This window comes from Athene noctua, chromosome 16, assembly GCF_965140245.1.
Source record: "Athene noctua chromosome 16, bAthNoc1.hap1.1, whole genome shotgun sequence".
Lineage (NCBI taxonomy): Eukaryota > Metazoa > Chordata > Aves > Strigiformes > Strigidae > Athene > Athene noctua.
Genome location: NC_134052.1, coordinates 3108342 through 3170379, shown reverse-complemented (window position 1 = coordinate 3170379; position 62038 = coordinate 3108342). Strand labels below are relative to the sequence as shown.

The 62038-nt window shown below is 51.9% G+C and overlaps 2 protein-coding genes across 4 annotated transcripts; one reads left to right on the top strand and one right to left on the bottom strand.

Annotated features, from left to right (window-relative positions):
- The first annotated feature begins 6248 nt into the window (after positions 1-6248).
- ACSS2 (acyl-CoA synthetase short chain family member 2) lies at positions 6249-41119 on the top strand. 2 transcript variants are annotated; one of them, XM_074920082.1, is made up of 19 exons: positions 6249-6403; positions 6685-6880; positions 25526-25617; positions 26163-26266; positions 26545-26617; positions 27403-27478; positions 29512-29626; positions 31194-31232; positions 33064-33201; positions 33444-33614; positions 34467-34600; positions 35161-35293; positions 35730-35786; positions 36071-36151; positions 36579-36687; positions 36822-36890; positions 38119-38295; positions 39099-39173; positions 39385-41119. In XM_074920082.1, the coding sequence occupies exons 1-19, from the start codon at positions 6280-6282 to the stop codon at positions 39510-39512; spliced, it is 2091 nt and encodes a 696-aa protein (XP_074776183.1). In that variant the 5' UTR covers positions 6249-6279; the 3' UTR covers positions 39513-41119. The 2 variants fall into 2 exon arrangements, with proteins under 2 accessions (XP_074776183.1, XP_074776184.1); XM_074920083.1 differs by lacking the exon at positions 31194-31232.
- A 539-nt stretch (positions 41120-41658) lies between these two features.
- Positions 41659-53562, bottom strand: GSS (glutathione synthetase). 2 transcript variants are annotated; one of them, XM_074920313.1, is made up of 13 exons: positions 53478-53562; positions 52462-52598; positions 51017-51162; positions 49520-49595; positions 48841-48980; positions 48569-48685; positions 48034-48114; positions 46756-46833; positions 45381-45447; positions 44561-44755; positions 44284-44365; positions 43792-43981; positions 41659-43072 (listed from the first exon to the last, which is right to left on the bottom strand). In XM_074920313.1, the coding sequence occupies exons 2-13, from the start codon at positions 52588-52590 to the stop codon at positions 42949-42951; spliced, it is 1425 nt and encodes a 474-aa protein (XP_074776414.1). In that variant the 5' UTR covers positions 52591-52598; positions 53478-53562; the 3' UTR covers positions 41659-42948. The 2 variants fall into 2 exon arrangements, with proteins under 2 accessions (XP_074776414.1, XP_074776415.1); XM_074920314.1 differs by lacking the exon at positions 53478-53562 and adding an exon at positions 52921-52944.
- Positions 53563-62038: the final 8476 nt, after the last annotated feature.

Genomic DNA, 62038 nt, shown 5'->3' with positions numbered 1-62038 from the left:
CCCAGGCTGTGTGGGCCTGTGCTGCTCAAGGTGCAGGCAGAAGCCTGCAGATTGTGGCTCCTCCATGGGCCACAGTCACTGAGCACCCCAGAGCTCCATCTATCTCTTACTGCTCCATAAAACAGGGACAAAAGAAGGCAGCTACTTTTATGGGTGTGCAAGGACACTCTCCAAAGCCTGGGGCCAGCTGTGAAGCCACATGGGGAAGCCAGTTATTAAACCCTAACATCCTCTAATGTGCTGCTACTGAAGGCACCATCTCTCTGAGCCCATTTTCCCTTCCTCCGCAGCCCAGGCCTGTGCTGAATCTCTTACCGATCTGACCCCCTCTTCCAGAATGAAAATAGCAGCAGCCAGCAGAACCCAAGTAAACAAATGAGGCACTGTGAAAGGAGAGTGCATCTTTATAAGGTTAATTGGCCCCATCTAGGAGACAGACAGACATTTTCTTGTGGCTAGATTGCTCAAAAAGCTCAGACAAACAGCACTAGCATGTCTCCTGGGTTTGATTTATAACCCCGATTGTGTTACTAGCTCATCTACATGTAAAATGATTATGAATATATTGTCTGTACTCTGTGGAGGGCTGAATTACCAGGCTCTGATATTCATCAGCTACTCTTTGAAGCTTAAAACAGCCTGAAATTCAGAGGTATCTCTCCCAGTGACAGCAGAGGCAGGAAGGAAACAGCTCGGGCTTGATCCTTGTGTTCAGCACAACACGGTCTGTTTTAACACCCCGATACCCTGATAGCTGGGAGCAGGCGGCTGGAGGGGAGGAAGGCTGCTTGAGGCAAAAGGCTGTGGAGCTGGCATGTGCCAAACCCAGAGCTGTATTGCTATTGAGCAGTTACATTTGCAAACAAAGGAGCTGATAACTCCCTGCAGGACTGAAAAGCTGTTATCATGGCGCTGATTAAAATTTCCTCTGCAGCCAATGCAGAGGAGGAGTGTCATCAGTGGGGAGATGTGCAATCCGATGTTTAACCCCATTGCCTCTATGTGCTGATTCGTTCAGCACAAGTGAAGGGCTGCCCAGCCCGGCCATGTGCTGAAAATTAGCATAGAAAACCCCAGCGAGAAGATCCACGGCCGGGTCACATCCTCCCACCCCATTTTCTCTGGCTCACTGTGGCCTCACTGTTCCCAGGACGCTGCTCTGGGGTTCTGAACTGCTTGAGTCCACACGGTACCATCACATGTGGGAGAAGGGGGATGCCAGCAGCATAGCCCACGAGTGGTCATGGTGCTGCATGGTGCCTTCCTTCCTGTCCCTGCAAGGCATGTTTGAGCCTGCCAGCACGAGCCATGCCAGCCTTGAGCTCTTTGCTAGCAGTCTCGCTGCTGGCTTGTGGGGTCATCTCCCACGCAAGGAGCAGCCTGGGTACCTACTGGGGGCAGGAGCACCACAGGCCCATTTTAATGTAGCTAACCTGGAGCACACCCCTTTGCTCTTTTATTCTGCCCCTTGATTTCCTGCCCTTGCAGTCATCTATAGTTCAAGAAAACTTTCCCCCTTCCTGCTGCAGGGTATTCTGATAAAGCCTCCCACTGCCTCTGGCATGTCCGTGCAAGGCATAAGCTTGTTTGTGGTGTGACATGTTCACCAGGGGTTGGGTCCATGCTAAAAAGATGTCTTCTCTGATTACCATCACTGACAGCTGTATCACCAAGCTGCTGAACCTCCCCAGCCAGACCTGCTATGGCCTCGCCAGGCCCTGGTCCAGGCTACCCAGGAGACACTCTGGGATGAGTGGACAGGCAGTAGGAGAGGAGGTGGCTTGCTGACCTCCTCCTCCATGCAAGCACAGGGACCTCAGCCATCACGCTGACCTCGGTGTTGCTCAGACACCTCTGTGCCTTCCTGGGTCGCTTCCTCCACTGCTGTGGGTTGTATCCTTCCTGCTGTGCTGCATGCTGTACACCCAGATTTTCCCAAAGAAGAAAAGACACTCAGCTGCAGAAGAGCTCCTTCCACAGGTTTCACTCAGAGCTGGTCCCAAAATCAGCTGACATTGACAGCACCCCAGAGCTGACCCAAATCATCCTCTCCACAGAGCCCACGCTCAGCAGAGCCTCATCCCAGGCAAACTGGATACCCTCACCCAGTGCACAGCCCAGTGACCCAGACATGTTCTCCCATGGCAGGGCTGTGCCACAGCACGCCTGGGACGTGTCTCAGTAGGCTCCCTGTGGTGGCAGAGATGGTGAGAAGCGTGGAGACCCTTTGAGGTGCACTGGCAGCATGCACCTAGTGGGGCATGGAGGTTTTCACCACTCTTAACCCATGTGGCTTTTAGAGTGGAAGGGAGTTTGGATCAATTGAGCAGGGTGAGGTGGGGCAAGTGGAGAGAGGAGACATCTGCTTGTTTCAAGCTACCACATATCTGATATGCTCAGTTATTTGCATGAAGAGGCATGTGATTCACGCACATATTTTGGCAATAAGGCCATTCAGAAGGGAATGCCCTGTGGCCTCAGCTGGAGTCCCCAGGGTAAGTCAGGGGCTCTACTGGAGCAGTGCTTGGCCCAAATTAACACAAGTTTCCCATGCAAGCCTGCCTCCTGTTCACCCTGCTGTACAGAAGGCCTGAGATGCACGGACTGTTTCTGATTTTCCATCTTCTTTTCCCCACTCCCAGCATCTCTAGGACAGAAGTCCCGCATGTCAAGGATGGTGCAGTGAAGCGTCCCACCACAGCCACTGAGCTGCTGTTGGTGCTGCACTAGAAAAGCTGTTTCCAGAGTACGCCAAGCAGACAGTGTGAGCAAGGCACCACATATCCTGGCCAGTATCTTTTCTTTGATCCTCTGAGTTTCTGCAAGAGACCTTAATATGCATTAACGCGTACCCTTTACATACTTTTATTCCTCTACAGGAAGAGAAAATGAAGGTCCCAAAATGCAGCTGATTTTCCAGGGCTGCCTGGTGAGAAAGCAGAGCTGGGAGCACCACACACCAGCTCCCAGGGCAGGAGCCCAGCTGGATGCAATCTGCCCTGGAGTAGAGGGAGCTGGAGTAGTAAAGCATAGTCACGCAGCAGAAGCCCTTTCCCTAGAGCCTATAAAATCACTGAAGGGAGGCCTGGACACGTCTATATTTCAGCTATGGACTGCTGATAGGGCTGTGTTTGTGCCATGGGGGTCTGACTGGTGGTACCAACTATGCAGTTCACAGCCCTGTACACAGGTTCTTGGAGGGTTATCAGACTCCTGCAAGAGGAGAGAGCATGGGAAAAAGCATCCAGACGGCTATTCTGAGTTTTCCTCTTTGCAGGTGTGTTGTGAGAGATGATGCAGCTGCTCCCCATCAGGCAGCTTCCCGGGACACAGCTGTGGACAGCTGGAGCACAACAGAATTCCCTGCCTGTGGCAGCCCACACTGGGCAATGTTGGATGGAAGACAGCTGACAGGCTGGTAGGACATGGTGCTGCTCTGTCCCCATGGCTCAGTACATCCTGCCTACAGCAGGCAACAGTTGCTGGAGAGAAATCATGTTGTCACTGAGCCTGGTGGAGAATTTCAGCTGGACAAATCACTGAAAGCAAAAGGCCAATAAGAAGGAAACCAGAGGGTGCCTCCTAGACCTGCAAACCCCCCCTTTGTTGGCTCTGGGGCACCTGTCCTGTGACAGGGAGAGTGATGAAGCTTTTACCCAACACTGGGGTGAACTACAGGCCCCTGTCTGGCATGAAGTGGGACAGGTTTGTTAGCAGGCTGCTAAGTGCCACTGGTAAATGCAAAATCCTCAAGATAAAGGAGACTAAAACTAAGGGTTGGTAACTTGTAATAGAAAAATTTCAGTGTGAGGTGGATTCTGAAGGACTTTTTAGAAGTGCTGGGTTTCTCCTGCTTCTCAAGAGATGCTCAGTGTGACTTCCAGTTAGGGTTGTTAAATGATGAGCCACATGTACCCCAGAACTCATGGGGCTGTGCCTAGACCATGACTCCAGGGAGAGTGCTCGAGGAATGCAACTCCCATAGCTCCTGGGGAGCTTCAAAATTATCCATGCCAGAGAGCCTAGGCTGCATGGCCAAACTGACTTTTTCTTCAATAACCTCTTTATGTAATAGGGAACCTGAAGGTAATGATAGTGCTGGCTGGTGGATGGAAATACCTTGCAGGGTTTGGCTGTATCTGTACTACGTCTGTCCATGGAGCAAGCCTGGGCTTGGAGACTGGCGGTCCCAGGCTAAAGCTCAACAGGGAATGTGCTAAAATTTGGCTTCTGGATGGATATCAACTTCTGCTGGAGACTTCGCCTTCATCCATGTGGTTTGCTAGTAGATACTGACTCCCTATACCCTAAGATCTAACTATTCCTTCTTGTGACTTTTTTTGTTAATAACAAAAAAATGAATAATATGAGGCCATGCTGCAGCTTTCCAGGACGGGGATTTTATACCATATGGCTAAGGAAGCTTTGTTATATGTGCTACAGTGTGGTATGAGGGTGGCTGACCGATTTGGGGTGTAAAGCCTGCTGAAGTCATGTTGGAGAGGTGTAGAGAGCATCTCTGGAGTGATGCTGCCTGCAGGATACGGTCCATGGAGGAAGGTTTCATGTGAACTACTCCTGGGTTTCATCTTGGAGGAAACGAGCTATGTCCTCCCAAATGGATTCACAGAAGAAACTTTGCCCTCAAGCAGCGTGGGCAGTGAGCAGACTAACACCAGAGCAGGGAGCTGCGGCATGGATGTGCCCTTCAAAACTGGGGAGCATCCTTAACAGAAAATACACACCAGCACCAGCTACTTTTGTCAGCAGAAGAACTATTTCTGGACTCTTTGGTGATGAGAACATTGCATGGAGTGGCAGATGATGCTCACCAGTCCACGGGTTTGCACCTCCTGCAGCATCCAGTAAGGCAATACTCCCAGAGAGTGCATTAAACCCTGGAAAACACCAGGATCCTGGAGTAGGCTGTACCTGCTCACTGACAGCAGACCACTGGTCTCCAGCCTGAGAAATGCTACGCCAAGTTCAAGGTTATGGACTTTTATCTTTTGAGTGCTCCTTGGCCCCAGCCCAAATGCCACAAAAATTGCCTGTGGCTCCAGAGCAAGTGGCTCCCTGGGCACAGCAGCGCTTTGCTCAAAGGGCTGCGATTCCCCAATGCAGAAGGGACGTTCAAGGTTTCAGCAGCCTACCTAGGCAGTGCCATCGGGGCAGCCTGGCTCACCGCAGGAAATGTTAAGGATTGAGCTGACCCTGGGTCTGCTGCGGGAGGTGCCACCATAGGCAGCTCCTGCCTCTAAGGCCAGAGACTCACAGAATCACGTTGGTTGCTTGGGAGACCCCAGGTCCAGCCTCCTGCTCCAACAGGGCTGGTTGCTCGGGGGCTTGTCTGGTTGAGGTTTGACTGTCTTCAAGGGTCCCCGTTCCAGCAGTTGACTGGCTTCTTGGTGAAAAAATTGTTTAATTTCTCACTAACTACACAAGATCTGTAGATTTTTTGCAGGGGAAAGGCGGTCAGTGAACTGGCGTGGCTCAGTGCTCACCCAGCAGTCAGTGGTGGGAAGCGGAGTGTTGTGAGTCAAAAGGAAGGTTGTTTTCTGCAGGGGGGCGAGCGCCTCTGGGCCTGTTTTGGGGGTGCCGAAGGAGGATCTCATGGGCGGTGCCCTCAGCTGTCCCCCGGCGCCTGGCGAAGGGGCAGGGACGGGCCCCGAGGGGCCGTGGCTCATGGGGGACACCGCGGTTGATGGGGCGGCGCTGCTAACGGGGGGCGCTGCTGGCGTGAGGGAACGTGGCTGCTGACGGGGGACACGGGCTGTCAGGGGGACGCTGCTGACGGGACGGCCACGGCTGCTAAGGGGAGACACTACTAATGGCGGGGCCGCGGCTGAGCGGGAACACCGCTGACGGGGGGAGACACCGCGAACGAGGGCAGCACGGCTGGCAGCATGAGACGCGGGTGACAGAGGGACTGGGCTGGCGGCGGAGACTCCACTCACGGGGGTGACGGGTGTGACACGGCTGAAAGGGGGACATGGCGGCTGGGGGGAAACATGGCTGCCGGGGGCTCATGGCTGACAGGGCGACATGGCTGACAGACAGGAGGCGCCGCCGGCAGCGCGCCCCGGCTGCCGGCGAGCCCCGGGCCCGGGCCGGGCCGGGCTCCGCGGGCCCCGCCGCGGCGGGCGGGCCGGCTGCGGGGCGCTGCCCGCCCCTCCGCCGCCGTGAGGGCGGGCCGCCGCCGTCCCCGCCCCCGGTTCCGCGCCGCTTTGAAGCGGGCTCGGCGGCCGCCCGCCCGCCCAGAGGCGCCGGCGCCCCGCCATGGTGTTGCCCGGGGAGCAGGCCCGGCTGTACCGGCCGCGGCCCGAGCTGCTGCCGGCGGCGCACGTCCCCTCGCTGCCGCACTACGAGCGCCTCTACCAGCGCTCCGTGGAGGAGCCGCACGGTGAGCGCCGGCGGCGGGAGCCCCCTCCGGTGCCCGCTCGCCCCGGGCGAGGGCCGCGGCGGGGCGGGGGAGGCCGGCGGGCGGCGGGGGAGCGGTTCCCGCACGGCGCCGCCGGTTCCTCCGGGGGCTGCTGGCGGGGCGGGAGGGGGTGGCCGGGCCGCGGCGAGTCCCCCACGCGTGGGGTGCGGGAGCGCGGGGGCTGCCTCGCTCGTTCCTTAACGCGTTGCCTTCCTTAGCCGTGCCGCTTTCTGGGCTGTGAGCTCTGGCCGTTGCCTTTGCAGAATTTTGGGGTGACATTGCTAAAGAGTTTTACTGGAAGAGGCAGCCCACGGGGCCCTTTCTGAAGTATAACTTCGATGTGACGAAGGGGAAGATCTTCATTGAGTGGATGAAAGGGGCGACCACCAACATCTGCTACAACCTTCTGGACAGAAATATCAGTGAGAAGAAACTCGGGGACAAAATTGCTTTTTACTGGTAAATTTCTGGTTTTATTATGGTGTAGAAAGTGTGTAAATACCATGATAAAGTCTACAAGCACCGTTTATTTCTATTGAGCTGAATGAAAACATGGTAAAAGCTGAGAGGCTTTAATCTTTGGTACAGCAGGCGTTTGCTTTATGTGTGTTTGAGAAGAGTTGGGCAGTGGCGCTCCTCTGCCCATCCCGGGATGCACAGAGGTGGCCCAGTGTAGCAGCGGGGAGCTCCTGACTTGCAGCTGCACCTGCTAGAAGCTAAGAGCAGTCAGACGGTATGAGGCAGGTGCCACAATTCCCTAATGAAGCTGGTAGATGTGGGTCAAGACATGGGATGAAGAACAGCTAACATCCAAGAGCAAAAAGCTAATAAACCCCAGATCTCCTGTCTCATGTTTTGTGGGTCTGGCAAGTTTCCACACCTGTGGCAGAAAGGCTCTCCAAACACCTAAGCTTTTATATCTATATATTCCTTGCACTAGAGCGTGTATACGTGTATAACGCTGTGCTGCTTTCAGAAAGGCTCTGTGTTGTCTTTCAGAAGAAAAGTTAACTTCTAGCCCCATGTTTTGGTTTTATTTTTTTTTTATCAGAGTAGTTACTAGCATTAAAAGCCATGTGGAACCTGAAATTTTCATAGTGAGGCAAAACAGATTTCACTGGTGATGTCCAAGATCCAGAATTAATGGTCTCCTGCAGAACTAGCTCAGCTGGCACCACAGCTGTGTCCCCAAACTGAGAACGGTGCCTTGCCCACCCACACATTTTGCTGTTGCCCTTGAACTAGCATGCTTTTATGTTGCATCAGTATGACTGTATGTGGCAGTACAGAAACACAATTAAATGTACGACTTGTTAGGGATGCAGTAACCTGTTGGGTTATGGGGAATCCCTTCAGCAGAGCAGCTGGAGCCTTACTGTCATTGCAGTAAAAATACCAGATGCTGTAATGATGAACAGCTGTGCTGCTCTGAGTGATTTTGTGCAGCTGAAGGGTCCCTCCCCAATCACCTGGTGTAAAGGTGACTAGGGGCTACCCTGCTACAGAAAAGAACATGTTTATATACCAGTGTAGTCTGGCTGCAAGTGTAAAATTGGGTTTATACTAGAGTTTGGATCCATAGGGCTTCAGTAAAAGAATTACACTGCCTGGCATATAATCATATTCATAAAACACAGGTGAAATGGTGGAAAGTACTTCCCTGCTAGTTAAATACCTTCTCTAACTCAATCGAATGTAAAATAACTGCAGCTTCTGAATGAAAACTCTTTTGTAAACTCATTCAGGTAAAGGCGTGTCGGCAAACAAAGCCATTTGGCAGGCCAGCGCTGGCGGCTGTGCTGGGGTTTATGGAGGGAGTGGGCACATCATTCTTCTTGCACATAAACCTTTGGGTGACAGCTAGGCAACAGCCTACAGCTTTGATTTGGTCTTGGTGAAGACTGTTCTTGTTAGTTATTATTCTGGCAGCCTTTGTGGGGGTATTTGTGATGCTGAGCAAAACTTGGAGTGGATATTAAAATGGTGGGTGTCTGTCAGTTGTGTTCACAGTGCTGAAAAACAAGGTCTCTCTTCCTCCTTAGCAGACAGTTTTCCCTGACTATTTTGGGATAAACTCTCCTAGCGTTGTTCTGTCAAAAGTGACCTGGCACTGGGGTGTGTGGAACTGCCAGCTGGGAATGTTGGTGGGAGGGATGGAAGAGACATGCCAAATGTGACATGTGCGGTACTGACCTGCAGACTTGTGGCACTGAGGTCTTGAAGAAGCAGGGCTGAGGGTTGCCACTTGTAAAATTACTTTTCTAGAAGTGTGCACGTGCCTCTCTGGACACACGCGATTCTTCAGTAACAAAATGTAATTGCTGTTGTCTTGTCCTTTCACATACTGTGTTTAACACTATTGAATGAGCCTGTTTTCCTAAAACACTTGAGACTTGTCACACTGTATGAAAGGTCAAAAAAGAAATGAGAGCCTCTGAAAGCCAGAGGATTCCTGAGAAAATTTTGATTTATTTTTTTTTAAATACCTTGGCCACTTGCTTCTAAGAAAGTCTGTAGCCTGCTAGATGGGAAAAGGTGCTGAGCTTATACCAAGGTATCAGTGACTGCTCAGCTCTGATTGCTTTGAAAAGATACAAGACAATGGTATTTGCTTTCAGAGGAGAGAAATCATGGAAAAAGTGAATAATATTTTGAGGCATTGCTGAGTGGCTCTGAGAACAGATGTGTCCTGACAAAACTCAGAGCTGCTGTGCCCTGCTGATCGTGGCTGCCTCAGGTTTTGCATGGGCTGGAAGAAGCGAGCAGTTCATCTGGATCTGTTGTGGCCAGGCTGCTCTGAAGGCTCCTGCACCACCAGCAGGCTAGGGCTGCCCACGCTGGCTCCACTCTGAGGGTCTAATCCCAAACCACATGGAATTGCTCTTTCAGCACAAAGGGCAGTTCGCCGGATTGCTTCACACTGCAGAACTTGTACATAGGTGACATTTACTATTGTGGTACCATCCTCTTGCTGCTGTTAGGGCTATGCGGTTCAAAATGACCATCCGGAGTCAGTAGCAAACAGTTGCATTTTCCCTGTTGCCTGTTTCAGTATGGTAGCTCTTGCTGCTTGTGAACGTTACAAGTATTTCTGTTTTCTGCTGCTTTTGATTCCTCTTTCTCTGTTTGGTATTGCTGATGTGGCCTAAAAAGGAACAGAAGCTCCAGGAAATGTTTCTGATAAAGTGCTGCTCTTAAACGTGAAACCTCTTTCATAATTGCATGGAAAGGTTCAAGCCAGCAACACTGGTTACTGTGCAGGTAAGATACCTGCGGTGGTTTTCGTGGGCCTTGTGGTTGAAATGCACTGGACACGCTGGCTGGGACACTGAGGACACTTGCAGGGGACTCAAAGCAGTGCTGAGGACTTTGTCAGTGGTGGGTAGTGTTAATTAGAGCAGGAGCACGGTATGCCTTCACCATGCTGTAGGCATACCTGCGTTGCATGGACAAACCCTTAGTTCTGTGCTGAAGTGCCTGTTAATAATTTCATATAAACATCAGCCTGGGCAGCTTGTTGGGTGAAAATATAACCAGGTGGGAATTTGAGGACACCACCTATGACAAAACTGTCTCTAATTAGACCCTGGGGGGTGAAGGTGCCTGGCTGGAGCCTGTTCTCTGTGTAACCTGTGCGTAGTTGAAGTGCTAAATTCTTGCCATTGTTTCTCAAACCAGTCACCCCAGCTGCAGTACTGGTGGGTCCTGGTGGGACCAGGGGGCAGGGGCAGGAGGTAGAGCTTTGCACACTATTTTTAGCCTCCCTGCAGCCTAGGTGCCTGGGCTTAGCAGGGTGCTGCTGGCATCTGCTGTCTTTGGGAGACTATCAATTTTCTGCTTTCTTGTGCATACATATAAAATAACACATCTAGGAAGGACAAATAAAGATAGCAGAGGCTGCCAGATCTTACTGGAGCTTTGCTTAAACAAAAGAATAACTGCCTATGGTTCCCATTCTGGGCCTAGAACAAATGTGACATGCAAAGATAAAATGGAGGTGGTGGGATTTGGGGTTTTTTTAAATGTAATAAAGGATTTAGGGACTTTTAGCTGTGAGATTTCTTCAAGTAAATGTTTCTGTAAGGAAAAAAAAACCAACAACTATAGAGCATGTTTAAAAACCAAACCAAAACTAAAAAGGTCCAGAGCGCTTCTGGAGGCTTTTATTAGGAAACTGGAAGTAGTTTTTGGACAGCAGCCTTGCAGAGAGGATACAGATTGTCAAACACTGGTTCAGTCTAAATGTGCTGCTGGGACCAAATGGGACAAGACCACACCTGCTGGTTCCTGGGGCCCCTGCGTGCTGCCAGTGACTGTTCCTTGTCATGGACTTCTTCATTCTGGGAAGTGCCATCCCACAATCAAAATGAAGTCAGATGAAACTGTGTTTCAGTTGCATTTCTGTGAAGTTCTGGGCCTCTTCTGTTTGCAGAAATAATCTTGCTGTAAACTGCTGAGAACAAAGTGCTTGGTCTCCATAATCTAGTTCAGCATTGTGTTTTGTTCTTCTCTTTAGATAATTTTGCAGATATCAGTCTTCCATTACTGTCGTATGCCCAGATTCTGTGACTGAGGATGCTGGCTATTAACATCCAGACTTTCAGAAGTGCTTAATTGTGGCCAGCTTCTACAAGATGCACTCAGCTCTGCTACTCCCACCAGCTTCAGGACTTTTAAGTGTCCCTTGCCAAACTGACTCTTCATTACTTTGGTAACTTCCTGGATGACTTGTCAAGCTGCCAGTGATGCAGCCTCTTTCAACATTGTTCTGGTAGTGAAAGCCCATCCCTAAATCACACTGTTTAAAGAAAAAAATTCACCACTGGGAAGGTTGCTTTTACTGATGCACATTTGCAGACGGGTGCCTGCAGGCTGCTGAGAGCAGTCAAAGCTGTGTTGCAGATGCTACCAAACGTCCATACTCAATCCTGCTGTGTCCCTGTTACTACTGTGGAGGGATTGCTTCCACAGAGGATTTAAGTAAGCTCTACAGCAGCAAAAAATGTTACAGAAAAGTAACCATGTGTTTGGTTTATGCTCATGCACCACCCAGGCTCAGCACAGCTCCTTCACCTGGTGGGGTTTCTCCATGGGAAAAGGGGTGGCCCCACTCAACCCTGAAAATCAGAGAAGCTCTTTGGGGTGCGTCCTCAGTAATCCATGTCATCTCCCCATTGTGTGTACTGAGACTGGAGTGATAGATGGGTTGTCTTGGCAGATAGTAATTATGTTAGAAGCATTGCTGGACAGTACAATGCTTCTGGAAATCAGGCAGGTGAACCTAAAGTAGGTAATTAAATACATTGAATGTACTTGGATGCAATTAACCTCTTTCAAGGGCAATTATAGTTCTAGCTTTCCACCACAGAAAGTGTAGCTGTCTTCTGGGGGGTTTTGTGAAATCTTCCAGTCTGGGAGGGAGTTTACAAAACTGGCTGTCTCTGCCTGAATGCTTTAGAGCGGTGTTTCTCATACCTCCAAACAAGAACATCTCTGCTTTGTGGGGCCCTCTGTGACTCGGAGCTGCATGGGTTGTGCAAGAGTGGGAATGGTGGGAGCATCAATAGAAACCTGGTATTAAAATAAGGAGTAAAGGGAGTAGCTGTTGCAGCTCAAATGCATCCAGATCATGTGCTTTTCTGATTTCTTTAGTGGAATTCTTCCTCTCCCAGTTCTGGGACAGTCACCAACCAGTATGGTTAGTGCTGTGGCAGTACTGCAAACAGCTGCTGTTTGGATGCTTGTATATGAGTGCTAAGTGGGACAGGAGGGACTCATAGCTTGTCCTCAGGTGTAGCTCCCTGACTTTTCTCCACTGGTGGGTGGAGTCTCCATCTGCAGCTGTGGGCTGTTCAGAGCAAGAGCTTGCTGGACTCAAAAAGAATCTATTCCATGTAATCACTCTGATTGTCCTACTGTGGATCTGGTTGTAGATGAGATACAAAGATGGGGCTGCCCCAGGGAAGCATGGTGATACCTGCTTAAGGGTTTGGAGATTCTTGGTTTGGCCTGAGGGGCTGGAAAATCGTGGTCTGAAGCTTGTTTCCAAAGGCCAGTTTTCTCCTGTTGTATCTTGAGGTTCTTCTGTCCCAGGTGTTTCTGTTAATGGCTTGCTCTTTGTGCTGCATCCTACATCCTCTCTATTACTAGTGAAACCTCTGAGATAGTTACAAGGTGAGTGGTTGTGCCAAAGGGATGACCTACCTATGTGAGAGTAGCAAGATCCCTTCTCCAGGCAGCTGCTGTCCTGTGGGGTTCCAGTGTGTGGGGTGTGCTTTCCTGGATGCTGTGAGTCAGGGTTTGAGTGTCATGTTACTCAGCCGTCAGGCACAGAGTCACTTGAAATTGTTTTTCCCATCTGAGGGCTGAATCGGAAGCAGAACTTGACTCACCCTTTTCTCAAGGGGTTGACTCCCTGGGAAGGATGGTTGGTTTGATGTTTTGGAGATCTCAAGCCCCGTTCCTGCTCTGAAGAGCCTTTTCTGTCATAGGGTGCAGGGCAGGAGTGGAGAGCTGTATAGTGCTCTCAGCCTCGAGCTGCTCTGCCCTGCAGTGCAACAAAGGAAGGGGACAGCTATAAGGTTGGTGACCCCTTGATTACACAGTGCCTGTGGTCTCCTGTGGTCTTGCCCATTCAGAAGCACCCTGAGACTCGTGCCTCTTTGGGCAGGTGTTCAGCATTGTTGAAGATTTGCACTGGAAGTAGCTGTTACTGAGCTGGAATAACCTGTAATCCTGCTCCTGTAGGCAGAATGGGACACTTCTCCTCTGTTAAATTAAGTCAGTAAGGAAAGAAGGCACTTGTGTGGTTGCTCCATGACTGAGCAGTAAGGAGAGGGGTCGCTGTAAGGCCTTCTGCTTGGGAATGCACATCGACAGCAGCCTTGAATCAGGGGAGCAGCTTTCATTTGGGTTGTCTGAGCTGTTTGCTCGCATCCTTTTTCTCTGAAACCCTTGGTAGCTGCTACTGGCAGGGATACAGCATCCGCATATATAAATACAAGGGAATATCCAGGAAGTATTTGACCAGATAAACAAGTTGGATGTCAATAAATGCCTAGGATTAGATGGCATGCACCCCAGAGTACTGCAGGAACTTGAATGTGAAATTGCAGAGCTGCTGGCCAGGGTATGCTGTGTGTTATTGCAAAGGGCTGCTGTGCCAAGGGCTGGGAGGTTGCCAGCCCCACTCTGTCTAGCGAGGGCAATAGAGGGGGTCCTGGGAACTGGTAAATGCGACTTGCATCCCCAGTGGTACAGTGGAATCGGGTCACTGTGTGCATGGACCAGTGCAGTCTTGGGAAAGGTGATGGAGCTGCTGTGAAGTCCTGTTGGCAGACCTGCCGGAGCGCAAGGCGGGTGGCACTGAGTGCATGGATACGGCTGTTTTCAGACTGTCTTTATGAGGTTTCCCACAAAAGGTTGTTCAAGAAGGTTATTTAGCTGTGAATGGAAGAAAGGTCTTTCTATGGAGCTGGTTTAGTCTTACCCTTTGTTTCCTCGCTTTTAGTGGTCACTTTTCAGGACCAGCAGCAGGTCCCCCAAGGATCGGTGTTGAAACTGAACTTCTGATAGTGACCAGGCTTATGTGCTTTCCACATAAACAGCATCTGCTGCTGCTCCTGGAGACAAAACACCGGACCCTGGTTCTGACCCAGCAGGGTATTTTGTTTTAGTCTGAGAGGCTCTTGGCTGAGTTGCTGTGAACATCCCAGTGCTGAAGTGCAGTACTGCCATGTAAATGAGATGGCTTTTATGTTCTTATTTAGTATTTTTTCCTCATGAGACTCATTGTTCTGACAAAGGATCTGGCTCTGTTGATTCAGCACAAGGGATTTAATAATTTTTCACTAATTAATTCTTACACCTCTGTCTTAAGATGTTGGCTTACACCCTGTCCAAAGCCACCTTTCTGCATGGCAGAGCCAATAGCTCCCGGATTTTCTCACGTCTGTGAAACTTGTATCTTGTTACACTGGCAGATATTGCAGAACTTCGGTATGTTTTACAAATAGTTTGCTTACTGTTGGGAGGGGCATGGTGGTTATGCAGTCATGGCATATTGTGAATATTGGCAGGAGAGTTGAAACTTGGGGTGGATAAATGGAGTTCATGGACAGAGAGGATGATGAATTCCTGTACGGATTTAGGACATGGAATATCAGAGCCTTCAGTTTGCTCATTGGACTGGAAAACCTGATTATTTTATTTTAGCTGTGTGAATGGCTTGTGTGTTCTCCCCCGGCACCCTGGTGTGAATGGAGCAGAAGTGGACAAGGACTTAAGCTCAGTGTGGATGAGACTTGCTCCAAGTAGTAGTGTTTACAGGAGACAAAGTGATGAGGCTTTGCCAAAGAGGTGAGTGTGGGTGCTTGTTCCAAGCATGGCATTTTTCCTGTGGGTAGTTGCATTTGTTGTGCCTAGTGGGCTTTCTGTGCCCAGAGCTGTTAGGCTGTAGTATTAATTGCCAGGGCTTTGGTAAGACCTCTTGACTCCCACCAGTGCAACAAGCTTGCCTTTTCCTCCTGTGCCCTGCCCTACGTCAGAGCTTTTGCGCACGGCTGGAGCAGGGTTTCAGTTCACTGTTTGCATTTCTACACATCACTTAAATGTCGAAACATGTTGTGATATGAAATTGTGAGCCCTGGCAGTTCTCTGTAAATGCAAAGCCCGTAATTTTCTCAGATATCACCTCCCTTCTTTAGGGGAATCCCTCAAGAAAATTGATGGCCTTCCTGGTTACTTTCTCACACCTGCGTACCTGATAGTGAAGCATTCCTGTTGCTGCTGACCATATTCTAAGAGATGTTCTTTGCATAGAATGAGATGACAGTCCAGCAGGTGACATCTGGCCATCACCTGTAGAGGTTTTGAAGGCATGAAGTTGAAAGGCCCACCAAAAATTTGATTAAAAAATTTAATTTCCTACCATGGCCTTGATGAATACTGTTTGAGCCTCCAGTGATACCAGTTTGCCTGACATTCAGTGTTTCTAGAAGGTTTTGAAAATTTGGCAGTATGTTCCACCCAGAGATGAACTATTTTCCAAAATGGGACATCTCCCAGCTTCAGGTGGCTTGTTGACTGTTTTACTTATAGAAGCTTCACCCAGGATACATTTCGTGGCCGGACTACAAATTGTTTAAACAAGGAATCAGCTGTGTTGCGCTGGAAATAAGCTCTCCTCCCATTAGGCTGGTAAACGTAGTCTATGTTTCTCTGAAAATATTACTTATGGTAAACATCTAAAATGTTTCCTCTCATGTCAAACTCCCACATTCTTCTACAGTGTTCTGTGGATTTAGCTCGCAGGGTTAGAAGTGCTGGCTGAGGTCAGCCAGACGCCGTGACCTACTGCATAAGTCTTGCATATGGGCTCTGTTGCAACACTATGTAATCATTTTCTTTAAAAAAAAAAAAAAATTTTTTTTGGTTTAAAAATCTTATCTAAATAAAATAGGTAAAAAGCTATCACTTTTCTTCATTGGCTGTTCGCCTGTGTTAAGAAAGTAAAAACATAATTAGCGTTGATGCGTATCCTATTGGCTTGATGGTTACTCAATATCAACTGAGTAGGAAAAATCTGAAGCCACAGAGGAGCAGAATTCCCCTTGCCACTGAGCAGATAGACGTCAGTGCAGAGTGGCTGCTGACACCATTACCGGGGGATCTACATGTGATCTCTATTAATTGTAAACTCCCTTATTTTGTCAAATGTGGGAAAATAATAGTAGGTTTCCCTTGAAGAGGGGCTTGCTGACTGCTGATGATCCAGTCTCCTCTGAAACTGTTACCCTTGGGTGTTATGGATCTTCGTGTGTACAAACCCGATGGCGCTGACTCAACTAATTAGCTTATGCTGGCTGATGAACCAGCAGCAATGTAAGCCAGGAGGTGTCAGTTCCTTTAGAGATGTCTGAGCATCCCCTAGTCTAGACAAAAGGGCTTGAAGTAGATTTTTAGGGTGTAGCCTGGCAGGTGTGTGGGAAAATTGGAGAAAATTCTTGAAGGTTAATAAATAAACAAGTGATTTTGGAGCATTGTTCACCTCCGGCTGGGCTCTGCTGTAGGCATTGCTCAGGGTTATGATGAAGTGTACAGTTGGTGGACTGCACAAGATAAATATTTTTGCTTTAGATGCCTCTGGTACTTGTTCAGGTTCTGAAAGGCTGCAATACAAAGTAGCTGAGAATGTATTTAATGAGAAGGAAGGACAGCAAGATTGATGTGGTTTTTCCTATGGGATGCTAGCAGCCACCCGGGGTGTTGGGTGTTTTTTGTAGGCTGCGTTTCCGCATGGCTATTTTTAAAGGTGATTGGAAGACTGATTGTCTGATCATAGACCAGATGGTGGCCCAGTATCCATTTAGAAATACACTCTATTTTAGCTGTTTTGTGAAATATAGGCACAATAATACCGGTGTTTGAGTCAATTGAGCTGGAGAGGATGGATGTTGGAGGCTGGACACAGCCCATTGTGCTCTGCAGAGCACAGGCTCCTGCTTTGGCACAACACAGTGCTGTTTGCCAGCCTGGTTTGGTTTTTGTTACAGCAATAGAAACCTGTTCCTGCTGGGTACATGATCAACTGTTAGTTGAGATGGTTTGGCTCAGAAATCATAGAATAATAGAATGGTTTGGGTTGTAAGGGACCTTAGAGATCATCTGGTTCCAACCCCCCTGCCATGAGCAGGGACACCTTCCACTAGCCCAGGTTGCCCAAAGCCCCGTCCAACCTGGCCTTGAACTCTGCAAGGGAGGGGGCAGCCACAACCCTCTGGGCAACCTGTGCCAGGGCCTCACCACCCTCACAGGAAAGAATTTCTTCTTCATATCTAATGCAAATCTATTCTCTTTCAGTTTAAACCACATCCTATCACTACCTTCCCTAATAGAGTCCCTCCCCAGCTTTCCTGCAGCCCCTTTCAGCCCTGGGAGGCTGCTCTAAGGTCTCCCTGGAGCCTTCTCTTCTCCAGCTGAACCCCCCCAACTCTCAGTCTGTCCTCACAGGGGGGTGCTCCAGCCCCCTGATCATTTTTGTGGCCTCCTCTGGACCCACTCAAGAAGGTCCGTGTCCTTCTGATGTTGGTGCCCCCAGAGCTGGACCCAGCACTGCAGGGGGGTTGGGGGGTGTCTCACAAGACCAGAGCAGAGGGGGAGAATCCCCTCCCTCGCCCTGCTGGCCACACTGCTCTGGATGCAGCCCAGGACACGGTTGGCTTTCTGGGCTGCGAGCGCACATTGCTGGCTCGCAGGCAGTTTTCCATCCACTAATGTCCCTCCTCAGAGCTGCTCTCCATCCACTCATCCCCCAGCCTGCGTTTGTGCTTGGGATTGCCCCAGCCCATGGGCAGGACCTTGCCCTTGGCCTTGTTGAACTCCATGAGGTTTGCCCGTCCCACCTCTCCAGCCTGTCCAGGTCCCTCTGGATGGCACATCCCTTCCCTCCAGCGTGTCACCCCACCACACAGCTCGGTGTCATCGGTGAACTTGCTGCGGGTGCCTCGATCCCACTGTCCGTGTCACCAACCAAGATGTTAAACAGCGCCGGTCCCAACCCCGACCCCTGAGGACGCCACTCGTCACTGCTCTCCACCTGGACATGGAGCTGCTGACTGCAACTCTTTGTGACCATCCAGCCAATTCCTCATCCACCGAGTGCTCCATCCATCAAATCCATGTCTCTCCAATTCAGAGACAAGGATTTTGTGTGGGACGGTGTCAAATGTTTTGCACAAGTTCAGGCATCGGTTGCTCTTCCCTTGTCCACTTTATCTAACCCTGTCATAGAAGGCCACCACATTTCTCAGCATGATTTGACAGTGGAGCTTTGTTAGGCCCTACCTATGTGTATGAGGGGCACTGGAGGGGAAATCCGTAGCATGGCTATAATGCAGGTCTCTGTTAACTGTATGATTTTAGAAGGTGATACTGTTAAATTGATAAGATTTTTCTTTTCCCTGGGATTTCTATTGCCAGGTTTACTCAACAGTGTTCTCTCAGTGCTGCCAAGTATTTCTGAACATACTGGGAAAACCTTTTCACCAGCCTCCTCCAGGCTATGCTCTGTCGTTACACAACTTCTTTCTTGATCCGTGTCGTGATGCAACAGGATTCCAGGCTGAGCTTTCTGGGAAACCTTTTATTCAAAAATACTCTCAGCCTTCCCAGAACTCCTTTGGGTATTTGCTGCCATGCGTTACTGTGGTGGGAGATAGATGTGAAGCATGGACAGGGCTGGGCAGTTTGTCCCATTGTTAGGAAATGGTCTTATGAAGGTGTTTTGCAAACACTGTTTCAGGCCCCCAACTCCCTTCTGGTGTCAGCGGTGCAGACCCTGCTGGAAACCCTTCTGCTTTGGGCAGTGTGTCCAGGAGCATTTCCATATTGAACAATCCGTGCAAATATAAGCATTTTTCTGATTATCTTACACAACTGGTCTCTCCAAACTTCACGTTTCAACATAATCTGTTTTCTCAAGGAAAGATTTTAAATGGCGCGCTCTACGCATTCCTGTGTTGGGTGGGATAAGCAAAACCGGGGGTAGAGGGAGAAATTGAGGGTGGGTTTTTTTTCAGTTTGGGTGGCTGTTGTTCCCTAACTACTAAGCTGTCTCTAGGCAAGCCCTTCTTCAGGCTGCAGGTTTCCTGAGTCTCCTGAGAACAGCCAAGGCCAAATGGCAGCAGGAGGTTTGTGAGCAGCTGGCAGCCGCAGTAGCTGAGCACGCAGCCCGCGTGTGCTAGCGCAGGCGTCGGAAAGGCCCGGGGCTCTCACTGCCCATGCGGCGTGCACGTGAGCCCCTTCCCCAGATGGCAGGAGCTTGGCCCGGCTGAGCTCTGCCTGGCATTTCAGTTGCTCTAATTCTGGACATGGGGCTGATCGGGAAGCCACGAGCCCGTCTGGCTGCCCCCAGTGACCTTGCACGTGAGGAGGTGCCACTGTGCAGGAGCCTGTGGTAGAGGAAAGCTTCTTCCTTCACCTTATACCGTGCTCTGGGGACAGGCTGCTGGTGGAGCAGGAGCTGGAGAACTTGCTGTCTCCATGCACCACCTTGGTCCCATGCTTAGGAGGGATTTTGGTGTCTGAGTGTGTTTTAATCTAGATGGCACCAAAGGTGTTTCAGGGCAGACATGCCCACAGTCCCTGTCCCTGCTCTACTGGAGGCTTTCTGTGGTTCCCCACTGGCCAAATTCTCCCTGTGACATCAAAGGGGCCTTTGCCTTTTCCAACACCTTTTTCAGACTGGCAATCTGTGTTATTTTAAGGGTGATTTCCAGCAGCTAAAATGTGGAGCCTTTTTCCTGCATTAAGCAGAGCTGCTCTGTGCTGCTATTGCCTCTCTGCCAATCAGGGAATGAAACCTGGTGGCTTTGAGATGGTTTACTTTGCTCTGAAAACTTACCTTCCAGGTGCCCCACAGCCCATCTGAGCTTGGTAATTTTGGGTTAATGCTTTTATTTAAGGGCGATGTGGTCACAGGAGTGTAGAGGAGAAAATGAAATGTTCTTCAGCCCCTTTGGTCCTTGGTGGGAGCATTTACAGGGGTCAGATAGACTTTGGCTTTGTGCCCTAGTTTGCTTTGGTCTGTGATTTTTCCCTTTTTGACTGACTGCAGATGGTCTGGCAGATCTTGAAAACTTGTATCACTTCAGTTGCTTGGCTTCATGTCATCATTTTCTCCCATACACCAGCTTTTCTTAGTGGTGTTATAACCCTTGTAAACCACCATTATCATTGGCAATTACCTTAAAAACCATAATTCCCACTGATGCAACCTGTGCTTCCTGCTGCTCCGTGCAGATGCTAAGGCAGCATTGCACAGGGAAGCTGTATTCATTCATTACTCAAACAGGTTATACAAATAATTTTTTTTTTAGAAATCTGGTGAAAGAGAATAACCAAACAGCATTGTGATTCATTTTTGGGTCAGCTTTGCAGTGTCCATTTGGGTGCTCTGTGAAGTGTTCATCCTCTTGGCCACTGAGCTGTAGCAGGTTAAGAAGTTAACCACCCTTCCCTGCTGCTTGTTGTCCTACAGCTGAGATGAGCTCAGCGTGCTTGGATGGGCAACGTAAGGCTCGCTTGGTTATGTGGCCGAGGCTGAGCAGTGAGTGCTTTGAAAAGTCCTGTAGTCAGCCCTGATGCTTGGCAGAGCCCAGTAACTTCTTAACCTGCTTTGGTGCAAATACCCAGGAGTGCATCTGGCCACAGCTTCCCTCTCCCATGCTTCTGCTCTGCATCCCTGACTGCTCCACAGGGTCAACACTTGAGTTAAAGTGACTCTAAAGAAATGCTTGCCTGCTCCTACAAACCACTTTTCCTACTACACAATGTATATACAACACTAAATCTTTTGCTAGCCTGTGTGGTCACTCTAACGGGGAAGCTTAACCTTGATTTAGCTACATGGGCACCAGGTGAAATAGGTCTGTGGCTCTGCATCTCCAAAACTCCCAGCTGAGCAGGCAGACAGTCCCTGAGCCTCCTCTAAGCATGGCTGTGCTGTGGAGGTGACAAGTGTTCAGGTTTCTCACCTGAAGTTTTCTTCCTCTCCTGCCCAGGGTGACTTCTGCAAGTGATTGTTTCTTGCAGAAATGCTGCTAGGGCCACCAAAGGCGTGTGCCGTGGGGCTTGTGTGTGTACCAGTGCCTGTTCAGAAATGGACAGCCTGTTATTTTAACTGCTGGCAGAAGGGAACAGCACGGTAAGTGCTCTGCAGAGCCTGTGCTTCCTTTAATACGTTGTCAGGGATCTATTTTGTGCAGAACTGGGCACTACTGTGATGGTCCCCGATGCCCTTGGGCTTATCTGGTCCTGGCAGTGAATGGCTGCAGGCAGCTAGAAAGCTATCATCTCTGCATGAAACCTGCCTTTTCCAACAAAGCACCAAGTTCTAGGAGAAAGCCTGCCTTGGAAGGTCCCCATTGTGCATCTGTGCATTTAGTTAAAAGGGTTTGCATTTACTTAGTTCAGCTGAGACCATATGGCCAAAAAATGCCTTTCTCCCGCTGAGCATGCATGCAACATGCAGTATGTAAAAACATGGCCTTCTTAATTGCTGAAGAAGTCAAATACATTCCTGCTGTGACTGAGATGATACTGTAAAAATTTGGATTAGATGTTGCTAAATTCAGAGCTCAGTTTGAGAGAGATGAGAAGAACATCAGGCTCAAACTGTGTTTCTCCCTGTATTTCCTCTAATGATGTATCTGGGAAGTTCAGGGAGCTGAAAATTTGTTTTTCCTTTCAGAAGAAGGCTTGCTGTTAGATCAAAGATTGCATGCTAGCAATTGCAGCAGTGCCGCTGCCAACTATTTTCATTACCAGTTCTTTAAAAAAGGGTATATCTGGGGAGTGTTGGATTATGTGGGGCTTGGGCTACACATTAGATGTATAGAGGTGAGCACTGCATCAGTGTTTTCGGAAGTGTGAGGTCTTTTATTTTTATTTCTTTTTCAGTTTAATTTGGACAAGTGAGTCCATGTGAGAGGCTCAGGGCTGACAGCTCCTGATTTTTATGTGGTGGGCACTGAAGGGAAGAGGCTGCTCGCAGAACTTTGCTGCCAGGAGTTAACAGGCCCACTTTTGACACACAGAGTACTTGGTAGCATGTGAACGGGCATTCCTTTAAATGCCCCGTCTAAAATACATAATTCTATGGGCTTTTGTGCCAGAGCAGAGTACAGAGCAATCTCTGAGTGTAGCTGTGGGCACTCTAGACTATTTTCAGATGTGGGAGACTTAGAGCAATTGCCTGCTCTTGAAAGACTGCTCAGAGGCTTTTGCTGGAGGTGCAGTGAAAGGAGGTGCCTTGTTCTGTAGAAATGTAGACGTGATTCATTTCCCATTAAACACAAGATAATCTGAAGCCTGATGTTTCCCCCACTGATGCTAGTAGAGCTCTTTTGCAGTCATGTAGATTAATGGAAAGGACTTGGAAAACCCTCTGAAAATCCTTGCAGAAGTTTTCACTTCTCTTTGACTTAGTATTTCTTCTGCAGTGCCCCACGTGTGCTGGCTTTGAGGACAAGCCTGGGTGCGTTCTCTGGTTTCAATTTCCCTCCCAAAGCCTGGCAAGGAGGAGGACTTGGCCTATTTGAGATGCGCTTTTTATGTGCAGAGAGAGCAGGGACGTCTGAGCGGTGCCTCACACCTGGGAAGCTCCAGGCAGGTCGAGTACCGTATGTGGGAGGCAGCGTGGCTGCTCGTCTCAGGGCCACAGTCTGGTGTGGCCTGGCTGCTGTCTCCCCTCGGCTGCCAGGCAAGCGTAGGGTGCTCAGCACGGCCTTTTACGTAGGCTCTCTCCATCCGGCCATCAGCCCATCTTACGGCAGCAGTGACCACGCCAGCCTGAAGCAAATTGGCGCCTGCAGAGACCTGTTTGCAGAGCAGAGCATGGCCAGGCTCTGCTGGAATCTTTTAAGGAGATGCATTAGAAATGCAGCCAGTGAGGGCTCGAGGCAGGGAGCTGGGCCTTCCTGGAGCGGGATTGCAGGACTTGTGTCAGAGATCTCCCAGGCTTTGCACACAAAGCAGAGCCTTCCTCTCCCATCTTAGGCAGGTACTGCACCTTGGAGTTGATGGGCAAACCTGATTTCCCTGGCGTGAGCAACCGATGTGCTTTCTTCTGTGTCCTTGCTGAAGTCTGCCACCAGCCAAACCAGCGCTGCACCTCCAGCGCCCAGCAGGGCCCCCGAATAGCACACATGGCCGTGGGCTGCCTACCTGCCTTACACGGGGAGCTTTCCAGATGGGACAGCTTGTGCTAGTCTTTCCTCCTAATGTCTTTCTCTCTTAGTAAAGGTTGTAATTAGATCCTCCGCTGCAGCAGAGCATGGGCAAAGAGATATCTCTCCTCCCCGCCCTGTTCTGCAGGTTTATGCTGGACTGCAGGCTGGGTGGCACAGGGCCTGCCCGCAGTGCCCAGTAGACCCCAGTGCAGAGATCTTTAGGTGCAGGATTAGTGGGCTGGCATTGCATTTGGAAACATTATAATTGTTTTTAAGATATTTCTTAGCAAGGTTCATGCCGAGGGGCAGATCCGCACAGCGATGCTGCTTGTCTGGACCCAAGCAGGTTTGCACAGTGCTAGCCTTGATGCTGCTGCACCTGCGGTGTAGATGCACCAAGGAAAACCTCTGCATGGTGAGGGAAGGCAATGAGCCTGCAGCCAGGCACAACACAAGCAGATGCTCTTTCTTCCAGCCAGATCAATTACAGCTGCTCAGTCCAGCACTGAGATCAGCTTTTGGATCTTTGATCCTCAGGTAATAAAATCAAAAAGGAAACTGATTTCCTGGCTTCTCTCTACTAGCCGAGTGCCCTGCTGTAAGGGACCTCGTCCAATGGTTTCACATGTCATTTAGCTGAAAGTGATGCTCCAGGTTATGATGGGGAAAGGAGAAGAAACTGCTTGGATGCCAGGGCTGAGCTGCCTTCCAGGGTACTGGTTCTCATTCCTATGGTTTTGTTTTTCTTTGTATTCTTATTTCTCCCCCCTTTGCACTTAAGGGGGCAAACTTGCATAAAGGATCAAACAGGGAATCCCCTTTCAGGAGCCAGTGGTGGGAACATACACTGCTCTCTGCATGTCAGTGCAGGTATTGATGGATCAGATTGCTGCAGGGTGCCAGGGAACCCAGGAGTACAACTCGGTATCAGGAGGGATAAGTCAGGTTTGTAAGCTGCTGATTCATGAGCAGCTTTTGAATGGGATGATCTAAGTGTAACCACCAGTTCTGAAACCCCTGCCCTAGACAGGGCAGTAGGCACAGAGCTTGTATCAGTGGGGCTCTCCCAAGTCTGATTCTGTTTCCACCAGGACCATGTCTGCCATTGGAGCACGTGGTCACTGTTATCCTGTCACAGAATTACACAAGAAATGAGGGTGTTAATGCATTTCTGCATCACAGGAGCCTTCTTTCTGTTTGTGTTACTGGGGGAAGGGGGAGCAGAGGCTAGCTTTAGCTAGAATTCAGTACATATTTTTGGTATGCTCTGGACTGTTTGAGATGTTAAAGAAGTGAGGTTTCTGTTCCCGAGTTAGATGGAGCCTGGCTGCAGTCCTAAGGGAGGACACTGCATGGAGGTGCTTACTGGCTTCTCCCCAGCACCGGTGTTGTTTTTCATTTGGCTGCACATACTCAAGGGGACAGTTTTCCAGGGGGACTATATCAGCTTAGCGTGATACCCAGGTTCTTTTAATGATCACTGATGTTTCCATGCTGGCTGCCTTGGGGAGAGACCTGGGAAAGTGTCTCCCTCCTTCCTGGGTGCAGGAGACTGCTGGTCTGTCAAGTGTGAAGTCATTTCAGATTCCTTGTTAATCTCCTGATCTGTTGGGAGTGCTACCTCATTTGCATGGCTGAAGCATTGTGTCACATTAAAATTAACTGTTTTTTACTTTGGTAGCAAACTGTTTCCCTGGGGATGTGACATTCCTGCTCCATCTCCGGGTGCAGCTCCTGGCTCCTCTTCCCATCGGTGTGTCTGATGGCAAGGTCCCACCAAACTGGCACCTGGGCTGCAGGAGCCTGGGGTTGGTTCATGGAGGACCACAGAGAGAATAATGCAGAGCAGGCGTGGCACTGAGCAAATATACACGGGTATATTTATCTATGACCTTGGAAGATAAAACAGCTTTTGACATCCCATCACAGTCCATCAATTAATAGGTATTTAAGGACTGGGTGTTGCTGCACAACAACATTGGCCGATGTTTCATGCAGGCATATCTGCAGGCGTAAGCCCATGTGAGCAAGGGTGCTATGCCGTAAATCCCAGCTTGCTCCTGAGCATGGTCACTATTAGGTTTGGTTCTGTTGGACCCTTTTTGCTTCTCTGAAAGTACCATGTATTTCCACTGCATGCGTTCAGTTGTTCTCATGTGTAGTGATCTACACATGGATGGGGACTTTGGACTAAATTTTCCTACTGTTGGGGAACTTTAGTCCAGGATTGGATTTCTGAGGTTTGGTTACTTTGTTCTCGGAAGGGCAGGTGAGGGCATACATGTTGTCCAAAGCAGTAAGTACATCCGAATTTGCAGTGTTACTCTTACCTTGTAATGCTTGTACAGTAACAAATATTACCTTGTTTTTCCAGGGAAGGGAATGAACCTGGGGATTCTGCGAAAATCACATACAGCGAGTTGCTGCACAAAGTCTGTCAGTTCGCCAATGTCCTGCGCAGCCAAGGTATGTGGCTGAAGCAATAGGAGCATTGGATACTGGGAAGGCATTAGACCAGGGTTTTAGGGATTGGGTTCATTTGTTGTGTGGTTGCCAGTCTGTTGAGTAATTCTGTGCAAAATGCTTCACTCCTGTCTCTGCTTCCATAGTTGTAAAGCAAGGGTGGGTGCAGATTTGCTCTGCAGTGTGCTTTTGGAGATTCATCTCCAACTCTGTGAAAACTAATCAATGCTGGTCATGTCAGCATTTCAGGAAGAAACCTAAGCTCAAAACTTCCTGCTCTGGGGTTTTCCAACAAGCAGTGGGTACTGGTTACATTTCTGCTTCCTTCAAGGGCTGTGCCTGATGAAAACATTGGAGTGTTCATTGCAGTCATCTTACAAGAGCCAGAGGGCTTGAAAGGCAAAACCCAAGACTGGTTCAGCTCTGATGAAGTTTCATTGTGTACATATAGATGTTGATTTAAAATCGTCAGTTTCTTTCTATATACTGTTCTTTTGATGTGTGATGAGTTCATTTTGGCAAACACCGTGTTCATTTTCCCTCCACAGGTGTGAAAAAAGGAGATCGGATTTCCATCTACATGCCGATGATCCTGGAGCTGGTTGTAGCCATGCTCGCCTGTGCCAGGATTGGAGCTCTGCACTCCATTGTGGTAGGAACAAGCCCTTTGCATTGCTTTTGGTGCTGAGATTTTTAGGGGGAGCAGCTCTTGTTTTCAGGAGAGAAGCTGGAAAGGTGGGTGCTGACCGTGAGATGGATGGAAAGTAAATTAAGGTGCTGCTGTTGCCTAGCCCTTTTCTGTCTTAACTGTGGAATGAGCTCCTTTAACTCTCTCCATCAGTGCCTGGTGGTATCATTTACCATGGGTGAACTGTACATCTGCTGTTAGGTTGGGTTTTTTTGCTGACTTGGTTGTGTGATCTCTGTCAGTTTGCAGGTTTCTCCGCAGATTCTCTTTGCGAGCGGATTCTTGACTGTGGTTGTTCTCTCCTTGTCACGGCAGGTAAACATCCATCTGTGCCCCTGAACCGTTACTGTTGCCTGCCTGAGCCATTACTGTTGCCAGTCTGAAAGGTCATTATTTTAAAAGCCAGATGCACTTGGAAGAGGAAGGGGCAGTGCCTCAGCTGAGCCGCTGTGAGGCGGATGCGCTGCTTGTAGCTGTGCTTGAGTGCTGTTTTCCACTTCGAACATACAGTGAAGTATCTAAGCAGCCCGCCCACTTTGTCCTGTAAAGCATGATGTCACCAGCTGCTAATAACATGTTTTCAAACACTTCTTATCCATGTTACTCTTCAAAATCGGCCAGATGTTTGCAACATGTATCATTTATGAGGCAGTCCTAATGTGAGAATTCCCTCCCTTCCCAATTTCAAGGAGATTTCTGCTGTAACTCTAAGCCTTGTAAAGCAAGGGATTAAGAAAGGGGTAGTGTTTGCATGTAAACCCACTGCATTTCCCCAGTGGGTCCATGGCATGGAAAGGACCCACTAAACTGCAGTCTGTGTTCTGGCTGTGCTGGATTATTTCCCACAGAATATTCTCCAGAGACTTGTTGGGTCAAGTTGGAACCTTTCCCAGGGAAGGAATTTCACCATTTCTCTTGGCATCTGTTTCTCTAGGCTAAATGGGTGTATTAGGAAACTTTTCCAATCAGCTGCCTGTCTGCTTTGCCTCACGCCAGTGCATGAGCTCTGCTCTGCACTCCTGAAACTGCTTGTTGCTTCCAGCTGTCCCAGACTGCCTTGGCTGGGAAGCCATTCTAATGTTTTCCTTACCATTTTGCAGATGCCTTTTATCGAGGGGACAAGCTGATCAACTTGAAGCAGATTGCAGATGAAGCCCTCCAGAAATGTAAAGACAAGTAAGTTTGGATTGCCTTCTAAGAAGGGCATTGCTGCCAGAATCTGCTCCTGCCCAAATGGGAATGGATGTTTTCATAGGTGGTCAGACACGAGCTGCACTACAGTCGTGAGCCTTTCAGAAGTAATACATGCTTCAACTCCATTATCTTACAAATATTTTCTTCTAACTTTCCTCTTGTCTGTTCTGACCTGAAGGTCCACATATTGGGTGGGAGGATTTGCTGGAGACACTGATCCACCATCATTATGGCCCATGGCTGATCTCCCAGTTCTGCAGCAGCAGCTCTTGGAGTGGGAGGGAATAATGCACTGCCACAGCAGTTGTGAACAGTTGGACACAGTACCATGGAGCATGTCAAGATGAGGCTTAAGTTTTGCTCCAAAGCCACCGATTCAACAATAATAAAACAAGCCAGAAACAATTCAAGTTTGGGAAGTGGCTGTATAAACAGGAATAGGCACTCCACTTGGCAGGCACCAACATGTGCACAGGATTAGGGCCTGACCGCACACAAGTGTATGTTGAAGCTGCTTTATTTTTTTTCAGCATCTTCACTGAGATACTGTAAACCATAGAGACAGATCTAGCATCAGATATTACAGAAGGGGAAATCATGGTGAAATGGATTTGCCAAGCTTAGAGACTGTTTTACCAATATTAGGCCTAGCATAAAGGACACAGCCAGCATAAAGATGAACCAATAACCAAATTGTATTTGATACAAAAGGGTCAGTACATGGGTGAGCGCTGGGGGTACAAACAAGTCAGTCAGATTATACATAATTGACATCAATCCCACTGACCCCAACAACGACACCACATGACCAACAATGGGTGGAATAAATGGTGACATGCAGTCTCCCATAGAAGGGACAGGAGACAACCGAGTCAACAAACCAAACACATCAGACCAAGGAAGCCACATACTGAATCTCTACACAGCCCATGTTTACAAAGGCCAGAGCTGACTGGAGCCCAGTCCCAGGGAGGCGGGAGGTCCTTCCCCAACAGGGAACTCTGCACAGGGCATCCCCCTCACACACAGACACTGCCCCTCCTGCAAGGGGTCCCAGCTGTTATCCCCCAGTGGGACACCTGACCTTGGGTTACTTAATGCAGACCCCTGGGGCTCCTTTACCCAATGGCTCTGTCTGCCAGGCCGGCTGCACCCTAAAGGCAAACTCACCCCCCTTTGGGAAGGGCTGTGGGAATCACCCACATGTCAACCTTAATTTGGGGGTTGGGGTTGAAACCCCAGAATTTCAGAGACACAGTGTCTGTGTAGCTTGTATGAGACTGAATGTGGTCTTGTAAGTTACATCAAACACGAAAATTTAGGGCATGTTAGAAATTCAAACTCTTTAATAAAAAGCCATTTAAAACTCTACAATTTGAAATCATAAGTTTATATGTCTGTAAAAGTAGGTACCTGGGAGGCAGAAGTGATCCTGAAGTTAGGAATTAGCTGATGGAGATAGTCTGTTGGTACTCTGACGAGTACCTCCTCTGACAAGGCTGGAGATAAGATTTTGTTTGCATTATAGGTAGGCTGTGTTGGCCCTCATGAGGGGAAAAAAAGGCCCACTCTTTTCCCTGATGTATAATCTGACTTTGGAAAGCTTTCTTCCTTCTGAACAAGACAGTTGGACATGCCTAGGGATTGGAGCAGCCACGTAATATCTACTGGGTGCTGTGGGAGGTCTTGTTCACGGTCACAGGCAGGGAAATTTGGGATTTGTAAGGAATCTTCCCCAGCAGTGACCTGTGCGAGATGCTTGTGGGATCCTTGCTTCCTCCATAGGAATCACCCCTGATAAATCCCTGGTAGCTGTGCACAGGCCTTTCCTATTCTCCTGGGGCTGGTGGCCCTTGGCAGTTCATGGTATGCCTGGAGTTTTCACAGTGGCATACACTCTGGGTCAATAAAAGCAGCTCGGGGCCCCTGCTCTGCCTGCAGTGCTGCCTGTAACACCTGTGAATGGCAGGCGTAGCCCCTGTACAGTCTGACCTGACAGCTCCTGCCTTTTACAGGGGCTCCCCTTTGAAAAAGTGCATCGTGGTGAAGCACGTGGGGAGGGAAGAGATGGCGGTTGATGGGACATGCAGCAAGTCTCCCCCTCTCAAAAGGCTGTGTCAGGATATACAGGTATGCTCCTGGGGCATGAGAGGGGGGATTTTATTGCTGTGGGCCTGAGCCCAGTGGATCAATTGGTGAAAAACCACTGCGGTGCTTCCCTGGATGCTCCTGTCTTGAGTCTTATACCTGTTTTCTCCCCTCCTTGCTGTTGTTGCATTGAGAGTGGTCTGAAAAAATGGTTCCTTTGACTTACCAAGATCCTCTCCCTACTGCTTCCTTTAACACCATCACTAGCTGCCAGCCCGCAGGACCCCTGAGAGCGCAGTGGGGTACAGCTTCCGAAGCCAATAGGACAAGATGCCTGTTTTCCTCTGCTCAGTGGAGGACTTTTCCTTCCTAACCCTGTATCTGTCTCCCTTTTTGTGCAAAGACTAATGCTGTCCTGCACTGTAACTGTGACAGTGGAAGCAGGAGAGGAAAACTCATGCTCATGGTGTGGGTACAACACAGCCCCCCAACACGACAACAATCATCCGCTGAGAATAGTGCAGTCTCTGTAGCTGGCACGGTATCGGTGTCAGCTGTCGGGGCAGGGGCTTTCCCTTGCAACTGAAACCAGATGGAAGGATGTGGGACAGAGGCATGTGGCAAGATGGGGGTGGAAGGAGAAGGTGTCGTGGAGCCATGGCTGTCTGCTGAGCTCCTGAGGCTGATGTGCAGGCCTGCACCCAGCAGCTACCTGCTGCCTTCATCTGCTTAGAAGGCAGGCTCCTTACAGCTACCTGACAGCTCCGTGTCTTGCACTGGTGTGTTCTGTCCCTGTGTGTTTGGTGAATATTTACACTGGGTTATGTCCAGGCTACTGCTTGCTCAGAAATGGGTTGTATTTGGGGAGCATGCGTGTTTTGGGCTCTGCTTTCAGAAGGGATGGTCTGTGCACATCCCTGAAACAAGAAGTCCAGCAGACTCTGATGTCTGAGTTAATTTTCCTCGTTCAGCTGTGGAAATTTTGTTGAGGTGTTGCTCAGTGTTTGCCAACCTGGCTGTGTTACGTTGGCCTCTTCTGCCCTTTCTATTGCAAGGGCAGGGTAGGGCAAAGGGGTGGGAAAACTGGAGCAGACCAGCCTTGCTGTGTGAGGGTTCCCCAGTCAGGTGGTTGCAGAGAAGCCTGTCCCTGTGCTGGCCACTCTTGGTGAGGTGAGGTTGTTGTGCAAAATGGCCCGGGAGGAGGCTGGAGGGAGTCGCTTTCCCTTTGGCTGTTGCTGCTCTACTTGTTCAGACACTTTAATAAAGATTGACTTCCCTTGTGAGCACATTGTTACCATGCCGTTGGCTTGTGTGACGCTGTTGGACGGTCTGTGGGCTGTATGTCGGCTCTGTGCCTCTGTACCCAGCTGGCCACGTGCAGGGGGTGGCCTCTGTGACCTGCCATGGAGGGGCGAGTACCCAGGGGAGGTGATGGAAGCAGGCAGGCTTTTGCTCAGAGGGCATCTCCTGGCCTGGCCCCTGTGCTCTCCAGCCCGCTGGGATGGTTTCCCAGCTTCTGGGCCTGTGGGCTTCCAGCTCCCTGCCTGCAAAGTCCAGTGCAGATCCTCCGCTTCTCAACTTTCACACCCTCTTTATGGATTTTTAACAGGAAAAAAAGGCTGAGATCTCACAAAGACTCCATCCCAAGGTATTTACACACAGCACTGCCTTTCTCCTTGTGGCACATCCCCTCTGCTTCCCCCTCTGGTGCTCCACCGTCCTAATTGCTCTGACTCTGCACGGCCACACATGCCTTCCTAACCAGGTTACCAGCAGTTGCATGTTAGTGGTAGATCCCACTCGCTGCTTGGCCAGAGCTCCCCACAGTTTCAGGGTGAATGCAGTGCCACCGACTTTGCTGCTGGAAGCAAATCTGCGTTCATAAAACCCCCTCAGTGCACGTCGGCGTGCTGATGGGGGGAAATGCAGAACTACTGGGATGCGCTGGCAGTGTTTGGGTGATGGTTCTCTTCTCTGCCTTTTTAAAGCAGCTCTCACAAGGCACTTCCCTTTGGGGTGAGGCTGGCAGGGATCGCTCGCAGCTTCCCGGCTGCAGCAGTGTGCTGTGGGCAGCCAACCTGGAGCTCCAGACCAGGCATGTGGTCTCTGCCTGGTCCATCCAAGGAGCTGTGGCCTCAGGGGCTGTGTGCCATGCCATGGGTCTGGCCTCTTCTGTGGGGCAGTGGAACTTGTGTGCTAAAATGGAGGGATCCTGGAAGGAGGGATGCACAAAATGAACTGTTGGATGGGTGTGAGCCTACCTTGGGTTTGTTTAACCTGGTGCCTGGCTCAAAGCTTCCTGGTGGGACAGACTTGTAGAAGCTGCTTCCCCAGGTAAAGCCATGAGCCCTGGGGGTCTGTGAGAGCTTTCCAAGTGGGCTTGGTTGTGCCAGGCAGTCAAGCAGCTAGTGTCTCTGGCACCACGTGTGCAGCAGCTGCGTGCTGGGCTGTGGGGTCTCGGTGCCTCCAAATGGCACACGCACATCTTTAGGGCTGCAGAGGGTCGCTGTGTGACCCTGTGGCTGCTCTCCGTGCACCCCAGCTTTGGGGACTCTGTGCAGGCTGTGCCTGTGCAATGGGCTCTAGCTCAGTAAGGAGGAGATGTGCCCCAGCTAGGACCTGCAGGGCTCTGGGTCAGCGTGTCTGCTCTCACAGAGATGTGGAAAGTGGAGTTCTGCTGAGGCTGAGGAGTGTTGCCCACTCAGCTGCCCCCAGGCTCCTCTGAGGAAAGGCGAGGAGGTCAGCCAGCATTACGTCTTGCACTGAACTGTGCCACCCCGGAGAGGTAGCCAGCCAGCACGAGTCTTGGGGCAACCTCTGCCCATCAGCCACAAGCGTTGGTGGCTCTGTTGCAGCTCTGGCATCCTCAAGCAACTCCTTTGGGTGGCTGGTGCTGGGTGACTTTGTGTTGGAGCAGTCACTTCTTATCAGGGTGATTACCTTAAGATCTGGATAACAGATTTTTTCAGATCAAGCAGTGTGAGCCCAACATGTCCTGTTTGTCTCGGGCCGTGTTGCCGCAGGGGTCCCTGCAAGGCGTGGAGGACCACTGGGCGTGTGGCTGTGCTAAGCCAGGCTTGCTGCTCTGCTGCTCAGCCACAGCTCGGGCAGCCCAGGAGGGCAGGAGGAGCCTGTTTGCTGTGAGAGGGCAGAGCAGCTGCTGCTGCAGGCCCTCTCCTGGCTGCTGCAGCTGCGAGGGATTTATCAGCATTACCAGTGGTTTGGACAATCTGCTTCAGGTCTTGCAGCCAGACTGTGTTTAAAGGTTTTTCCTTGTGGCTGTGAGCTGAGAAAAGGACCTTCTGGAGTAAGAGCTGCAGCTCTGGTGCATGGTTTGCAGCAAACAGCTCTGGGGCAGGAGCTGTGCTGTGAACATCTGCCTCAATGGTCCATGAGGGGGGCGAGGTTGGGGCTGCACCCCTTGTCCGCCCCTCTCTTGCTTTTGTGTGGGCCTGTTTCTAATCCTCTACTTTTCTCAGACCCCCTGGAACCCAGCTATGGATGTGTGGTGGCACGAGCTGATGAGCAGTGCCAGCACGGAGTGTGAGCCCGAGTGGTGCGACGCGGAGGACGAACTCTTCATCCTCTACACAAGCGGCTCAACTGGGAAGCCCAAGGTATGCTCCCCGCCGCAGGCCGTGCTGAACCCCAGCCACACCTCGGCTGTGGGAGCTGGTGAGGGTCACGCTGGGAAGCCCCAGTAAGAAGAGGAGCCATGGAGGTCTTGGGAAAGGAGCTGTGCTGGTCGCTCCTGCTCAGCTGCTGTTCTTGCCCAGTGAACTGGTGATGCTCAGCTTGGAGGGGAGGGTGAGGGCCTGGTGGGAGCTTGCCCTGATAGTCGTGTGCCTTCTCCTTGTAGGGTGTGCTGCATACGGTGGGTGGATACATGCTTTATGCTGCCACCTCATTTAAATACGTGTTTGATTACCAACCTGAGGATGTCTACTGGTGCACAGCTGACATTGGATGGATAACAGGCCATTCCTACCTCACTTATGGACCCTTGGCAAACGGGGCAACTAGTGTGTTAGTAAGTGTTGGATGGCAGCGGGTGCTTTTACTCCAAGAAAGTGGAGATCATGGTGCTGAGCTGCATCCCTGTATTGCTCTGTGATGAGTCTGATTCTCACTTGTGCACAGTGCCCTGGGCTCTGTAAGGAAGGGTGGTGGTCCCCAAGGAGGGTGTGGGGGACTGATTGGTGGCAGATGGGGATGGCTAGTTTGTGTGTGGCTTTTGTGTGGTTAGTTTTTCAAATGTTCCCATTTCTTTTCCTTGGAAGTACAAGCCTTGTGTAGCAGGGAAGCCAGGGCTGCTGTGGGGTAATGAGAAAGCTGGATCAGGAGCAGGGAGTGATGTTTTCACTGCTGATGCTGATCTGACAACCTGCATTTAACTCCTGTGCCTTGGTAGTGTATGGCTGTGACCTGTATACAGACCAGGGACCCAGAGGCCTGTCCCTGGGGAAATGCGAGCAGCGGCATCACTGTCATGTTGAGGGAGTCCTTGTTGGGGTTCTTGGTACTTCTGGTTGTGGTTCTGTCACTGTGTTTGGACCTCTTGCCCTGAACCGTGTGGGCAGGGTCACTTGGGCTGGTAGGACTGTGTCACTGGTAGCCACCCAAATGCCCATGCTGCTGGGGTGTTTCGGGGGTTGTTTGCTAAGACACCTGGGGTGTGGTGATACCAAATCCATGCCAGGGAAGCAGTAAGAGATCCCTGGTCTTGGCTGGTTTCACTGTGTGGTGCCCCTGGCGTTCCTCTAAGGACACGCTGGGCTCCAGCTGCTGTTTCCTGTTGCTCTCGGCTCCTCCTGCTCAGGAAGGTGCTGCAGGTCGGCAGCAGTAAGGGAACAGCTGTGTCACTGCCCTGTCTCCTGCTCAGTTTGAAGGTGTCCCCACCTACCCAGACGTTGGGCGAATGTGGAGCGTTGTTGACAAGTACAAGGTGACCAAGTTCTACACAGCACCCACAGCCATCCGGCTGCTGATGAAGCACGGGGAGGAGCCTGTCAAAAAGTGAGTGCCAGTCCCCAGTGGCGTGGGGATCCCTGGCTCTGGCCCAGCCAGAGGCTCCTGATAGGGGACTGGGGGCCCCAGCTTCCTCTGAGCAGCAGCATCCCCAGCATGTTTTCTGAACAGACCAGGATCTTCTGCCTTCTACACAGCAACATGCAGGCCATGTTTCTGCACTCTCAGCACTGATTTCGTTACGGCACTCCTGAGCAGGTCCTCCTCTTTCACCGTAAGCTGCAGCTAAGCTTAGAGGTTGCGGGTTCTCCCTGCTCCTGACGTAATGCTGACAGAGGTGTGTTGGGCAGAGAGACTCTGTGTGCTGCTCCTTGGCCCAAGGAAGGGAAGGAGCAAAGCCAAGTGGGAGCTTGGAGTGGGCGACACCAAAATCAGAGGTCTCCTTTCTTCCCCCCTGGAAGAGGCCTGAGAAGGGTCTGAGCCATGTCTGGAAGCCTCAAGAAACTTTGGTTAGCCCAGGGGTTCCTGCAGGCTCTGCTGTGCAGCAGGCTCACAGCTGCTGCTCTCCATGGCCTGCTGAGCCCCTGCCAGCCCTCTCCTCTCTGCAGGCACAGCAGGAAGTCTCTGAAGGTGCTGGGGAGCGTTGGCGAGCCCATCAACCCTGAAGCCTGGCTGTGGTACTACCACGTGGTGGGAGAAGAGAGGTGTCCTGTTGTGGACACATTCTGGCAGACAGAGACAGTGAGTTTTTGCCTGGGTGTTGCCGGGGCCCCTCTCTCCGTTGTGCTCCTCCCCGCAGGGTGTCTTTGCAGGTTTGCCATTGTGTGTCTTTGGTTCTGTGTGGACTAGTTGTTTTGCTTGCCCAGGAGACTCTGGTGTGGCCCACAAGTGTGGATTACCCTTCTCTTTCTTTCTTTCCTGGACCTCAAACAAGCTCTAAGGGGAAACCTTCCTCTCCAAAGGGTCCCTGCTAAGGTCTGCTCTGGACCCTGCTCTTTTCGCCCTCTTTTTCTCCCCATCTGCTCCAAAGCTTTGCACCTAAACACAGGCTCCCTGTCCTTCCCAAGGCCCCATCAGCCTGTGTCTGTCTGGGATGTGATGTGACCAGAGCCCATGCAAACAACTGTGGGATGTGCTGGCATGGCCCAAACTCACTCATTTTTGCCTGTCTTTGCAGGGTGGCCACATGCTGACACCCCTTCCTGCTGCCACCCCTATGAAGCCAGGCTCTGCTGTGAGTACCGTGCTCTGCTCCCTGGGGCAGGGAGGGATCCTCGGGGCCGCGGGAAGGTGCAGCAGCAGCAGCAGCTGGCCTGTCCGTACCATGGCGTGGTGGTTCCCAGCCTGCCGGGGTGGCTGTGGGACGGTGGTGCATGTGGGGCGGTGACCACCACCCAAAATCCCAGGCCTGGCCCCATGCAGCTGCACTCACAGGCCTCGTGTGCCACAGCCTCTCCACCTGCTCCCTCTGCTTCGTGGGGTTTTAATGCGTGGGCTCACCTCCATGTCCCTTGGCAGACGTTCCCTTTCTTCGGTGTGGTCCCTGCCATCTTGAACGAGTCGGGGGAAGAGCTGGAAGGAGAAGCAGAAGGCTACCTGGTAAAGAAGGGCTGATCTTCCCCACCCTCCCCTTGTCTGTTCCCCGTGAACTCCAAGACATTCCTGGTAGCAACACATGTCTCCATGTTGTCTGGGCCCACACAAGGGGCCCCGTCACTGCCATAACTCTCTGGGAGCTTCGTGCTGTAAACAAACTGTGCAGCCAATTGTTAAATGCGCTTGTGCACATGGGCAAGGCAGGACGGGAACAACTTCTCAGCCAAGCTCCTTCCCCCGTGCCAAGCTTGGCAAGACTTTCCCAGGAGATCAGCACTGGGCAGCAAGTGTCTGAGTGTCCTCACTCAGGGCTGTCTTGAGCACCTCTGCCACCATGTGCAAAGCCTGTACGTGTGTCTGTCGCCCTGGTGCAAAGCCTGGGTTACTGGTTTTGCTCTCGCTGACTCTGGTCTGCATGTTTCACCATCAGGTATTTAAGCAGCCCTGGCCAGGAATAATGCGCACACTGTATGGAAACCACCAGCAGTTTGAAACGACGTACTTCAAGAAGTTCCCTGGGTACTATGTGACAGGCGACGGTAAGGTTGTCCGTGGCTGCAGAGGCCTGGGGACAGCAGTTTAAATTTTGCCATGTCCTGGCCTCAGAATCTCTTATCAGTTGCTGTAAGGGCTGGCACTGCTTCCTCATGCTGTCATTTCTGGCTATTTTTAGGTTGCAGGAGAGATAAAGATGGTTATTACTGGATCACAGGACGAATTGATGACATGTTGAATGTTTCTGGTAAGAAAAAGTTTTGTCTTCAGTGGGGACCAGTGTGCTTTCTGACACTGGTTAAGAGAGACACCTTGCTTTATAGGGGACACTTCTGCATCTGCTTCTGACACTAGTTAAAAAAGCCACCTTACTTTATGGGGGATGGTTCTGCATCTGTGACTGCCCAGGAACCTGTCATCAAAATGGATCTAATTGCTGGGTCAGGGTTATTTCTGAGACAGACAAGTCTGTGACTTGGTGACTTTCTGTATCATTTCCTCTAGAGGTAATGCACTCTGTAACCTCTTAGAGGAAGTCCTTAAGCAGCCAAGGTACCTCTGTGCTGAAGGATTTAGGGCCACAGGGAATCGCAGGGGTTAGGCAGGACTATGTGGTCCCTAATCCAACCTGCTGCTCCATGTAGGGCTAACCTTGAAGCTGGATCAGGCTGCTTGGAGCTGTGTCTACAGAGGTGGACATTTTCCCATTTCTCTTTGAGATTCAGGCTGCTTCTCAGCCCATCATTTTCCATATAGTGCATTTAGTAGCTCCCTCCCTCCTTTCCTGGAGGCTGTAGCCTACAGGCAGTTACTGCTGGCTGCAAGATGCTGCTGTACTTGTCCTTGGATCGAACTAGATCCTTTCATCTGACCAGCACTGCTTGATCCTCTACCAGCTGATCGTTCTGGGAGTTGACCACCCTCCCATGGTTTTCTGTGGCTGCAATCCCAGAGCGAAGGAGCAGAGGAGTACAGGAGTGAGTTGTGCCCCTGCCCTGAGCTGTGGAGCGTCGTTTCATCAGTGCATGGCAGGGCAGGTTCCTGGGCTCTTGCAGATCCAGCCTCTTCCTCTGCACCTTCCAGCTGACCCTGTGGGCAGGTCTCCTTTTACCAAATCCAGATCATCCTCAGCCTGTGCTTTGTTTAATCCCACGGCTGTGAACAGTTCATGATCTGTTAAAGAAAGAAGCCAAAAGGTGGGTGGGAGAACAGCCATGGGGGGTGGCCCTGCTCTGCAGGTCAGTGATACCTGGCAGCCTTCGGGGCAGCCCAGACCCTGCACTGCTGAGACGAGTTTCTCTCTCCAACTGTTGTCTTTTCTCAAGCAAATGAAATCGATGCTCTCAGACCTATAGTTAAGGGCCTTTTAGACCTGCAGACCTCTTCCTCCTCCTCCTCCTGCTCCCAGCTGCTGGGAAGCTGCAGGACCCCAGCCCCGGGTGGGTCTGTAAAGTGCTGCCTCTCCTTGCTTCCAGGCCACTTGCTGAGCACTGCGGAGGTGGAGTCGGCCTTGCTGGAGCATGGTGCCGTCTCGGAGGCTGCAGTGGTCAGCCACCCGCATGCCCTGAAAGGCGAGTGCCTCTACTGCTTCGTGACCCTGAAAGATGGCCAAGAGTTCACCAAGAACCTGACGGATGAGCTGAAAAAACAAGGTAACAGCAGGCAAATGTTTGGGAGATTCTGTGGCAGGGAGAGGGAGAACAGTGCTGAGTGGGTGATGGAGGGGTTAAGGGCTTGGGTGCCTGAAGGAGGGTGCCCGTAGTCTGGGGAATGCAGCGTGGACAACTGCGACAAGGTGCCCCCTCGGATTAGAGAGCACGGCTGGCGAAGACTAAAATTAGTTCTCCCAGCCTTTGGCTGCTCATGTGATGCCACCTCTACCTCTTGGGAGCTGGCAGCCCCGTGAAGGACTGAGGTACCTGGCAGGCTTTTGTTTGCAGCAGTGCTCTCCTGTGGGGACGTGGCTCCTACAGCTCTCCCTGGCAGATTGCAGCTTGCTGTGAGAATTGTTTGGTTGCTTTGGGGTAATGCTCTGGGTGTTTGTGCTCTGGTTTCAAGGGAGCTCTTTCATTGCCACAACAGGCTGCAGTATTTAATATGCAAAATGGACCCACAGCAGTCTCCTCTTTGTAGGTGAATCAGCCCTTGCTCTATCAAAATGGCAATAGTAATTGGTGTAGCCATTACAGGGGTCTCTTGAAGGTGGAGAGAATTCAGGGATGAGCGCTCTTGCCTTTGGGAAGATGTGCTTATAGCCCTGTTGGCACAGCAGTGCCGTTAGCCCTGTCTTGCTGCCTGCTCGCACAGCCTGGAGGCTGGGGTGCAGCAGCCCTAAGTGCTGCCCTACCATGTTCTCTGGGCTCTGCAGGTCTGAACTTGGTCATCCTACCTGAAAAGGACATGTGTGGTATCTCCTAGTACCTACAATGAAATTGATTTTTTTTTTTTTTTTCAGTCAGAGAAAAAATCGGACCGATAGCAACGCCTGATTACATCCAGTATGCCCCTAGCCTGCCCAAAACCCGCTCAGGTAAGGGGCATAGTGACAGTGCTGGGGAGGACTGAGCAGTTCCTGCCAGTGGGAGGAAATAGGCCCCCAGTTCTGTGTCCAGGGCCACGCAAATTTAGGGGAGAGCAACCTCGGGGCAAGCAGGATGCTGCAGGTCTGGGCACTCCCCACTCCTGCTGAGGATGCCGAAGAGATCCTGACTTGTGCTTCCCTTTCATGTCTGTTATTACAGGAAAGATTACCAGACGGATATTACGGAAGATTGCCAAAAACGACCAAGAGGTGGGGGACATCTCCACCTTGGCAAACCCGGGCATCATAAAACATCTTTTCAACAACAGATGTGACACAAAACAGTAGCTGCGTGACCTGTCCCTGCTGAGCAGAACTGTAGCAGCAGCAGTGTCCTGATGAGCAGGTCCCTTGAATAACCGCTGTTTGTCCTGGGAAGGAAACCTTCACCTCTTGGGTTGAATGTACAAATGTTACGAACGAGGAGGGCTGGCTCTGGAGAGGCCGTGTCTCTAGTGTGTCCATGCCTCAGAGGAGGGTGCGTGTCGTGTTCCGGATGGGTGTCATACCTCTAGAGGTTCAGCCTTGTGCACAGAGGGATGACTCCTCCTCCCTTTTCAGCACCTCGTTCTTGATTTTTAATTTTATTTGGGGGAGGGGGATGCTAATTTTATGTAATTGGGAGGCCCTGGCATCTTGCACACAGGGGGAAGGAACTGTGAGGGTTGCAGGAGAAGTGGTGCTGGAGTTACTCAGTGCAGGTGGGCAAGGGAGGTGCAGCTGTCACTGCCCACATGCCAGCTAAGCTTGCTTGTCTTTGTGGAATGCTGCAGGAGAACTTAAACACATTCACATCGTAAGTGTACAGCTGAGTTTTAGTCTTGCATCCACTGTCCAAGCCCGTTGCTAGCAGAGGGAGTGGGGTGAGGCTCAAGGGAGCACTGTGCTTTAAACAGAGCTTTTGGAGCAATTTAGTACCAAGATCTGCTGCTTCTGAACTGCATGGTGCCAGCTGATGTGTTTTCCCCAATCTGGGGCCCTTCACTGCCCTGGACATGAGGGACCCCACATCTGGTCTGGCTGAAGTCGGTCTGATGTGCTCCACAGCCCCGCTGCCACCTGCTCAGGGCTGAACTCGGGGCTGCACGGCTGGATGCACCTTCTGTGTCCTGAGGCAGGAGCGGGGGCTGTTGGTGCAGAGGAGGGAGGGGAAACAAAGCCCTGCAGAGGCCCCTGTCCCACTGCAGGCAAACCACAGGCTGGGTTATAGTGCACCACGACCATTGTTACAGCAAAGAAACCAAGGCAGGCAGGGCTATGATAGTCCTAGATTATGTTTTCTCATCAGGAAAAAAGTGGTGGAAGATGTTTAACATGGCTTTATGATGATGAGTGGAAAGAACCCTACAGCCTCTAGCCCAAGAGCCTGAACAGCACAAGGGTATTGCCAGAGCCCTTCTTCAAATGAGTTACATTTAACTCCGGTCAGGGTTGAGCTGGGAGTACCGTCTGTATGAAAACTGCATGTGAGCTGTTCTGATTTTGCACTTAAACCAAAGGAGAAATGGGCTTTAAAACTTGTTGCAACAGCTGTTTTGGTGAGTGCCAACATCCAGGCTTTACCTTCAGACTGAGCTGACTTTGGGCTGGGCTGGAAAGGTTGGGGCAGCTGCCTCAGGGGCTGCTTGCTCAGGGCAGGTGTTGGGGTGCTCTCCAAGGCCCAAGTCTCCTCTCTCACCTGCTGCTCCCACCAGCACAGCACCTGTCTGGGATCTATGAACCTGCCTGTGTCCCACATGCCCCCACAGCGCTCTACCAGCGGCTTGGCCACCTCATTCCCAAGGATTCTGGCATCATCTCTCCTCCTCTGTTACTCTTTGTTCACTATGTAATTTTGGCTGGCAACAGCTGGAATTTTATGCAAAATGGAATAAAATTAAAGGAAACAAAATGGAAAACAGGCTTAGAGTGTGCATGTGGTGCCTGTCATGCTGTAATGGGGGTAGGCTGTTGGGGAGGGGTGGGTTACTGCTGGTGTGAGGATTTTTCATGGACTGGGTCTTGCTCTCTGCCTCAGGCTGTGCTGCCCTGCACTGGGGAGAGGGCAGCAGCTCCAGGGCCAGGCTGGGGCCTGTGCCTCAGTTTCTCCCTGATCTCCAGCCAGCATCGGTCCACAGAGGCTCAGGGAAAGCATCATAAACCCCCTTGTCTGGTCCGTGTCACCTCCCAGGCTGTGTTCCAGTGCTCTCCTGCTCCTCCAGCACAGGCCGAGTCACAGCTCTACACTGCACGTGCTGCCTTCCTCCCTTGCTGTGCTGGGGCTGCAGGGCCAGGACACATCAGCGTGGAGCTGTGCAGCCTGGCAGCAAGGAGAGCAGAAAGTGGGGGGTTGGCTTCAGCCCCAGCTACCCTGCAGCCACCCCTGGCCAGGGAGGAGGCAAAAACGCCTCCCCTTCGTGTCTCGTCTCAGACAGAACTGGTGTAAGAACAGCAGTCAGATTGCACATATGTTTTAATCTCCAGCTGGGAGTACTCAACCCCCCAGCAAAACACAGGATCAGTCACACGTACAGAACTGAACTCCTCCCAGGGTGAAAGGCCGGGGTTGGAGCACAGCGCCGACAGCAAGGCACTCGGCACAGCTCCACGCTGCTGCTCATGGGAAGGGCAGAGCTGAAGCTGCCTGGGTGCTCCACCATGGCACTGCCAGAAAGATGCATCCTTTATGCTTCCCCTTGACCTGCTCAGCTGAGGAGGAAGAGGGGCTGGACCTTGGGAAGGAGACCCCACACTGCTCCCCATCCCCCACCGCTGCACTGTTCCACTGATTCATGAAACCTGGAGGGAGACACATCTCACCCTCCGCTGGGGCTGGTCCCACTCCACCTCTCCCCTTCCTCTGCCTCCTCACTACAAAACCCCAGTTCCAGCCCCTGCCCCAAGGCCCAGCACTGAAGTCAGGGCTCCCCGACACCACTCTAGGGCTGCATGTGCCACAGGAGAGGCTCAGTGCAGGACTGAGGTGCACTGGCACAGGCCCTGGGGGATTGGGGGGGTTTCTCCACACGCTGGCTATGATACAAGGCTGCAGGGGGGTGTGTGGGAGCAAGTGCAGCCCCCCCAGTCTGTGCTGCTGCCTGCCCTGTGCAGCACAGGCACTGCCAGGGATGGGTACCCAGGCCCACAAAGCAGGAGTTGGGCAAAGCAAAAGCAAGCGTCGCCCCTCAGCAAATTCCACCAGGGCAGCTGTCCCCTGTGCAGGAACCCCAAGGACCCTCAGGGCAGCAGCAGCAGCTGAAGGAGGGCAGGAAGGGCCAGGGGCAGGTGGACCTGGGTTCCCCTCTTTAACCTGGAGGCACTGAGGTACTGGGCTACAAAATCCACAGCAGAGAGTGGTACTTGCACATCCACCTTTCTCTTCCCATTCCCCGGGCTTTGGGTTACCCCATCTCCAGAAATAACGCAGCATCAAGGAGCACAAAACGGGGAACAGTGTGAGTGCCTGTGGTGGCACATTCCCCCTTCAGCTTTGCTGTACGTGCCCCTGCCTGCCAGCTGGAGCCCAGGGAACACCCAGAGCACTGGGGTGCCACGAGCAGGCAGAGCGAGGGGGTCCCTCCTTCCTGCAGAGGGGAAGCTGGGGCTGGCACGCAGGACATTGAAGCAGTTGTGTCCACACAGTCTCTCCTCAGCCCCCAACACATCAGACCTTGGTAAGCACACCCTGGGGTAGAGCAGCTCCTGAGGCAGCAGAGCAGGGCGGGTGGGAAGGGGCATCGCCTCCTCACACCAAGTACGGAGTGTCCAGCACCGCCACCCCCGCCGCCACCCCGCCGTCCGCGTGCTCCACTGCCTTCGTCCGCAGGAGGTGGCCAGCGGCCCTGTTCATCACCATCTCCTTGCCCTGTCTGCAAAGAAAGGGCAACTGAGCACCGGCGGAGCATAAAGCTCATGGCATTTCATCTTGGACAACGCGATTCACGTTCCCTGCTGCAGCGCAGGGCAGGTAACCGACACGTAAAAGCCCCAAGGCCTCTGCAGACAACAGAGCTGTGCCTGGGAGCAACAGTGCCCTCCCTCAGCTGGGCTGTTCTGGTCCGATGTCAAGCTCTGAACACTGCCAGAGTACATTTGTTTCTAAAATTGTACAAGAAGGACTTTAATTTATAAGCTATGGAAATATTTCTATGGGCCTATGAGGGTTTCAAACAAAAGCAGCAGCTATTCAGGGTTGAACATGACCCCACTAAGGCTTCAGACATTTCTGAGACGGCCAGGGCTTCAGAAAACCACGTGGCTGCATCCAGAACCTGAGAAGTGCTCCCAGAAATCAGGGGTGAGACACACCAGTTCCATGTGGCCGTTACACCAGTATCTGCCAGCACCAGCTCTGAGGTTTTTCAAGTTCTTTGGCAGCAGGTATGGAGCAGCAGCCCAGCATCTGAACACGGTGCTCAGAGCACTGCTGACAGGCAGAGACTGAAGGGTCACATCTGTCCCCTGTACCTCCACCTCCCCAGAGACATCCGCTTGCTGCCGGGCTGAGCCAGCACAGAGAAGAAAATGCTCCCAACTCAAGTGCCCGCTGGAGCAGGTAACCACCCCCCAGCACAAGTACATTTCTCACCTGACGTAGACACCGAAAATACCGAGCTCCGAGATGCACTCGGATGCTTGTAGGGGACTGTGAGCCCTCAGCAAGTAATTCAGTGCTGGCTGTGGTTTGATCTTATCCATCAAGATGTAGGAGGTTCTCTCAGGGCTGTCTCTGATCTTCTCCAGAACCTGCCTGAGCTCTTCACCATAGAGGTTGTTCCCTGACAACAAAGCCACAAGTCAAGCACCTCCCAGCACAGCAGAAGCCCTTGGCCCCAGCTATGCAGCCCCGGCAGCTCAAGCAGCCCCAGCCTCTGCCTCCCCGTGTGCTGCCTGGGCTGCCCAGAGCTCCTCCAGGAACAGCACTACCTTACTGCCACGGCTAGTCCCTGGGGCTACAAGGAGCTACACGCCACCCACCTTTTATCCCTCAGCACAGACGAGGAGCTATCAGAGCTACTGCCCCTCCTGGATACAGCACAAACTGCAGTGAAAACCCACAGGGAGCCCATCCAGCTCCTACCTCCACCTTCTCGCTGCGGCTTCAGCACAAACCGGTCGGGGTCAGCGATAGCCATAGCAGCTATCTTGTCACCCTCTTCGCCCTGGTAGGAAAGGATGGAAACAGCAAAACATCAGGGAAGAGCAGCAGCTCCTCAACAGACCCCTCTGAGCAGGATCAACAGGGTCTCCCAGGGACCACAACAAAGGCCTCTCATCACCTAAACCAAAGAGAAACATAACGCAGGCCAAGCACACACCTGCATGTTCACTCCTGCTCCAGCCCTGCTCACACTCACCACGTCCAGGGAATAGAGTCCAGCAAATGTTGCTCTTATTCGAGTGACAGCCTCAGCACGGCCAGGCAGTAACCTCTCCAGCGTCCCTGGCCGGCTCAGCTCCTGCTGGACCTTCTTGGTGCCTGCAAGCTGGGTAGCAATGTCAGGGCACTTCACTGCCCTTGACCTCTCCAGCAACAACCGTGCCTCCCAGTTCTGAGACAGAAAGAGATCAACCATTCCATCAGCAAGGAAAAAACCAACTTTTCTCCACTCTGTTCATACGATTTGCCTCCTCCCTCCCTGCCTGGCCAGGACGAGGGTTGGGAACAGCACTCTGAGACAAGCATACACGGATTTCCCACCACCTCTGGAAACAGCACAGCCAGGTTACTCCACTGCCTTTGCTTGCACCGCCTCCCCAGCTTGTCCAGTGCTGCCACCTCCAGACAACAGCAAGATCCTGTCTGTATTATTATTACCTGCAGCCTAATAGTCCTAGTGGAGGACAGACTGTGATCTGTAGATCAAGCCTAAACCCTTCAAACAGGTGCTAATACCTGTGTTAACTCACACTGTACAGAAGCAATTCAGTGCTGCGTTAAGAAGTCACCACAGTGGTTACTGGAAAAGAAAGCCACTTACATTTCTGACTGCACAAGTGCTAGGGACATCCACATGCACTGCAGAGTCACAGCTTCCCAGTGCTACCAGCCATGCCATGCACAGAACTAACCCCACCCAGGACAGGACTAACCCCCCTGGGATCAGGGGGCGTTTCAAACTGGCTGGGTAAGGCTGCAGTGTGGGCAGCTTCTGGGAGCAGAGTGTCAGTACTGACCTGCTGGTCGTAGTTCTTTGGCACGTAGCCCTCTCTGTAGTACACCACTGCTACTTCCTGGCCGTCCCTGGAACAGAAACCAGAGGCATTTACAGAAGCAGCTCAGTCCCTGCCTGCCTCTGCCCAAACTCCCCAGCACTAAGGGGGCTGGCACTGAGGTCAGGCAAGCAACGTGTTGCAGCATTTGCCCCCTCTCCTTGGCCTCCTGGGCTGTTCTGCTCCTGGCCAGCTCTGCCAGGGAAAGAAGAGGACTGCAAGCCCTGGCTCTGCTCCACGGAGCCCCAGCTGGCTTCCCCTGCCCTGAGACACAGAGAGCTGACATCTGGCCACTGCCCTGACTAACCAAAGTCTCAATAATTCAGGCACCCAGCTCAGCAGGGAGGTAAGACTTTAACTTTTTAACAGCTTTTGCCCCTGGGAGCCAGGCCTGGGAGGTTCTAGAAGCTGGGAGGGAACAGGGTCCTTCTCTGGTGACAATTCAAGGCAGGACATCAATCACCTGCCCAGGCACCAGCACACCCCCAGCACTGCACCCCCGAGCTCTGGCCACACAATCTGTGCGTGTGGACAGGAAAAGCAGCACAGAAACTGCTGGCAGCCGGGCAGTGTAACTGTAAAGGCATTCACCAGTAATGGGAGGGGATGCTCTGGAGGAAGTACAGTGGATACACTTTCCCCTTAAATGTCTGGCAATGACAAATGTATTTGTTAATTCAACACAGCAGAGGCACCAAAGGTCAAACCGTGGAAAAATTAGCCTAACTACGGAAAAAACATTGTCATGAAATCATGTCTTCCTTTAGGTTGCACAGCTCCAAGCACATTACCCTGGAAATAGGACAAATGTCACACTTGGGACCAACTGGCAGCACTTGGGAGTCTGCGACCCGCACGCCCTGACCTCAACAGGGAGTGGGCAAGATGCTGAGTGCACCCAAACCCAAGAGATACCACACAGACATGTAATACATCCTCCTCTAGCACCAATAACCCAGCCCAACTCCTGCTGGCAGAGCATCATGTGAATGGTAAGCAGTAAATATCTTTGTGGAAGCCTCTGAAACAGCCAGGAATTTTCATAGCAAATGTATGTGGAGGAAGTAAAGATCCTGTAAAGCTCCAAAGGCTGCAGCTTGAAGGAGGGAAATATGTTTCCAGCTGTAAGGGACTGATGTGTGCATGCCAGATCTCACCACTGTGAAAACAAAATCACTTCAGCTCTAAGGGGAAGCAGCAGTATGGAGTACAGAACTGCTTTACTCAGAAAGACACTATTTACACTCAAAACATACCACCAGCTTTGGTTGCAAATTCCAATTTGCAGCCCTGTGTGCCCAACACACGACCAGGAACGCGCACCTTGGCTCATACTCACATATACAGCGTCTTGGCATCATCCAGAGATCCCTTTTCAAACACATCTCGGAATCGCCTCCTGATGACCCGAATATTCCTGTGAAGAGAGGAACAGGAGAGTCACCAGACTGGGAAGGTAGAGCTAGAAATCACAGATGGAACCAGAGGCTGCAGAAAGGAGGGTCTGTAGGTTCCTTCACAAATAACCTCAGGCTTTGTACTATGGAGCAAGAGGCATCCTACAGGCTGAGTCAGTCCCTGTTTTCAGCACCTGATCTATTCTCCAGCCCAAACACTGCAGGAAGCAGAACATGTGCCCAAACACCCTGGATTTTTCCATACTTAGCTTTCATCTGCTGAAGTGTTTCTAAGAGAAGTCAGTATTTTGGTTTTTTTTTAATCCTATACACCAGATTCATTCACTGTTGGCTTCAAAGCCACAAGCTGCGGATGAACACTTCCTGCATGTTTTATCTCCTTCACGCTTTGCAGTCCTTCCTCCACACAGCGGCAGTGTGGACTTGCTGATCTGGAGACACAGCAAGATGCAGCTCCCACAGCTCCAGCTCAGGCTCAGGGCTAGACCTTGTCAAAACCCTTCCTTCTTCCAAGGTCTTTACCCCACTGCTGCGTTGCTTACTTTGCTCAGATCTTTCACAATGGGTTTGAAGCTTCATTATTAAGCTTTTATGAAATGCCCTGTGTCCCATCCCAAGCAGGACGCTCATTAACCCCACCCTGCCACTTATTGACTCGTTTAAGAGACTTGGCTCACAGAAGAGCTATCACTGGTGTAGCTCTGAGGACTATACAGACACAAAATCAGCAAGGAATCAGCCCTGGAGACCAGGGGCTTTGATGGCTATTGGTATTTCCACAAAACAGCTAGTGAGAGGCTTGGGAGGTTGGTGAGACGATGCAGGTGGGTGCTGAGGCTAGGCAGGAGGCCACCAAAGGAACAGCTGCATAACAGATCATAGAGAAGTCCAAGATAAAGGCTGCCCTGTTACATACCACAATGTGCCCTCGCACAGTCCCAGAAACTATAAAGTGTTTTGACTTTATCCTTGAGTAGGTGACAAAGTATAAAGCAAACGGGTTCTGCACACCTCCATCTTTCCCCAGCCTGCTACTTGCTCCCCTCCCACCACCACGCCGTGCCTGCTGGAGAGCCTGGAGACACCCCACAAGCTGCCTTGAGGGAACCACCACGATCTGCCAGCAGTTTACTCTGCCTCACTTCTCCAAAACTGTACCATCTCCTTCCTTTCCCGGCCCAGAAGAATCCAACCTTTACCTGTTCCAAAGCTCATTTTCTACACATCGCTGATCAAAAATGTTCCTCTGGACTTCCTCCACCAGAAACATCACCACAGCACTGGAAGAGATACCAAGGACATCATTAAAGCCTGAAGCACTCCACATGCACCCAGAACCACTGCTTTTTGAACTCTGTGGTTCAGACTTCCTGCACTGCTCCCGCTTGTTCTCTCCAGTGTTTCTAAGGATCAGCATGCAAATGGAGAGCAGTACTGATCCTGAGTAATTACTGAACCAGTGCAAGGCATAACCACAAGGGCAGGAGGAAAAGCCCTGTACAGGGCTGCTGAAGCACACCACTCCTCCAGGGTCCCTCTGCACCTCTCTGCCTTTGTGACACAGCAGGCCTGCATGCTAAGACAACCACACCACTCTTCTCAGGGTGCCACAGGCTTTGAGAGTAGCTTGACTAGCAAATAGTCATTTTTCAGAAAGTGCAGTTTCAAAGCCAAACACGTGCATCCCCAGGGGAGGCAAGATAACCCAGCCTCCAGCACCTCCTCTCTCCTTACCTTTGAGAGCCGTAGAGCTCCCAGGCTTTCGCAATACCCAAGGCAAGGCCTTTCGATGGGTTGTTGGGCAGCAGGTGCGACGCCTCCTTAGACTTTCCCAGCACTTTCAACACCTGCCTGTGGGGAAAAAAAAACAAACCAAAAAAAGCTGTAAACGCCACGACAGCCCCCGACAAGACCTATGGAGCAGGAGCTGGGAGAGCACACAGACACGGAACGCAGCAGAGCGTGCAGTACAGCTGCTGCAGCGCAGGCCAGAGACGGTCCCTTACCCATGGACAGCCGCAGTGCGGGAGGTGAGGCCTCCAAAGCTGGCAGCAATGGTGTTTATTTCTATCTGCTTCAGAGCCGGTGTCCCATCTACCCCACAGTCAAACATGTAATCAGAGCGGTTTATGCCTAAAAACACAGACTGAAACAGAGGGGAGGTGAAATGGGTTCTCCTGCCTCCTTTAACAAATCCCTTTGATGATCTAGTTTCAAAATCCTCCTAGGGCAGATCCAGTCACCTCCATTTTGATAAAAACCTCTGCAAGACATGCCTGTGGGTGCTTTGGCCCTTGCTCAGGGCCCACAGCTCTCCTCAGTACTCCAGAGGAGTTAACAACACTCAGGAGAGTAACGGAGCCTCTGCAGTGACAGCCTGTCGGACACAGGTCCTGACATGGCACACGTCCTCACGCTCTCCCATTGCTCCCAGAGGACAAGGACAAACCATATTAAATCCTCCCAGTCAAGGCCACCAGCACTAAGCAAAGGGCATGACTGTCAAACAGGGCAAGGTCCTCAGCTCACAGGCTGTAACAGAGACATTGCAGTGTTGGGAGCGACCAGTCTGACTATGGGACAGTTCAAAGCCCACGGCAGCAAGCTCACAGACAGAGGCCAGGCAACTCCCCCACCATGCAAAGGGGCACAGCAGTCAAGAGCTGGGGTCTCCTGCCAAGGTACCTGAGCCAAGCCTTCCTCCAAAACTTGCATGTGGATTCTGAAGAGCTGAGCTGTGAAGTCGTCTACCTTGATGGTGCTAGAGAGAAAGACAGACTGGATCAGACCCCTTACACTGTCATACAGGAACAAGAAAATTAATTCCTCTCCAGAATTAATAATTAATTCTCAGCACAAATAGCAAGGGCTGTGGCTAGACCTACAGCACTGTCAAGCATCTCACCATGAACGCACTCTTCATCAAGGGCCACAGCGCATAACCATAACGTAAATCCAGTTTGCTCAGCACAGCCACTCTAGGAAAAGCACTGCTGCACACAGGTGACTTTCATTTGCAGGGCAGAGAGACAGCACAAGCAAAAGCAACAAAACGCAGCAGAATTCTGCAGATACAGGAAAGAAATCAGAAGCCTCTCTGTGCATGCACACACAGTTCACAGAAGCAGCTTCACAACCTTCATCAAATTCCTCCTGTTCTGTTCAGCTCCAAATCCCACACGCTGCAGTGCAAGTGCTTCAGTGGCCCTGCTAGAGTAGGCCTGGCTTTACTGCAGGGTCCCAAATCCCCCAGTTAATTGTGAGCAGCACCTCCACGGAGCTGCCTGGAAATACTGGGCAGGAGGAGGCACAGGGCAGGCATCTGAGTGCACACAAGCCCCAGGCACTACATTCCACAACCACAGGTATAAACATGACCCCACAAGCTCCGGTTGCAGCCAGCTCTGGAACAAACGAAAGCATTAAACCAGCTCTGAGGGGCCAGGCTTTAGCAAAACAAAAAGAACAGTGAAAAACAGCCTCCTTTGCTCTGTCCCAGTGCCAGGGCACCAGCAGCACTTGCGCAGACAGGCTGCACAGAATGGGCAGCAGGAAGAGAAAAGAGTTTTGTGGAAGCATCAGCCCCACAGCCAGGGATGGTTGCTCCAGCCACAGATAAACCCAGGAGAGTTCACGAGTCAGAGCTGACCAGTCCTCCAGAGCTTGCAGGTCACCTCCCTGGTGTGGTGGGAAAGCAGGGACACGGACAGAGTGACTGCTCAGAGGTAGAGGTGGGGCAAGGAACAAACACCTTCTCTTCATAACTGCGGGCAGGCAGCAGAGCTGGTGGTTATTGGATAGTCACAGGCAGATGCAAAACAAGACTAAAAGAGACTACTAAATCCAGGGCTCAAAGAAGACTCTAGCAATTTGAATTTAAGGCCCAAGCTCACAAGTAAGAATTCACAAGATTGAAACACTGGCAAAACTGAAGATCACTGCAGGGAGTTAACTCTTGGCCAGATGTCTCATCTTTTGAGGCTCAAGCAGACCCCAAAACACAGACATGATGGAAATTAATCTTAGGAGAAATAATGCAGCAAAGGAGATAATGTCTGCAGAGGACAGGAGCACCCACCTCATCTTGAAGAACATGAATGGAAGGGAGGTAGGAATGCCTGAAATGTGGTAAATGCTTTGCATTTAAAATATTCATTAAAATGCAAGGTGCAAGAAAGTTACCTGGCCAGAGTATCCTCCAGAAATTCTTTGTTTTGACTAATAGCATCCACCAGCAGGTTAAAATCTTGCTGAACAGCGTACGCTTGTTCAAACAGGGCACTTGGTACTGCAGATGGGAGCAGCGTGAAGGGAGCATAATTCACCACCTGCAAACAAGGATGCAGCAGCAGAGCAGTCAGGTCTGGGCAGTTTATGTGGGGCTAAAGAGGTGCTGCCTCTTCTTGTTTGAAGGCTGAAGCCACCCCCAGCCCTCCTCAGTGCACCCTGGACAGACAGATGGCCTCAGCCCTGCTGACCACTGACTTTTGAGGGCTTTGCTTTACAAGCCACCCACGGGACTCTGCGGAGGCAGGAGCAGCTGCAGCAGAGCTCAAGCTGGGCCGAGCGCTTCCCTCGCTCTGTTTCCATCTAAACTGGAGAGCACTGTCTCCAAAACACCTGTTTCAGCAAAAAGGTGAGTTTGACAATCCTGGGTTTTGGCCATCCTTTGATCCCTGCCTACTGAGGCCCAGGGGTGAGTCTGGACCCCTGGCTCACCTCACAGCTCAGGCACAGGGCCACCCTCAAAGACAAAACATTACACAAGAGAAAGGTTCCCAATTCACCTTGATTTTGACATGAGAAAAGGGTCAGCAGCAGTGTGTTTGGCCTCTCCTCCCAGGCTCCCTCCTCCTCTCACCCTTCAAGGTTCCCTCAGAGCCTTGATCTGACCATGGGGTTGACATCAAGGAGCAGCCCCTGTGGTGGTGCTGATGAGGAAACAAGAGACCTCCCTCCTCCTACCTCTGTCAGCTCCCAGCACAGTTGCCTGCTTGTCCCCAGACTCCTTAGGGACCCATTCCCAATAGTGTCCCATCCATCTTGCACATGGGTACTTCCTCCTCCGAGACCCCTCACAGCATCCCCTTCCAACATGCTCAGCCCTCCAACAGCACCCCCACCCCTGCCAGAGATTCACCAGGGGCAATCCCACACATCAGCTACCCCCGTCCTCGTCACCTCGTCCCAGGTATGGGGCAAAGGCTGACTTGTAGCTGGGAGCATGCCAAGACCAGAGGCCCGTCTGAGAGACACTCCCCTGGTTCAAATGATCATACAGGTGGTGGGAGGCTGGGAGAGGGATGAACTCCCACCACCAACCACACAGGGCTCCTGGCAATCTCCCAAACCTTTCCAGATCTATCCCGTTCCTTGGAAAAGGGGAGCTGTATGGCAGGGCTACCTCCTGGGAAGCTGCACTCAGCAGGACAGGGTGCGAGTTACAGCCCTCCAGGCTGGTCGTGCTTCGGCCAGGCAGCTGGGTGTTCTCTGCAAAGCAACGCACGCTGACGAGGGCTCGGCAACCGCGGGGATGTCAGCCGGCTCCTCCCCGTGCTCCTCTCGCTTTGCTGACTCACACCCTGGCCGGGACCGAACACGTCCCGTGACTCCGCGCTGGCACTCACATCCGAGGCGTTGGGCTCGCCCTCGGTCCGCATCAACACGCCTTCCAGGAGCGCCGCGTCCACGGCCACCGACGCGGCCTCCCGGATGGCCGGCCTGTCGCGCAGGACGTCTTCCCACGGCGCAGCCATGGCCAGCGCTGAGGAGGCAGAGCAGAAGTCACCCACCCGGCCCCCGGAGCCTCCCCCTCTCCGCAGCGGGCTGCCGGGCCTCGCCCCTCAGCGGGCGGCGGGCAGCCCGGCTGGGACACACGGAGCCCAGCACCGCCCCGCTCAGACCCCGCGCAGCGTGGAGGCGCCTCCACACCCGCAGCCGAGCCGCTGGCCTGTCGGGGCCGGGCCGAGCCGTGCCCCAGGAGCCGGCACGCCGGGCGGCCACGGCCCCAGGCTGCGGCTCGCCTCAGGAAGGCCCGTACGGCACCCGCCCCTCGCCTGGCCCGGAGCCGCCCCGCCGCCCCTCACCTGCTCCCCGCCGCTCCAGCACGCCCCGCCCCACCACCAGGCGATTGGATAGACCTTCCCACCCTCGCCCCGCCCCAGAGATGGATTGGCAGTGCAAGCGACCTATCAGCGCGGGGAGGCAACACCACCGCGTACGGGCGCCGCTCCTGGAGGGCGGGGCTGTGGGATGGGTCGATCTGCGCATGCGTGTCTGCAGCGGGGGGCACGCGCGCCGTAGCCCAGCGCGGGGTGCGTCGGAGGGGGGAGGCGTGACGTCACGACGTGACGTCAGGAGGGGCCCGGGGAGGTGACAGCGGGGGGCGCCGGCCCCGCGGCGGGGTCAGGCCGGTGCCACCCCCCCCCTGCGCCCAGGGGCGGTGCCACCCGGTGCTCACCGGCGGGGGGGCTCAGAGCCCCCCGAGCCACCGTCACCCCGCGAGGAAGGATCGGGGCTCCACCGATTCCTCCGCCGCTGCTCGGCTCCGGGCGCTGCTGCCCGTTGGTGCAGGGGGGGACCCCCGCGGGCCCCCGCGCCCAGCTCAAGCCGCACATTGTGGGGTCGCTCTAAGAAACCTGACCTGGGAGAAAGCTGCCGTGTTTCGTGTTTCGTAAAACCAGGCATCTGCAGTCACAAGACCTCAGCCGGCGAGCTGGGAGGTTCCACTTTGTGTCGTCCCTCGGCGGCGGGGCGGCGGGGCGCATGGCGGTTTGCACGTCGGCTTGTTGGCGCTTTCTCTGGCACTGGAGCTGTGTCATACGTCGCCTTCGCGGGAGCTGAAGTTGGCCCTTTGCGGGCTGTGGCGGACAGAGGAACCATGGGAAGTTAAAGCGCCTGGGCTGAACTGATACTTGAACAACTCCACCTTTCCTTAGCTCGGAATGCCGAGAGCCTGGGTGCGGCTGGGCACGTGAGGCTGCCACCATGGTCCCCCCGGAGAGCCCCAGCCTCTGAAGGGGCCACCACAGTTGGTGACTGCCCCTCCAGGGAGCCCATGGTGCTCGGGCCCAACCTTGGGGTGACCACCAGCATCCTTGCAGATGCACAAAAGGGAGATCTTGCAGACCTCTGCCTTTCCCACAGGAGGGAGAGCCTCCTCTGGAGGAGAGCCAAGGAGACACCCCAGCTCCATTTGATGCTATCCAATTCATTTGAAATGATCCCATCTTGGAGGGACCCATCAAGCCTGAAAGGCAGTCCTGAGGAGCTGGGCAGGCCAGCTCACCCCTGCTCTGCCTTTCCTTTCCTAGAGTATCTTGGTGTTTTCACCATGGAGAACTTGTAACCTGGACCTTGGTTTATTGTACACTGCAAACCACCCCCAGAGTACCCACATCATTTCTGAGGCTGCTGTGAGCCAAAACCAATGGAAAACACCTTCATGTTAACTCATTAGTACCTTCTCTTGTACTGGAGCTGCCTCATCTGTTGCCTTTGCGGGAGCTGAAATTTGCCCTTTGCAGGCAGGGGAAGACAGAACTGCAAGCCTGGCTTTGGAAATTAAAGAACCTGAACTGAACCAATGTTGGAAACTTCTTCATGTTTTCCGTTTCTTAAACATCTTCATTGCCCACATCCCTTTGCTGCACTGCACCAACAGGACCTGGAAAAGGGGGTGGCTGGGGTTACCTCAGTTTAGCCCAGCCCATTGGCAGCCCCACTTCAGATGTCCCCCCCTTGTTCCCAGAGAGGCTGTTGAGCGCACCCGGGTGTCTCCCGGGAATGTCCCCAGCCATGTGCTGTGCCACGGTAGGGAGGCACTCCCGAGTCCCTGACAGTCTCCGGGACGCCCTGCGGCGTAATGCAAGCTGATATTTTTCTCCCACTTTAGATGCGTATTTACACTCACTTTGTCTCAGTTCATCAGGAGATAGGGTTGCTCTCTGCTCTCGTTTTGGACAGATCCAAGGCTGGGGGCTGTTCTGTGCCTCTTCAGTTGAGTACATCTGGCAAATCTCAGATTTCAGAACAGTTTTCGTGTACTTGCAGGACATTAATTTCCCAGCAATAGGGCTCGAAATGGTGGTGTGGCAAATCAAGAGGGTTCTTTCTTCAGGAATGTGTCTGTATTAGGAACAGATAAAATTTGTTTATGCGTAAATAATCCAAACCAGGTCCTTCCTACTTTTTTTTGTTTAAATACACGAAGGAACTGTTAGTCCTACCTCGCTCTCCCCTTACAATAAGTGTAATAAATAAAACAACCCTAACACGTTTGCTAGTAAGGTACCATCAACACAACAGCATATGTAGAAAAAATATTTGCCATCACAAGGCAATCATTTGTGTGCCTGTTGGAGTAATACAATTACTTAAGCATTTTCACAGTGTGTTGATGATGTAACTGTGAGGCTCCAACAAAAGCAGTGGGGCTGGACTTGGTTTGTGACCTGCGTTATGAATGTTTGAAATTGTCAATTGCTGGTGAAGAGAGGGTTGTGTGACGTTTGTGTGTAGCCAGCAGAATAACAGCTGAACACCAGCCTCAGATCTGCATCTTTATTTGGAATTAATTTTTTGCTAATGCAGCTTTGGGAGTGGAACGAGTAAATCAACATACGATGTTTGGATCCTGTGATCACAAAACTGGGAAATTGTGAATTATTTCATTGACTCTAGTGAGTTGCCTGCAGATAGTAATTTTTCTGTCTGCTCTACCACTAGGGATAATCTCAGACATTTCCTCACACCAGGGAATGACAGAGGGAAGGGGCTGGTCTCTAACCCAACCTCCTGCTCACAGTGGGACCATCCGTAGCACAAGATCAGAGTAGCTGTGGCTTTACTTAGCCAAGCCTTGAAAACCTCCCAGGATGGTTTTCTCCTGTCTCCTTGGTGACCTGTCCCAGGGCTGTAAAATCTGTCACTGGACTGCCTGAGAGGAAGAGCAGATCCTTTCCTTGCTTGGCTACTGACTTGAAGACTTTTTGCAAGTGACTTTGTCCTTTGCCTGTTTCCCATCTACCCTAAAGCTACTGTTATCCAGCAGCAAAAACAGCACAAGTCTGGAACTGCACCAAGGCCAAGCCCTGCAGCAAGCCCTTCACCCTGGAGCCTGTCTGTGCAGGAGAGTCCCAGACCCATCTGACCTGCGGTGAGGCTGTGGGTGGATTAAGGCTGTATATATATACATACATACATATATATTAGCCTAGAGCATGGCAGCTGAGCAGGGTGCCAGGCTCAGACACACACGCAGTGCTCATACGTGCGCTGCTCATGCTCTCACGCACACCCACACCCTGGGGCAGCAAAGGGGAAGCCCCAGTCAGGGGCACCCCGCAGTGGGATGCGCTAAGCAGCGGGTGCAAAGGCAGCCTCTCACCCTGGGACATGCCTGCCCACAGTGGAGGGGTTTCTCCAGCAAGCACTGGGCAATGCTTGTTGTTACACCCGGTCGCCCTCCACAAACGGATCATCACGGGTGGCCAGGCCAAGCCGAGAGACAACTGACTCTTTATCCTGTTAGCAGCGCCAGGAGTTGTCCAGGTCATTGCAAGCCTTTTAGCTTTGCTTAGAGATCTATCTCTGAAATAAAGCTCTGTGACTGTAGGTCCATAGTGCACCCACCTTGTCTCTTTTCTGGACTTGGGAGTCAGTACTACTGCCTTTTTCCTCTCTGTCGTCCCTTTGATCAGTAAAGATGGATTCACACCTTAATACAGATCCAGGCTGTGAATTTGGAAGCTGGTGATCCAGTCTTGTCTTGCTGGAAGACTGCTCTGTGCCAGGAGGCTGCTTAGACCCCCCACGGGGCAAGGGCTGTTCGCCCACTGTTGATCAGGGGATGGAAGTGAGAAACAAAGTCCATGAGTTTCAGTGACTAAGCAGAAGGACAGTTAGCTCAAACAGAAGCATTTCTCCTCTCAGTCCTCAGTCCTGGCAAGGTCCTGAGTCCCCCCTTCTCTCTGTTTGTTCTGAGGAAGGGCATAAAAAGCTTGAATTTCTAAGCAAAAGATTGCAAAATATGGTCTGGTTTAATTGTAAAAAGTTGGAAAAGGTGCTTCCCTGTCCTTGGGAGTTCACAGAACGAATGCACCCTGCTCAGACTGGGAAAAGTCTTTTTATAGAGCTCTGACTTGCCTTTTCTTTCTCTTTTCCAAATTCAGTCTGGAGAATGAGATCTTTTCAAAGTAATCCAGTAACCGGGGGAGGATTTGTACATGCAGATAGCCCATAATCTCTGCTACAGCGTAAGAGAGCTGCAATGCAGCTCAGAGAAGGTTAAATGATAAAAAAATATGGCAGACATGGTAAGTATTTGGCATGTTACATGCAACAAAAGATGAACAACAGCAACTGGGACATTATCTTTATTTGCTAAAAATAGAGTCCCACAAAGTTTAAAGAAAATCACTTTATACTTGTAAACCTCTCCTCTGGCTGCTAAAGAGCCTTCAAAGATGGGCTTTGTGGCTTTGGGATGTCGCGGCCCCTTTCAAAGGCTGCTCAGGGCTCAGACAATTGAAACTCAATACAACATCAGCCACAATGGGGGGGAATAAATAGTTCTGACATGACCCTGCTTTTCTCCCTCAGCAGAGACTGACGTGTGAACAGGACCTTTGTGGCAGGTACGTCCCGCACACAGCCATGTCCCGCAGCTGGGATGCCCAGGGCACAGCCCGGGTCCCCCAGCAGTGCAGGGCAGAGGCAGCCCAGCACCGAGGGCACTGGCAGAGCCACCAGAAAGCAAGCTGATCGTTGCCCACAGTGCTGCTGAGTTATGCACGGGCATTTGATACACTGCAGCTGACGGGCGGGTTGCAGAGCTGGGTGCCTGGCTGCCCGTCCGCGCCTTCAAAGAATTGCTCATCAGCCGCACGTGGGCACACTCGCTTTCCCTGGTACCCTATAATGGAGGCACACCCCCCCCCCCTCAAACCCCAATTCTCCTTTGCTCTTCCAGCTGCAAAGAAACCAACTTAGCCAAGTCTGAGGTTTTGGCCAACTTTGTTGTATCAGTTGTATCTCAGAATATTTGTGCATTAATGCAGAAACTCATTTTTTGCAATGGAGTAGTACCAAAGCCATTAACATGACCCCTTGAGTGGAGGGGATGATGTGATGTTCGTCACCAGCCAAGTAAAGAGAGAACAATAGGGCTATTTTCATGGAAGAGAGTTCAAAGGGCTCCCTGGGGAGCCAAACCTCTTGCTGGGCCATCATGCGCAAGAAAAACAAGGCAGAGCTCGTGCACTCTGGCTTCTCTGTCATACAAATACCAGCTTCAGCCAGGGCATGAAAGAAATCTATTGTCTCTAAGGCCATATTTCGATGCGAAATGCTCTGGTAAGGCCAGCAATCTTAAACCCCCACATGTGTGCCTATTGTTTGAAGTGCAGAACAATTGAAGAGTGCTCTCATGGGCTAAAGATAGAAAGGCAGCTGGTGCTGTCCTTTTCCCTGTAACTGAGAATAAAACAATGCCCAAGTATTGTCTGCATTGCTGGAGCAATGACATTGGACTCTCTGCCAAGAGAGCATCTAAAAGATCAATGAAACCTGGGTTATTTATAAACGGGTAGTGTAATTTCTTCCCCAAAGTAATTTCACTTCCTTAGCTTTTCCAGCAGGCCTTTCTGTGCCATGAAGTGGCCATGGAGTGAGGTATAAATAACACCGAACCAGGCTGCGAGAGAGGCAGCAGGACCGGCTGGTGGAAAACGAAGCTGCCGTGCTGAACCTGCATTTGGCTGCTCCTTCACTTCCTCGAGCTGTGCCCAAGCTTCTGCAGCACCGAGGTGAGGACCAGCCACGGATGCTGATCCCCTTCTGCTGGCGGGGAGCAGGTCCCTGCAGGTGCAGCCCCAGCAGCCTCTGTGCTGGCCCTGCACGGACCCAGCAGCCAGTCCCCCAGGGCCAGAGTTCCCCCAACACCAGGACTTTCTTCCTGCAGGAGGTTTTAGGGAGGTTTGTTTCATGCACTGGCCAACAATGGGTAGTAGCACGGGCTGCTGTGCTGGGATGCTCAAGATAACCCTTGAGCCCAAATGCCATGGGACAGAGCCTTGCTTAGGGACAGGGAACATCTTGTAGGGGAAAGCTGCTGTCTGCGATAGGGAATCCCACCAGGGTATATCCCGACTATAGACTGGAAACATTCAACGGACATTGGACTTTCGATGAATTGAACATTTGTTGCAGTTTGGAGAAAGAAAAACTCATCTTGTCTCATGGGCCACAGTGAGGTAAGAAGGTCTCCTGTCGTGATGTGAGGACATTCAGGAATATTGCTCCCTCCTAGGTGACAGCCAGTCTTGAGAAAGGTCCAAGCCTACCAGATACCATGAAGAACTCCCACGTTTCTTGCCACTCCGACTTGAAAAATTGTCCCTTGTCATGAGATAGACTGAGCTCAATCTGTGAGACTTGGTGACCAAGTACAGTGGGGAGGACAAGCTGAGCAGTGTCTGAGCCCGCAGTGGGCAGAATGCTGGGTCCAGGAGAGCAGAGCCACGTCCTTCATCAGGCCAAGGAAACAGGTCCCAGCCCAGCGCTTATGTCTTCAACACCACCTTCGTCTAGTTTCCCATGGAGAGAAGGAGAAGGTGCATGAGGAGTGGAGAGAGGCGGGGGCTGTGATGGGATCGTCCCAGGGACCAATGCTCTATGAGCAGCTGTTTGTGTGTGTGCAGGACACCACCCAGCCTCCTGCTCCCAGATCTCAAAGCAGATGAAAACTGAGGCAACACCAGAACAGCGAGGGCACTGCCGGGGCAGCCCCTGCACACAGACTGGCAGAACCGCATCCTGGCTCTGGTTCTGATCAGTCTCTGTGCTTCCCTTGCAGCCTCCAAGGCAGCTCTTGATCATTATTTCCAATAGCAACTGTATGCCAGGGTCTGTCCTGGCAGGCCAGCTGCTATTAAGGTGCTGTTAAGTATTCAAATGAACAGGGCAAGATTCTCTTTTCTCTCATTGTTTTGAAGTGCATTGCCAAAACCTCAAGCATCTTCACTGAAGGCTCACACGTTCCTGTAATTTTTGTTCAGTACCACCTTCATTCCTAAACAGATGCTTTATGGTGGCAATCCCCAGAAGAAAACACCTCAAACATCAAAGCTGGTAAATTCAAGGTGAACAAACAATACCTCTCCAATTTTCCCAGTCTCCAGGTGATCTCATTGTCTCCATGCCCACATGTGACCTCTGGACACTAATTTCTCACATCCTGTCTCTTCCAGGTACTTTCTCAATCCCGATACCCTCATTTTGGAGACATCCTGCATGCAGTGTAAGCATGGTGCCCAGAGGGTCAGCCACCAGCATGCCCATGCTGCCCAAGCCTCATGCCACGGTGAGGTGTGTACCACTGCACCAAGGAGCTCACGGTACCAGCAGCTTTACGCATGTTAGTGAAGGGTTATAGAGCAGCACTTCACCCCCAGCCAAAGCACAGCCAGTTCAGGACAGCAGCATGCCTGGGCATCAGGACACATGTGCTGGGAAGTGCCCAGGGAGCAGTTAGATGAGGGAATCCAGTGCTCACCCCATCCCAAGCCCCACAGGAGCATCTGCCTTCTGGGGTCCCTGCAGCGGCCTCACTGCTGCACCCATCTCCTGTTGGTGTCGAGGGGTGCATGGAAGGCTGTGATGTGGCAGTGGTTGCTGTCTCTCTTGCCCTGGTGGAACAGGGCTGTGGGGATTTAGGGGTTTGCTTTGACATGGCCAGGCTGAGCCAGAGGGATGCTGTTGTACAGGCAGCGCTGGCCTGTCACCTCCGCCTGTCTCGCTGTGAGCAGACATTCTCGCTCGATGGAAATATGCCTGAAATAGCCCCTCTGCAGATTGTCTTTATCTAATCAGCTGCCTTCGCACTCCCCTCCAGTGCATTTCAGGGAGCTGATAGCGGTGATATGTTAAGTGTGGAAACCTCTAGCAAACTGCCCAACACACAGAGTAATTCTCCTTCCTGCCACTTATCAGAGCCTGCTAATGGGAAACATTCCTCCTGGGGGTCGGGGAGCAGCTGGGGGATTTCTCTGGAGAGGATGGCTGAGCCCCTGGCACCCTCCTGGCTCTCCAGGGCTGGGTAGGAGATGATCTCATCACAAAATGCTCATTGAAGGGGCAGCTCTGCAGTCTGGTGCTGGTGGTGTCCTGTCCCATGGGGACAGGCTTGTCCAGCCCTTGGGGACATGGCTGAGGAGCCCCATCCTCTTCCATTGTATCATGGGACACCAACATCAACCACAGAGCTATGGGGGGGAGAATGGGGGTCCCTCAATGGTCAGGGGAGATACTTCCACTGCTGAAGATGATTGTGCAGGGCCAGCGGGACATTTGGGCAGACTGTTCACTTTGGGCAATAGACACCTAAAGCAAACTCCCCTCTGCTCAGGCTAAAGCCATGGGCTCCTCATGGGGTGCCCATGGGGTTTTGTGGGAGGCGCACAGGAGCTCTCTGCAGCCACTGCCCCACTGAGGATGCCCCGTCACACCTGTCTGGGCAGGGCACAGCTCAGGCCTTGCCAGCAACATGAGGATGAGCTTCCTACCACCCTGAAAGCCACATCACAAATGCCAGCCTGAACCCAGCGGAAGTGCACTTCAGCAGCTGCTGGAGCGACCATTCCACATTTCCCCTTCTACAGATCTGCTCGGCCTTTGATAGACCCTGCTGGAACCTCTTCAAAGAGGGAGAGAAACTAGGGCGAACAGAAGGAACTGCAGAAGGAATCTCCGAAAATAAAATCGCTTTAAAGATAAGGCAAGGGAGGGGGTGAGGAGAGCACAGTGTGAGTACATGCCCTGAGAAGAATGTGTGAAGCTGGGCCAGCTGGTAGGTCTGGGCCGAGAGCTCGTCCCACTCCGGGGCACTCATGGCAAAGGTACTTGGCACCAGACCCACCAAAGGCCTCGGGTCCCTCCAGCGTGTGGGTGGAAACCTGACTCTGAGCCCAGGACAGAGAGGCAGAAGACCACCAGGGTAACCTCAGAGGGACCTGTGGTCCACCAGTGCCTGTGGCTCTTCAGGACACTGAAACTCTGCCACCTCAGCATGGCTGAGCACCTCTGTCATGCCATGGTCAAGAGGTATCTCAGGACTGGTGTCCCTCTGACGGTCTCCCCAGGGAAGTTGCAGACACAACTGCAGAGTCCAGCTCTGCACCAGCTGCCGCCAAATCCCAACGAGGG

Excerpts from the sequence above, each read along its gene's own strand:
- ACSS2 (XM_074920082.1), top strand. The coding sequence starts at position 6,280 with ATGGTGTTGCCCGGGGAGCAGGCCCGGCTGTACCGGCCGCGGCCCGAG. Across the intron at positions 33,615-34,466 it reads ACGGGGCAACTAGTGTGTTA|TTTGAAGGTGTCCCCACCTA; the intron begins GTAAGTGTTGGA and ends TCTCCTGCTCAG. Across the intron at positions 39,174-39,384 it reads CCTGCCCAAAACCCGCTCAG|GAAAGATTACCAGACGGATA; the intron begins GTAAGGGGCATA and ends CTGTTATTACAG.
- GSS (XM_074920313.1), bottom strand. The coding sequence starts at position 52,590 with ATGGCTGCGCCGTGGGAAGACGTCCTGCGCGACAGGCCGGCCATCCGG. Across the intron at positions 44,366-44,560 it reads GACTCTATTCCCTGGACGTG|GGCGAAGAGGGTGACAAGAT; the intron begins GTGAGTGTGAGC and ends CTTTCCTACCAG. Across the intron at positions 43,073-43,791 it reads ATTTTCGGTGTCTACGTCAG|ACAGGGCAAGGAGATGGTGA; the intron begins GTGAGAAATGTA and ends CTTTCTTTGCAG.